General features: G+C 34.1%; 2 protein-coding genes and 1 pseudogene across 2 annotated transcripts; 1 reads left to right on the top strand and 2 right to left on the bottom strand.

Annotated features, from left to right (window-relative positions):
* Positions 1-4340: 4340 nt before the first annotated feature.
* On the bottom strand, positions 4341-4667 carry LOC114383574 (LOB domain-containing protein 25-like). The gene has a single exon (XM_028343306.1). It carries the CDS (start codon positions 4665-4667, stop codon positions 4341-4343), a length of 327 nt encoding a protein of 108 aa, XP_028199107.1.
* Positions 4668-36314: 31647 nt separating this feature from the next.
* Positions 36315-38827, bottom strand: LOC114416759 (peroxidase P7-like). Its single transcript, XM_028381754.1, has 3 exons — positions 38497-38827; positions 37733-37927; positions 36315-37001 (listed from the first exon to the last, which is right to left on the bottom strand). The coding sequence occupies exons 1-3, from the start codon at positions 38710-38712 to the stop codon at positions 36453-36455; spliced, it is 960 nt and encodes a 319-aa protein (XP_028237555.1). The 5' UTR covers positions 38713-38827; the 3' UTR covers positions 36315-36452.
* A 10285-nt stretch (positions 38828-49112) lies between these two features.
* On the top strand, positions 49113-49950 carry LOC114383395 (annotated as a pseudogene).
* The last annotated feature ends 10341 nt before the right edge of the window (positions 49951-60291 follow it).

Raw genomic sequence — 60291 nt, 5'->3', positions numbered from 1 at the left:
ATATACCAGTTGTTGCTGAAAGAACATAAAAAGAGGTTGAAGGTTTATCTGAGATAAGCTTCTTCGTAGAATGATTAGAGTAAGAATGACTCATGTAGGTCAAGTAATTATCTAGTAGCTAAACTTCCAATGTTTGTCTTTCTGATTTCAACCATAACATTCTGTATTGTCAAGCTTCAATGACATTTTTACCTAAAAGATTATTAATGGTAGTGCAAGCCTTAGTTAAGCATTCAGTTGAATAGCAATAATGTTAAAAATAGTAAAGCAAGTTGTTCTTTAAAAGTACTTATTAGATATAAAACCAATAGCTTAATAATTTGTAAGAGACTTAATGATTAGAGTAAGAATGACTCATGTAGGTCAGGTAATTATCTAGTAGCTAAACTTCCAATGTTTGTCTTTCTGATTTCAACCATAACATTCTGTATTGTCAAGCTTCAATGACATTTTTACCTAAAAGATTATTAATGGTAGTGCAAGCCTTAGTTAAGCATTCAGTTGAATAGCAATTATGTTAAAAATAGTAAAGCAAGCTGTTCTTTAAAAGTACTTATTAGATATAAAACCAATAGCTTAATAATCTGTAAGAGACTTACAAATTCATAATTCATAACACGTACTTTCTAATACTCAAACCAACCGAGCTAATAGGACAATTATGTTATAAAATAATTAATGTCGCTATATATAGCACTAAAATTTTTAATGTATATTTAATGCACACGTAAATTTACATAATAAATTATGACAATTGTTTCAGTTTGCTTATACTCTTTTTCTTCCCTTTCCAATGTTTCCATTCTCTTATGGATCTCCAAATGTAAATTTGTTATTATAGTGACACTTGATACTGCCTCAGAACCAATTAATATGCTATCATAATTAAGATGTATACCATTTAGGCATACAATTTAATAAAATGCTCCATTGAGAGATCCTTCTATCTTCTTGTTGTGGTTTGCTAAAACAACTGCCCTACATGTAAACAGAATCACCCTATATTATTCTCTTCAACCACCATAAAATAACAAACATAATAGCCTTGGAAAATGGGTGCCAAACTGCCAATGAAGTTTTTCTTTCTTAAGAGATATAAGACCAATGTAGCATAAACCAGTTTTATGTTAATAGTTATTGAATAAAAAACAAGAAAATGAACAAAAATAAGATTAAGGATTGAATGCGTTATTAGTTTACTAAAAAAATATTATACAGGGCTATATGCCTGAGATATAATCAAAGCAAACTTACAATCAAGTGATGAATGTTCATTATTTTTATAATTTATCTTCTAAAATTGTTAATTTCATGTTTCACCTACAAGACTGCATCATTTCTTTCATAATAATTGTTGCAAAGCATTGAATTTGTCGATGATGTGTTTTCTAGTGATGGAATTTGTTGACAAATATTTATTGAGATTTTTTGGCCTAATTTGAAGCCATCAATTTGTTGATTATTTGCTATATATCCTAAGGTGGTGGTGCATAGCAATTTTTGGCTAAGCCATGTCTATTAGTTTTGATACTATGTACTCTGTAAAACATACTTTGTTTAATTTTGAACCATTTCTAGGGAAATTTTCAATTACATGAAATCTTAATCTTTGAGCACCAACTCGGTACATGAGCACCAATCTATAAGCAATTTAAAAGTTTTTTTGTTATTTACATCCCACTTCAAGTTCCTTTTTGACTACATGTCTTTTTGGTTTGTTTTGCTTAAGTATCATGGCAGGATGACACCTTGACTGTGTTGGTCTTCTTGACACGGGTTGTTGTTGACATAATTATCAATATGATAGGAGAGTCATAATTATCAGTATGTTAGGAGAGCCCTCAAGGCAGTCAACACCGTACAATGGGTAGCAAGCTTTCTACGACGGTAGTCACATCATCACCGACGTAGAAGACAAGCTTTCTAGGACGGTACTTACGTGAGCACCATCTTCAAAAGGTTACGTTCTACGTCGGTGTTGACGTCAGCACCGTCTTAGAAAGCTTGCTTTCTAGGACGGTGTTCATGTAAGCACCATCCTAGAAAGCTTGCCTTCTAAGACGGTGTCATCCTAGAAAACAAACTTTCTAAGACAGTGTTCACGTCAGCACCGACGTAGAAGGTAAACTTTCGAAGACAGTGCTCACATCAACATCGTCTTAGAAGGTTGGGTTTTTCTAAGATGGTGCTTCATGGACTGTCATTCAAAGTGTTTAACTTTCAACGATGTTAGCTTCAAAGATGGGCATGCACCATCGTTGTATGTTGATTACGACCGTCATAGAATACCAACTTTGTAGTACTGCACCTAATTGTCACCCATATACTCTTTCTCTCCTATTCATCCATTTATTAATAAAAAAGATGCACATGATAAACATGATGCAATATAAAACTGTCATTTGGTATAATTATGTTTTTCTCACATGTCATTTTTTATTAGGAATCGAAATAATAAAACAAATATAACATTATGAAAACAATTAAAAAGTAAGATGATAGAGTTTACTAATGCATCAATTCACATTGGAAATAAATAAAAAGTGTGGGATAAGATAGTTGATATCATGTGACAAAGAGGAATAAAAAAAATAATGTTATAAAAAGAGTGTTTTGGAATACTATTACTCAAAAAATATTAGGCAAAGTTATTTTATAAAAAATGAAAATTTTCTTTATTTGCTCTGCATCCTTAACAAGTCATAATTATTGTCATATATTGGGTAACATTTTTATTTTTCTACACATCTTTTGTGCATAAAAAATTTGTCGATGTGTTTTTAATTGAAAAAAAAAATGTATTTAGCATATGCTAGAAGCATAACAATGCTGCTTGCTCTTGACAATTGTAGATTACTAGTGGCTATGGAAGGATATGCCCCTACTAAGGCATATCTGAGCAGTAATGGCAGCAAATGGCATAGCAACCCCAACATCAAAAGCTATGAGTTTACATTTGCTTATTTCTGTTCATTCAATCACCAACTAACAAAACAAATTCAGGGACAACAAGAATATTAAAAAGTGAGAAAATTTTAATGGTTAAATCCTTAAATTAAGCAATTTGTAATTGAGTCCTTAATCTTTTAAAATGTTTGCAATTGAATCCATAAGATTTTTAAAACCGCCACATATTGCCATTTTTTGATGGTTTCAAGCTACCACAAACCAATTTCAAGGACTTAATTATAAAAAATTTACAAGATCAGTCTTTTTTTTTGTTTGGGACTTAATTAAAAATTCCCACATAGTCTAGGGACCTACTCATTAATTTACAAGATCAAGGACTCAATTACAATCTTTTTTAGTTTTGGTGAAGTGCTAGCAAAGATATCATCTCACTTGCATTACCATAGGTTGCATTCAGAAGCCCTCCAACTAAAAATATTCAACCACTTTCAATTGTCACACAATATTATTATGAAAAGCTTAGTGTTGCATTCTATTTTTCAATTACCATCATCCTTTTCTTGGTTACCTAATTCACAATGTTCAATTTTCATTGTATTAGCTTCTTATTGTATGTAAATCATGAGAGATTAATATGTTTTAGTTTTTACCTGTGGGGCCGGTGTAATACACAATTTGCCTTCAATTTTGAGAGAAAAATCAAACAGATTAAAAGTATTAGAAACATGAACTTCAATATATATATATATATATATATATATATATATATATATATATGTATGTATGTATGTAGTGACTATATGATGTAAATATAGGAAGTGAGATGCAAACTTACTCAGTAAGGAAGTTGACACGTTTAGCTAGAGGGGCGAGTCCAAGTAGGCTCAAAGAAAAAATCCAAGGCTATATATGGTAGAAAAGTAATTAAATATATGTAATTAGCTACTTCACTAATGCTTTTTAGCAAGTGCTATCTAATGTGCCAAAGCTATTACTCTTACACCACTTATTAATCAATCTACTTTCACTTGTCTAACCCTGAAACTACAAAAAATTACTTTAGCTTGTTTAGCAACCTTGTGTAAATTACATCCTATTAGCCTCTTATCACTAGGCCCATTGCGGTGAATTTATAACATTCTCAAGTTAATAAACAATCCTGATGTCGATTTGGGTATTATCATCATATCTATGTAAGCTAACTAGTACATTGACATGGTATATATGTAAGAAGTAATTAACTTGAAAATAATGGAACGGTCTATTTCATACTTACTCTTCCAAGTCTATAAAAATTTGCAACAATAGCTAAAGGGAAAACAAGAAAAAGCACTGCAAGCTTAGTCCCAGAAATGACCTCTCACAAATTGGTTGTGAAATTGCAAGCATTTGGAAGCTAACTTTGGTGTCCATAAATAGACACTTATTTGTTACATTTGGACAAAGGTTCTTTCCCTGTGTTGGTGCAATATTTGCACTTTTAATAGCACTGAGATTGCCCCAACACAACCATAAACCGGATCCTCTATCCATGCCTCGGCTTCATAGGCCAGTGAGTTCACTGCATCCTCCCTCTGGTAGGGCTGCACCTCATTTTGAAGCTTGCTCACGTTGCATGCTCCAAATATCTTGTGCATATTGGCGAACTTCTGAGGCTCTTTTGGAGGGAAATATGGGGAGAAAATGCAATCCATCATGCATTTTCTTAAGAACTTGCAGGCATCACAAGGAGAGTTAGAGTAGCTAGATGAGGCCATGATCTTTACTGCAATTATACCAACTATGAATCAAGCACGTACAATAAAACAATTTACTCTCAAATGTTGGAATAAGTGCTTACGATAGATTATAGGAACAATTGACTAATGCTCACAGAAACATATTGATCTTCTTTAATATTTATATAAGCAATAAGGAAATAATTCATTAAAGAGAGTACAAATTGAATGGTACTCTAATTCATGAGTACAACGTTTAAGATAACATTAAAATCAAAATACATTACAATATAATTGACTATATTCTGAATCTTGTAAAAAAGATAATACTATAGATATTGTTTAAATTGTAAGTAATTAAAACTATGAAGAAAAATCACCAAAAGACTAGTATATCCATTTCTTGAGAATTGTTTAAATCTAACAGTGGCTTAATTAATTGTATAGATATGTACCAATTAACACACAATAAACAATATAAGCTTTTCAAGCAGAAAAAAGAGTCTAATGGTTAGTCTAGATATGTACCACTTTGTTTGGTTTTGAGCAGTTATATGTATGGCCTTACTACTCCAACTAAGATCCTACCACCCATCCACATTGACATCTGTCAAATTATCTAGAACAAACTGAAATCAATGAAATTAGATTAGGAGTGTTGATTCAAACAACTGCAACTGCCAGTAAGTTGAGATTGGAGTAAACACTAGTTTGCAATCAAATAATCACCACTAAGCAAGCAAGCAAGCAATAAATTTGCTAGCTCAGGTGAAGCAATTTTGATAACTGATGGTGTGCCCCTTGCAGTTTACAAATCCGGCCATCATCTATCAGTTTAAATAAAACTTTATAATGTAAAATAAATAAAATTGAAAAGATGTTGACCTCTTTCTTTTGATTGGGTCCCACTCTCCAAGCACTCTCTCTTCACCGCTCACGGTGGTGCCACCACCACCGTCGCTTCCCGGAACCTCCTTGCCTAGGGCGAAGCCTCGCGCCTCTACTTCTGGGACTCAAACAGTCGATGTCTCCATTGCTTCTCTCCGTCTCAGCGACCCCAATCCCTTTTTTTGTCCTTTTTGCTTCCCCCTCTAAGGTCCTTCCCCCCCTCTCTCTCCCTCCCCGCATTTAGGTTTTGGTGGAAATGGAATCCAATTTTAATTGGTGGTGAATTTAAAATAGGTGTTGCAAGTGAACGTGGTACTCGATTTTGATGTCCGCAAAATCTCCATCAACAGGAACAGAACAATGATACTCCTTTTCGATTTCGAGACACTCTCTGTTATGTACCTCTACGGATGCTCGTTGTCGAGGAGGCAGAGGTCATTATGGAACCAAACTATTACGACATGATGAAGGGAAACATTGAATGGGTCACAGGGACGGTGGGGATCGAGGGAGAGAGAGGCAATGTGAATGAATTTAAAAGGGAAAACCCTTTCGACAAAGATGAGTTTTCAAAATCATCTTTAAAATTTTGGTATTTAAAGTCAGTTGTTAAAGAAACCGACGTCGTAAAGCGTTTTCAGACAGTTTTAAGAAAATCACCTTTAAAAAGTTACAATTATTTACAAAATTGTCATTGCTTTACATATGACATCAATTTTTATATAACCATCGTAAAACTTGCATCTTAAAAGAGTCTGTTTGTAGTAGTACACACCCAATATCTAAATGAATCTGATAATCTCATTAGTAGCATCAAAGTCCCTCCTCTCGTTGTTGAAAATGTAGATGCAATTGCCTTTGGTGTTTTGATGATGAACATGATGATATGATGCAATTGATGCAAATGGGCTTTTCAAGATTAAATTCAAGACAATACTTCAAGATTACAAGTCACAACATCAAGATGATCACTAGTATATTAGGAAGGGAATTCCTAATTGAATTAGCAAAAGGTTTGGCCAAGTAATTTAAATTAAAAAGTGTTTTTCAAAGGATTTACTCTCTGGTAATCGATTACCAGAGGATGTAATCGATTACCAGTGGCCAAATATGTTTTACAACAGCTACTAAAATTTGAATTTAAATTTTAGACTGTGTAATCGATTATACAATTTTGGTAATCGATTCCCAGCAGTTAATAAACGTTTTAATTCAAATTTTAAAAGCTGTAACCGATTACACAATTCCTGTAATAGATTACCAGACAAGATTTTCAGAAAAATCTTTCTAAGAGTCACAACTTCTCAAAGGTTTTTTTCATGACCACCAATGGTCTATATATATGTGACTTATAACACGAATTTGCTCAGAGTTTTTCAGAACAAAAGTATTTATCCTCTCAAAGAGCAAAATCATTTTATCCTCTTAAGAATTCCTTGGCCAATTCAATTGCAATTCATTAAGGAATTATTTGAGTGCTCAACCTGTAAAATCTATCTCTTTCTAGAGAGATTCATTCTTCTTCTCCTTTTAATTCTCTAAGGGATTAAGAGACCGATGGTCTCTTGTTGTAAAGAAATTCTAGACACAAAGGAAGGATTGTCCTTGTGTGTTTAGAACTTGTAAAAGGAATTTACAAGATAGTGGAACTCTCAAGCGGGTTGCTTGGGGACTGAACGTAGGCACAAGGGTGTGGCTGAACCAGTATAAATCTGAGTTTGCACTTTCTCTTCCCTTAAACTCCTTTGTTTATTATTGCTTTATATTCATATTCAAAATTTTTTTATTTGAATTAATATTTAAGAAGTTCATTGTTAAGGGAATTTATAACTTGAATAGAAAGTGAAATAGATTTTTAATTGGGGAAGTAGTTTGGAATATCTTAATTCAACCCCTCCTTCTTAAGATATCTGAGGCCACTTGTCTAACAAGTGGTATCAGAGCTTCATTCTTGTATAAAGTTTAGAAGCTTCAAGAAAAAGATGGCCTCAGCAAACTCCTTATTTCCAAAAGGGAATTCTATCAATAGACCTCCAATCTTTAATGGAGAGGGTTACCATTACTGGAAAACCCGAATGCAAATTTTTATTGAGGCAATAGACCTAAATATTTGGGAAGCCATAGAAATAGGGCCTTATATACCCACCACAGTAGAAAGAATTACAATAGATGGCAGTTCATCAAGTGAAAGTATAACTATAGAAAAACCTAGAGATAGATGGTCTGAAGAGGATAGAAAACGAGTACAATACAATTTAAAAGCCAAAAACATAATAACATCTGCCCTGGGAATGAATGAATATTTCAGGGTTTCAAATTGTAAGAGTGCTAAGGAAATGTGGGACACTCTTCGATTAACACATGAAGGAACTACAGATGTTAAAAGATCTAGGATAAATGCACTAACTCATGAGTATGAATTATTTAGAATGAATGCAAATGAAAATATTCAAAGCATGCAAAAGAGATTTACACATATAGTAAATCATCTAGCAACCTTAGGTAAAGAATTTCAAAATGAGGATCTCATAAACAAGGTGTTAAGATGTTTAAGTAGAGAATGGCAACCCAAAGTAACGGCCATTACTGAATCAAGAGATTTGTCTAACATGTCCCTTGCCACTTTATTTGGAAAGTTGCAGGAACACGAGATGGAATTATTGAGATTACACCAACATGAAGAAAATGACAAGAAAAAGAAAGGAATTTCTCTTAAAGCATCATCCTCAATTCAAGAAGAAAGTGATCAGGAAAATGATCCAGATGATGATGATGATCTAAGTCTTTTTGTAAAAAGATTCAACAAGTTTCTTAAAGTAAGAGGAAATCAGAGGCGACCCAATTTTAAATCAAAGAGAAGGACAGAAACTTCATCCTCTACTTTAAAATGCTTTGTATGTAATCAACCTGGACATCTGAGGGTTGATTGTCCCATCTTCAAGAAAAAGATGGAGAAATCTGAAAAGAAAAATCTTAGTGAAAAGAAACTGAAGAAAGCTTACATCACATGGGATGAAAATGATATGGAATCTTCTGAAGATTCAGAAAATGAAGAAATAAATCTCTGCCTTATGGCTAAAAGTTACGAAAGTGATGAAGAGGTAACATCTTCAAATAACTTATCTATTTCTTTTGATGAATTGCAAGAAGCATTTGCTGATCTGCATAAAGAGTCAATTAAACTTGCAAAATTAGTTTCATCTTCAAAGAAAACAATTTCAAATTTAGAAAATGAAATCTCAAAATTAAATAAAGAATTAGATCATCTTAGAAATGAAGTCTCAATTTCTAAAACAAATGAAAAAGTTAATATCTCCACTATTTCTGACAAGAAAATATCAGATTCTTGTAGTTGTTGTGAAAAATATGAAAAAGAAATTAAAGAGTTGAAAAATTCACTTGCTAAATTTTCTTATAGTAAAAATAATTTAGATGTCATATTAAGTAAACAAAGATATGTTTCCAATAAGAATGGACTAGGGTATAAATCTGAAAAACAACAAAAGTTTCATAAAAACTTTTCTACTTCCACACAAAAATTTAATTATATCACTTGTTTTTACTGTGGAAGAAGAGGACATGGCATATCAACTTGTTACTTCAAGAAAAATTACAGCAACATTAAAATAATATGGGTCCCAAAAGGATCCTCAGTTTATACTAACATGCAAGGACCCAATAAAGTTTGGGTACCTAAGTCAAAAACTTGATTATGTAGGTGTCTTTGAGGAAGAAGTGGTACATAGATAGCAGATGCTCAAAACATATGACTGGAGATGCATCAAATTTTACACATATCTCTCCAAAGAAAAGCGGGCATGTAACATATGGTGACAACAACAAAGGTAGAATCCTTGGAGTTGGTAAAATAGTTACAAATTCTTCAAACTCCATTGAAAATGTTCTACTTGTTGAAGGCCTTAAGCACGGCCTACTTAGCGTTAGTCAATTATGCGACAAAGGCTATCTAGTATCATTTGATTCTCAAAAATGTCTTATAGAACATAAGCATGACATTAATATAAAGCATGTAGGACATAGAGTCAATAATGTTTACATGATAGACTTAAGCATAAAACTAGAAAACAATCATTGCTTTCTTAGCAAAGATGATGATCCATGGTTATGGCATAAAAGAATTGCTCACATAAACATGGATCACTTAAATAAATTAATTTCAAAAGATTTAGTAGTTGGTTTGCCTAAATTGAAATTTGAAAAAGATAAACTATGTGATGCATGTCAAAAGGGCAAACAAACAAGGGTCTCATTCAAACCTAAAAATGTTGTTTCAACCACTCAACCCTTACAGTTATTGCATATGGATTTATTTGGTCCATCTAGAACCATGAGTTTTGGAGGAAATTACTATGCCCTAGTTATAGTTGATGATTTCTCTAGATATACTTGGACATTATTTATTACACATAAAAGTGATGCATTCCAAGCATTTAGAAAACTTGCTAAAGTCATACAAAACAAGAAAAATCTTAAGATTGCATCCATTAGAAGTGATCATGGGGGTGAGTTTGAAAACAAAGATTTTGAATTATTCTGTGATGAACATGGTATTGAACACAATTTTTCTGCACCTAGAACCCCTAAACAAAATGTAGTTGTTGAGAGGAAAAATAGGTCATTGGAAGAAATTGCTAGAACTTTATTAAATGATACTTCTCTTCCAAAGTATTTTTGGGCTGAAGCGGTCAATACTGCATGTTACATCATGAATAGGGCCTTAATAAGACCCATTTTAAAGAAAACCCCATATGAGTTATATAATGGTAGAAAACCTAATATTTCTCATCTACATGTTTTTGGTTGCAAATGCTTTGTGCTCAATAATGGTAAAGATAATCTAGGAAAATTTGATGCAAAATCTGATGAAGGCATTTTTCTTGGATATTCATTACAAAGCAAAGCATATAGGGTATATAATAAAAGAACTATGAATATCGAGGAATCCATTCATGTTACCTTTGATGAATCTAATGCTATCTTGTCAAGAAAGAATATGCTAGATGATATTGCAGATTCTTTAGAACATATGAATATTGATGAACAAGATTCAAAAGGAAATGATAAAGGAAACAATGAAGATCCTCCAATAGAAGTCAAATCCAATGATGAACTTCCAAGAGAATGGAAAGCTTCAAGAGATCATCCCCTCGATAACATCATTGGTGATATCTCAAAAGGGGTAACAACTAGACATTCTCTTAAAGACTTATGCAATAATATGGCTTTTGTATATATGATTGAACCTAAAAATATAAAAGAAGCCATAATAGATGATAACTGGATCATTGCCATGCAAGAAGAATTGAACCAATTTGAAAGAAAAAATGTGTGGAAATTAGTATAAAAACCTGAAAATTATCCTGTCATAGGAACAAAATGGGTTTTTAGAAATAAATTAGATGAACATGGTATAATTATTAGAAATAAAGCCAGGTTAGTAGCAAAAGGGTATAATCAAGAAGAAGGTATAGACTATGAAGAAACATATGCTCCTGTTGCAAGATTAGAAGCCATTAGAATGCTATTGGCATATGCATCCATAATGGATTTTAAACTTTATCAAATGGATGTTAAGAGTGCTTTTCTAAATGGATTAATTCAAGAAGAGGTATATGTTGAACAACCCCCTGGTTTTGAAATTCCGGATAAACCAAATCATGTTTATAAATTACAAAAGGCTCTTTATGGTTTGAAACAAGCCCCTAGGGCGTGGTATGAACGCTTAAGCAATTTTCTTCTAGAAAAAGAATTCTCTAGAGGTAAAGTGGATACCACATTGTTCATAAAGAGAAAGCATAATGATATTTTGTTGGTTCAAATATATGTTGATGATATAATTTTTGGATCCACTAATGATTCATTGTGCAAGGAATTTTCCCTTGATATGCAAAGTGAATTTGAAATGTCAATGATGGGAGAACTAAAGTACTTTCTGGGATTACAAATCAAGCAAACTCAAGAAGGTATATTCATCAATCAATCCAAGTACTGCAAGGAATTGATCAAAAGATTTGGGATGGATAGTGCAAAACACATGTCTACACCGATGAGCACTAGTTGTTACTTAGATAAAGATGAATCTGGTCAGTCTATGGACATAAAACAATATCGAGGTATGATCGGATCTCTTCTTTATTTATCTGTTAGTAGACCTGATATTATGTTTAGTGTATGCATGTGTGGTAGGTTTCAATCCAACCCCAAACAATCACATTTAAGTGCAGTAAAGAGAATCATTAGATATCTATTAGGAACAATCAATTTAGGATTATGGTATCCTAAGAATTCAACATGTAACTTAATAGGATATTCTGATTCTAATTTTGCCGGATCTAAAAATGATAGAAAAAGCACAAGTGGAACTTGTCAATTCATTGGATCGGCTCTTGTCTCATGGCATAGTAAGAAACAAAACAGTCTTGCTTTATCTACTGCTGAAGCGGAGTATATCTCTGTCGATAGTTGTTGTGCACAAATTTTATGGATGAAGCAACAATTATCTGACTATGGCATCATTCTTGATCGCATACCTATTAAGTGTGATAATACTAGTGCCATAAATCTATCCAAAAACCCAGTTCAACACTCTAGAACTAAACATATAGAGATTAGACACCATTTTCTTAGAGATCATGTCCTAAAGGGAGATTGTGTATTAGAGTTTATTGATACTAAGAATCAACTTGCTGATATTTTCACAAAACCTCTCCCTAAGGAAGTATTCTTCTCTATTAGAAGAGAATTAGGCCTCTTAGATGTTAGAGATTTAGAAAAATAAGGATTGATTGATTAATTTACTCTTATGATTGATTGTTTATAGATTATTTTGTTTGATCTTGTTTGAATTCTTGTTATTATGATAGAATTTATGATTTCTTGTGTATGTAATGATTGAATGATTGAATTAAGTGCATTAGTAGTGATAATTAATCATATTGGATGTGTTTTAGCATAAAAATAGATATTCTCTTAAGAAACTAGCCTAGGATAGGCTCTGGTAATCGATTACCATCTAGTGTAATCGATTACACATGAACAGGCAGCCTGTAATCGATTACAACATCCTGTAATCGATTACCAGTAGGCTTATTGGTCCTGTAATCGATTACCAATCCTTGTAATCGATTACAATTCGTCCTCATCTATAAATATTCACGAAATCAGAGCTGCTGCGCAGCCACAGCCTCCTTTCACGTCTCCTCCATACCTAAAACTTCAAATCTTCGAATCTCACTCAATTCTTCACCAAATCACGTCCCGTAAAGCCCAATCTTCCTCTTTTTCACTCCTCTTTCACTTCCACCGATTAAAATCCACAAAAACTTCATCAAATGGCAGAGCCATCGAAGAAGAGAAAGGGATCATCCTCCACCGCTGCTGCTGCCCATTGCTGCCACGGACCATCTGAAGCATCCACAACACCTACTCATCCATCTTTATCATCTCCAAGATCATCAACATTGTTTTCTTCCGATGACCAGCGTCTACGGTACCTTTCTCAGTTTTCTTCTAGAATCATCTTAGACCCTAAGTACCTAGACGTAGAATTCTTTAATGATGAAACATTTGATTGCTATCAAGTGTTTCAAAATTCTGGCCTTGTTGATTTCATGTCATTAAAATTGCCATATTATCCTGAACTTGTAAAGGTCTTTTACTGTAATTTAAAAATTCAGGATGGCATTATTATTTCTGAGGTGCATCAGTCACTGTTCTTTCCTTTAACTAATTTACCCAGTCAAGGTGCACCTTTTGAGGGCACCATTGTTAATGACTGGAAATTTGATTATTCGAGTCATGATGCTCGTCGTATGGTCTGCAATGATCAAGCTGAAATGATCGGTAGATTGCTGGCCGAGTCATTAACATTTGATAATCGCATCATGCACTATATAATTGTTAGGATTTTGCTTCCTCGGTCTTCAAATTTAGCACAAGTCTCTGAGGAGGATTTGATTCTTATGTGGGCTTTTCTTACCGGTCGTCAGATCGACTGGGCCCATTTGGTTCGGTACCGAATGCATAAGGCATTACGGGCCAATGCACCTCTCCCTTATCCACATTTGATTACTCTGTTTCTGCGTCATTTTCAAATTCCGCTTGATGATGAACCATTTGTTCAAGTCAAGCGTTCCTTTGCAATTGGTGCTGGTGTCGTGACTTCCTTTGGGTACCGTAAAGATCGGAATGGTCAATGGCTAAAGAAGGATGCACTCCCTCCTCAAGATGAACGTACTCCTACACCTCTTCCTCAGCGCGATGATTCAGCACTCATGAATGAAGTCCTCTCCGAATTACGGGGTCTTCGTTCTTATGTTGGTGATCGCTTCGACTCGTTAGATACACGCTTTGCCGGTATGGACATTCGCCTCACACAGCTTGAAGAGGATGTAGGTTACATTCGTCAGAGTTTCGATCTTCCACCACTACCTCCGCCTTCTTAGACTTTAGTTTCTAATTATATGTCTTTTATAAGCCGTGTATTTTGGGTATTCAGTTTCTTAGAGTTTAAATTATTATGTTAAGTACTTTATTTATCCTGTGGTATTTGGATTTCAGCCTTTTCTGCTTTGACATTATGTGGTTTTTGACGTTTTGATTTATTTGGATTCTGGTTTGGTTATTTCTTATTTGTGAGTTTGGATGGTTATGCCTTATACTTTGATATTTATATTTTTCTACTCCATTGTTATATCTGTGTTGATTCCTGAGTACTTTGGCTTTTTGATGTTGCCAAAGGGGGAGAAAAGGTTGTAGAAAAGCTTAACAAACTTAGAAATCAAGTGATCATAAATTCCGAAAGATAGGGGGAGTAAACGCACATTTTATCTATATACAATTGTTTGTTGCTTGCTTGAATCTTGATTTCAGGAATTGTATTGTCATCATAAAAAAGGGGGAGATTGTAGATGCAATTGCCTTTGGTGTTTTGATGATGAACATGATGATATGATGCAATTGATGCAAATGGGCTTTTCAAGATTAAATTCAAGACAATACTTCAAGATTACAAGTCACAACATCAAGATGATCACTAGTATATTAGGAAGGGAATTCCTAATTGAATTAGCAAAAGGTTTGGCCAAGTAATTTAAATTAAAAAGTGTTTTTCAAAGGATTTACTCTCTGGTAATCGATTACTAGAGGACGTAATCGATTACCAGTGGCCAAATATGTTTTACAACAGCTACTAAAATTTGAATTTAAATTTTAGACTGTGTAATCGATTACACAATTTTGGTAATCGATTACCAGTAGTTAATAAACATTTTAATTCAAATTTTAAAAGCTGTAATCGATTACACAATTCCTGTAATCGATTACCAAACAAGATTTTCAGAAAAATCTTTCTAAGAGTCACAACTTCTCAAAGGTTTTTTTCATGACCACCAATGGTCTATATATATGTGACTTATAACACGAATTTGCTCAGAGTTTTTCAGAACAAAAGTGTTTATCCTCTCAAAGAGAAAAATCATTTTATCCTCTTAAGAATTCCTTGACCAATTCAATTGCAATTCATTAAGGAATTATTTGAGTGCTCAACCTGTAAAATCTATCTCTTTCTAGAGAGATTCATTCTTCTTCTCCTTTTAATTCTCTAAGGGATTAAGAGACCGAGGGTCTCTTGTTGTAAAGAAATTCTAGACACAAAGGAAGGATTGTCCTTGTGTGTTTAGAACTTGTAAAAGGAATTTACAAGATAGTGAAACTCTCAAGCGGGTTGCTTGGGGACTGGACGTAGGCACAAGGGTGTGGCCGAACCGGTATAAATCTGAGTTTGCACTTTCTCTTCCCTTAAACTCCTTTGTTTATTATTGCTTTATATTCATATTCAAATTGTTTTTATTTGAATTAATATTTAAGAAGTTCATTGTTAAGGGAATTTATAACTTGAATAGAAAGTGAAATAGATTTTTAATTGGGGAAGTAGTTTGGAATATCTTAATTCAACCCCCCCTTCTTAAGATATCTGAGGCCACTTGTCTAACAGAAAATCATATTATTTTTGTGACACCACATGGACCACACAATTGCACACACAACTTTCCATGCAAAATATGATTGGGAAGAACAAATCCCACTAAAAAGATTAGTAAGATTTTCCAATAAAAAGTTATTTTCAATATATAGTAACATAAAGAATAAACAACTTTCCATGGCATAGTTTTTGTTTTACCTCTCCAAGGCTACACGTGTCGTATATAGTTTTTCGCCGGATCTTAATAAACCCCCCCCCCCCCCCCCCCAAAGAACTCCTAACCAATGATAACATATGATACCACACCAAAGAAGAGAAATCGCACTTGAACATAAATGTTTTAGACTTTCATCCTTCAAGTGACAAAATGAACAAGAATAGTCCATGTTTTGTATAACTATATTTTGCCTCTTTAAGTTTGCTTTCGTAGGCTGTCTTACCTTGAGGAGACGCCAAGTAAAGGTAGCCAAATTGGCTAGGATATGAAGCTTTCAAAAACCTCACTACTAGAAAAGTAGCTTTTTACGATGCACATTCTAAGACGGTTATCTGGGATCTTCATAGAATGTGACACGGTGGCGAACTTGTAATTAGGATACTTGAATTTTTTTTTTACAATGCACATTCTAAGACAGTTGTTAGAATATACTTGAGTGACAATTTTGTAATTATTGGCAAAACAACAACGACGATTTTAAGAGAAAACTGCCTTCGTTCCCAGTAATTAATTACCACTGCACACACAGGGTCAGGACCTTTGCTATTCTTTGTTTCTCGGGAAAGTACTCCTGTGTTTCACCCACTCACACTCTGCTCCACTCTCATTCTCATGATAGGCTTTTCCATTCTCAATGCCGCTCTTTCTTCCTCTCGCGCCCTTCCCGTTCACTCTGGTACGTTCCTATCGACTACTAGGTTTCTCAAATCAACGTGTTTCCTTGATCCTTGTTCCAGTAAAGTCGTGCCCTTCCACCCTAACCACCACCACTGACAACATCATCTTTCGGCTCCGAGCTCCACCACCCACAACTAACCTCTTTCTCCTTTTTCTTCTTCCACCCTTGCTGCCCCTTAATCGTCTGCGCCGCACCTCAACAACAAAGCCCCCAACAGTTTCGCCTCCACTCCACCGTTGCAGATGTGCGGCTGAAGCTTCGAGATCTGCGCTTTTAGATTCCAGATCTGGCTTCAAGGTTCCAGTTTGAGGTCATTAACGATGTCATTCCAGTTCTGCTTTGAGGTTCCAGATTCGTTGCACTTGTCTGAGTCTATTCTTTACGCACTTAGGGGAGCTAAACACCACCGTCACACGCGGAACTCCACAAAGTTCATGACCAAGGGGGTGGAGGAAGAAAAAGGAGCATCCTGGGGTAGCTGTCATAGCTTGAGTCGTCGATTCAACACCGACAGGCGGTGGCTGCTAGGGTCCCGATGCACTTTGGCACGGGGGAGCGAAGGTTGCTCGAGGTGAAGAGCAACGATAAACTTGAAACTTGTTTTATTTTTTAAAAACAATAATAAATATAGTGGTAGGTGTTGTTTCACTTTCTGGTGTTGTTTTCACATTGTAATGGTATTGATGTTGATGTATATTGCATTAGCTATGTCTTGGTTGTTATTTTATAGTATTTGGAATCTGAGCAAAGACTTGAAAAATGGTACTCTTTGAATCCATGTAAGGTAATCATTGCTACTGGATTCATTTCAAGCACACCTCAAAATGGTACACCTCAAATCATTGCTACTGGAGTTCTAGCTCTAACATATTGATGATGCTTTTGTCTTGAGTTTGACTTCCATAACATGAAGTTTTGATTAAATATAAACAATTATATCTTTTGCAGTTAGTGAGGCTGTGATTTTGAAGACACCGTCTTTAATTCACAACAAGCAAATGGGTGGACTCCAAGCCGCGAGGGACAATGCGAAAACGTGGATCACCGTTCAGCCTGTGGAGGGTGCCTTCGTTGTCAATCTTGGAGACCTCTGTCATGTGAGTATACTATGCATTGTATTTAAGTCTCAAATAAAATCTATTTATATAATAAAATAATATTGAATTGAATTAAATAATATTATTTAATAATTTTCAAAGAAATAAATAATAAATATGAAATTAACTGTTGATATTATATTATAGAATCAAACTTTCTTTTTATATATACAGTAGATTATTCATGATCTTTGGTTTTAAAAATCTTATTTTATAATATTAAATTGAATTTTTAAAGCGTTGATGTATATAACAATAATTTTTAAAATTTATAATTAAGGAATTAATTTAGTCGTTAATTTTTTTTAAAAGAGTAGCTAGATATAAGATATATGTTTAAAGTGATAAATTAGAATGCACAAAAAATGTGCTAAAATTAGATGATTTTTCTTAATATAGTTACATTTCAATATTTTTAATTTGAATTAAAGATTAAAGTTATCAGTATTTATAAATTTAACCGGGAGTCATTTTATTATAACACATTGTTGTGAAATGAAACTACTCATCACATTCTTTTTTTTTTTTTGTATTTTTCAATCACACTTTTAACATATATTTTTCATACGTCTTTTATTTTTATTAAAATTATAATTTATGAATAAAATTGATTTTAGTATAGAATAAGACATAAATAATTTTATACTTTTTAATAAGTTTCAATTAATAATAAAACAGAATAGCAACCTGAAAGTTTAGTATAGCATAAGTAAAATTAAGGCAGAATGCCTTGCACCTGATTCGTGATGGTGATGGCATATGTTCCACGGTGTTCACTGAAGAAGGTTGTTATCCTATTATTTTCCCTTTTTTGTTTGTAGTTTATTAATAGTGTTATTTTTCCCTTAAAACAATATTTGCTTGTGGTTTACTAATAATTAATTTGTTTTAACAATCATCCAAAGTGGCAATTAATTTATTTTCCATTCTTAAGAGGTTGATTTCTTTGTAGGAATGAATGATATTTGCTAAATGATGTATGAGGTAGTTTATGTATGATAAAATCTTGTTATGTGGACTGTACATCTGATATACATTAGTGTCTAGGAAAGTTGTTATTTCTTGTGGATTATAGCTCGTGTAGAGAACTATAGTTTTGAAAATTTAGCTTGGACATGAACAGTATTATGTAATTGGATGTAAAATACTTATGTTTTATTTACCTTGATGATGAAGGTTGTTTTATTTTTATATGGGATGTAAAATAAAAATTTGATGTTCCCTGCTATTTACAGAAAGTTGGACGATCACTCTTCTGTCTTGGGTTGCTTATCTGTTATGGCAATCAATTGTTAGCAAGCTCCATACTCATTGATGTTGGACGCAGTGTCAGATTGTTTATGAAGTATCTCTTTGTGGAGGATTTTGTTGTCAAGGTTAGATCACTGCAGGTAAGATTAATTTGTTAACTTAGTTCTTATCCTGGTTTCATCTTGAAGTTTGTTAATATTTTATTTTAACTCTTGTAGGCACTAGGATTTGTTCTAATTGCTAGGCCTGAATATATGTTGGAAAATGATGTTGGAAAAATACTGGAGGAAACAATATCCTCTACGTCTGATACTAGCATTAAGGTAATATATTTTGTCTTTATATATATATATTCTGTGTATACTAAATCTTTCTGGTAATCAGATTCAAGGATTGCAAAACATGTTTGAGTATCTCTTCTAGAAGCTGAAAGTCAAATGGGAACAGATAAAAATGATGAAAATGTTGTTGGTTACTTAGTTGGAGCTGGACATAGTGTATCTGTTGTTGCTGGTGCTGGGGATACAAACGTATGTGGGGGTATAGTTCAATTGTATTGGGATAATATTTTGGGCAAATGTTTGGATTTTAGTGAACAAGTTCATCAATCAGCCCTGAAGGTTAGAATCTAGCTTCTATTTTTATCAAATTCAACACTCTTGAGCCAAATGTCAGAGACTAGAAAAAAAAAATCACTGCTAAATTAATTGTTTCTTGCAAAATAGATGGACAGTTAGGAGAAGTGCACCGAAGGGGTGTTGAGGCAATTATAATTTATTAGATATTTTCGGAAAGCGAGAACCAAAAATGAGTTTTCTTATGTGTATTCTTTTTTCTTTTTTAAGTGAAATTTATTATTGAAATTTCATAGGATCATGTTTAAGAGAAGACTAATTTTTATCATAATTTTTGTGATGCTAAAATGCATAAGAAATATTAATGATTTGTACATATGTACAAAAAAAAAATGATTTGTACATATATTACGGGCTTCTATCACTTCAACTTATAATATAATCTATTTTTCCATGTTTGCATACGTGTTAGTGACTTATGTAATTTTATTCTCGTAGTTAATTTGTTGTTTTATTTAAGATAAAAATTAATATAATTTATTAAATGTTTTCATATAATTCTTCAATTAATTAAAACAAGATTTTATTTCAGTAACTTATACTTATATTTAATACAATTCTTACGTAATTTGCTAATGTAAAACTCCATTTTTATTCGACAATAACTCAACATTTACATTAAAAGTTACCCGTAAGTTTGGTCCATTTATTTTTATTTTTATTGTTTTACATGGGAATTGTTTATATAAATGTACAGTACGTTTAACTCAAAATAATTTTCATAAATGTAGAGTACGTTTAATTTGAACAGTATATGTTTAAATAGTATTTTCTGAAAATAACAGTTTGATATTTTAGTTAAATGATACTGTAGCAATAAGTCCCAAGGTCGTGTAAGGACAGTAAGACTAAGGTGTATTGTTCAAATAAAATATTTAGATATAATATAATGGTGGCCATGGAAGTAGCGTTTAAACTATACTGAAAGTACTGCAAAAAAAAAAAAGAGTTAATTTTTTTTTTATTTTTCAGATCCAAGAAATTTAGTTACATATATGCTTACGGAAACATTTTTATGAAACCATATGATGACAAAGATACTAGAGGATGTTTTAAATATGTCCTGCCTTTTTCGATCTTTCTCCCGTATTTCGTTTAGATCCAACTCATCTAGTTCTTCATCTACAATGAACTCTCCCAAAAACACCAATTATTTCAATGAACAAGATAACCAGACCCACGAGGTCGGCCCAAAACACAATCTCTTTGATGAGGAAGTCCGATTTGAAGCCATAAATCAAAACATGGATCACTGGAATATTCTAGAAATCCTTCAGGATACTCTATATGTTCCTGAGACAATTAAAGATAAACATAATTTTGATTACATAATCAAAACGGTTGAAAATAATATTCCTCTAGGACAAGACATAGGAGAAAATTTTCATTTACTTTCAAAAAATTCAATTTACGAACACAGCCGCAAATACAAATACCTACACATAGGATGTGTACAAGTAGCCATCAAGCCCTTAATAGATATGGGTATAGATGCAACAGTTTTAATGTGCCTTAGAGACATTAGGCATAACAAATTTGAAGACTCCTTAATAGGAACTGTAGAAACAAGCCTAGGACAAGGTCTGGTATACTTTAATTGTTATCCAAATAAAACAGTGAGTCTGATGGACAGAAACATTCTTGACTCTCTGTTCTTGAACATCCACTTTCATGGCCTTGACATGAAAGAAGGATCAATCCCAACAGCTTTAATCTATAGGATCCAGTATAAGGTCATGAATACTTGTGCATCAAGAGTCCTATTAAAACCTCAAAAAGGAGAGACAACCTTGTTTGTCACTGATATGACAAAGGCCAATGTTTCTCTCCTAAGAACCATAAAATGGGATGAGGTAACTCTTCCAGAAAAATGGGTCATGGATAAGGCCACACCGTCTATCCCTTGACCCGCTCCAACCATAGAACAAATTAAACAAGACAACTCCAGTAAGGTAGAGATAACCTTTAATAGGAGAAATTCTTTCTCATCTAGGATAGAAGCCTCTAGGTCTGAATATGAGTCAGCAAGAAGGTCTTTTTCGGTGAGAACCCGTTCAATTCCAGTAGGGTTAACTAGATCTGAGTCACATAACCAGTTCCCTACTGTAAATCTTCAAGGTCTAGATACCACATCTAGTATACCTAGAACAACATACAACCAAGAACAGGAGGACGACCAAAAGTCGATCCAATCCCTAACTTATTCCTCTATGCATGAACCTTATGATGTTATTCGACAACTTTAGCATAGATAAGGAAACCCTTAGGAAAGAATTTTATTCTCCGGAGAATGAACCTCAAAGGAAATGGTTTTTTCAACATTTTAAGGGTCCAATCAAAAAACAAATCCAAGACAAGTTCTATGAATTTGTCAAAAGAGTCAAAATCAATGTTCTATTCTTTGATTGGTTTCATGCTTATACCATTAAAGAAAATATAGATTACCCGTGGCAACAAGATATCATAGGTGACCCAACAACCAACGCCATTTGGCAAATCAAAGACAGTGAGATGATCTAATCGGAATTACCTCCCACAACACAATTTCAACTACCAAAAATAAAAGACGACAATGATAGACCTGTTATGGCCAGTCCATTTAAAACAAAAGATGTCAACGAGGAAGTAACTTCTAAGGACTTCAAAAGCCTCATGGAACAGGCTAATTACACCAACAAATATTTACAAGTTTTAGGAGAGTCTTTCAAAGCCAAGACAATTCCTAAACAAAAGTCTTTATAAGAATCTCAGCCAAATATCCCGATGGAAAAACCTTTGTTCGAACCTTTTAAAATTAGCGACAAAGCTAAACAAAAGATTAGGGAACTTAGGAAAAACAAGTCTCTACTAGAAGGAGTAGGTGATAATAATAGTGAATTATTAAACAAGCTTGATAGTTTATTAAGAGTCATCCCAGAAACTCCCCAAACTTCAAAAAATACATAAAAAATGGTAACAAGAAGTATCTCCAAATTAATTAATGTTATTAATGATGATAGTGACCAAAACTCAAAAAACACAACTGATATAGATTCTGTATCAGAAAAGAACATTAATCCAATTAATTCCAAACACTAGAAAACACCCTCCAAACTATACTATCAACGTCCAACTGCCCCTGACCTTCTACTAGAAGAAAGAGGTGAGAGTAATTTTAAAAGCTTTAGTGCAAATAACATTTACGAATGGAACATAGATGCCCAAACAGAGTACAATATCATGAATACACTCCAACATATGACCATCGTAGCCACTGCCTACCAAACATCCCATGAGTGTTAAGAAGAAACCATTATTGATATCCTAGTGGCAGGTTTTTTTGGACAATTGAAAGGTTGGTGGGATAATTATCTCACTAATAAGGAAAAATAAAAAATTTACAGCACAGTTAAGACAGATCTCAATGGAAAAGTCATTACTAATGACAATAATAAGGAGATTCCTGACGCTGTTAATACCCTGATCTTTACAATAGCCCAACATTTTATTGGAGACCCGTCTCTTTGGAAAGATAGGTTTGCAGAATTATTATCGAATCTTAAGTGTAGAACTTTGGCAGATTTTAGGTGGTATAGAGATACTTTCCTGACTAGAGTTTGCACTAGAGAAGATAGTCAACAACCTTTTTGTAAAGAAAATTTTCTAGTTGGTCTTCCAAGATCATTAGGAGATAAGGCTAGAGACAAAATCCGTAGCCAGTCTGTTAATGGAGACATTCCTTATGAGAGTTTAGGTTACGATCAATTAATCTCTTATGTCCAAAAAATGGCCCTAAAAATCTGTCAAGACGACAAGATTCAAAGGCAATTAGCCAAGGAACAGGCCCAAACTAAGAGAGACTTGGGATCTTTCTGCGAAAAATTCGGACTACTAGCTTGTCCAAAACAAAAGAAAAAACAAAACTCTAGGAAAGAAATCCATGAGAATAAACCTGTCCACAAAAAGAGATTTCCAAGAAGGAGATTCTCGCACAAATCCTCGACTAGTAAGGAAATGGAAAATCCCAGACAAAAATCAAAATAAAAAATAACGTGTTACAATTGTGGAAAACAAGGTCATATTAGCAAATATTGTAGGTTAAAGAGAAAATTAAGAAATCTTAACCTAGAACCCGCCATTGAAGAGCAGATTAATAATTTTCTCATAGAGACTTCGGAGGAAGAAACAGAAACGGAAACTTCATCCTCCACACTCTTCGATGAAAATCTCAACAAGGTTCAACAAGATGACCAACCATCGTCTACAGATGATGAAAGACAAATCAACACCCTAACAAGAGAACAAGATCTCTTGTTTGAGGCAATCAATTCCATACCTGATCCCCAGGAAAAGAAAGTTTTTATGGAAAAATTAAAGAAAAATCTGAAAACCAAACCTAGACAAAAAGATTTTATTACAAACAATAAATTCGATGTTAGTAACATATTCAAAAGGCTAGAAAACACTTCAGCCAAACCAACAACAATCCAGGATCTCCAAACAGAAATTAATAATTTAAAAATAGAGGTTAAAGAACTACGCCAACAACAAGAAATTCATCAAATTATCCTTTCCCAACTAGATGAAAGCAGTGATTCTGAGAGTAGGGAAAAAGATGTTGAAAATGAAACTGAAAATCCAGAAGATGAAATGTTTATGGGATTAATCAACAAGATTAAAATCCAAAAATTTTACATAAAAATTAAAATTATTATCAATGATTTCATCTTAGATACAATGGCTCTATTTGATACAGGGGCTGATTCAAACTGTATTTTAAAAGGATTAATTTTTACAAAATTCTTTGAAAAAACTTCAGAGAAACTTAGTACAGCAAGTGGATCTAAATTAAAAATCAATTACAAGTTATCCAATGCAATCATTGAAAACCAAGGTCTTAGGATTAATACAAACTTTCTCCTGGTAAAAAACCTTAAGAATGAAGTAATCCTAGGAACTCCCTTCATTAGAGCCCTGTTTCCCATTCAAATATCTAAAGAAAGAATAACTACAAATCATTTAGGAAGAAAAATCATATTTAATTTTTCTACTAAACCAATTTCCAGAAATATAAATCTTATAGAAAATAAGATTAACCAAATTAACTTCTTGAAAGAGGAGGTATCTTTTAATAACATCCAAATACAACTAGAAAAACCTTAATTAAAAGAAAAAATTCAATCTTTGTTAAGTCATATTGAATCAATTGTCTGTTCCGATTTGCCACATGCATTTTGGGATAGAAAGAAACATATTGTCGACCTCCCTTATAAGAAAGACCTTAGGGAAAAACAAATTCCCACAAAGGCCAGCCCAATTCAAATGAATAGAGAACTCCTTCAATACTGTCAAAAAGAAATTAAGGATTTGCTTGACAAAGGCTTAATCCGAAAAAGCAAAAACCCATGGTCTTGTGTGGCTTTTTATGTCAATAAACAAGCTGAGCTTGAGCGGGGTACACCTCATCTAGTCATCAACTACAAACCTTTGAATCAAGCATTACAGTGGATTAGATATCCTATTCCAAAAGATTTACTTAACAGATTAAATTCTGCAAAAATATTTTAAAAATTTGACATGAATCTGGATTATGGTAGATCCAGATCCAAGAATCAGATAGGTACAAAATAGCATTCACTGTACCTTTCGGGCAATATGAGTGGAATGTAATGCCATTCGGATTGAAGAATGCCCCTTTAGAATTTCAAAAAATTATGAATGATATTTTCAATCCTTACTCAAAATTTGTCATTGTCTACATAGATGATGTTTTAGTCTTTTCCCAAAAAATTGACCAACATTTTAAATATCTTTAGACTTTCATCCATATCATCAAACAGAATGGCTTAGTAGTCTCTAAATCCAAAATCAATCTTTTTCAAACTAGAATTAGGTTCCTTGGTCATAACATATATCAAGGTACAATCATCCCAATAGACAGATCAATAGAATTTGCTAGCAAATTCCCTAACCAAATCTTAGACAAAACCCAGTTACAAAGATTTCTTGGCTATCTGAATTATATAGGTGAATTTGTTCCATATTTAAACAACATTGTCAAACCACTGCATGATAGGTTGAAGAAAAACCCGCCTTCTTGGTCTGACCTCCATACTCAAACTGTCAAAGATATCAAACTCAAAGTCCAATCCATAAAATGTCTGCACCTCCCTATCCCACAGGCGTTCAAAATTGTCGAAACTGATGCTTCAGACATAGGTTATGGTGGCATCCTCAAACAAAGAGTCCATGGCCAAGAACATGTCATTGCATACACATCAAAGTATTGGAACTCTGCACAATTAAAGTATTCAACTATTAAAAAGGAAGTTTTAGCAATTGTTTTGTGCATTTCCAAATTTCAATCAGATTTATTAAATCAAATATTTTTAATAAGGGTTGATTGTAAATCAGCCAAAGATATTTTACAAAAGGATGTCAAAAATTTTGCCTCAAAACAAATTTTTGCAAGATGGCAAGCAATTTTAAGTGTCTTTGATTTTGAAATAGAATATATCAAGGGCACCTCAAACTCTCTTCCTGACTATCTTACCCGTGAATTCTTACAGAAAAATGGTGATGCCTCCTAAGGCAGTAGGGACCTCCCTGAGAGGAGGCTGAAGCTCAGGAAAAGGTTTCAAACTGGCTCTTCCAGAGCCGACTACCAAAAAAACATCTTTAGTATCTTCTGGGTCACCAACCCAGATTGGGTCATCCACTCAGAAAACCAAAATTGAAGGGTCATCAACCCAAATCATCTCAGTCAAACCTGAGTCATCCACTCAGGAATCACCCAAACCGGCAACCACCAAACAAACATCGGCCGACTATGCTTGGTCAATTCAAACACTTCAGGCCCTTCAAGAAATGAGTTTGACTAAATTCCCAAAAATAATTAAAAAATCTTGGGCAGACATTGCCTCAGAATCTAACGATGATTCTGAAACAAATTTACAAAACATAATCCAAGATGTTTCAATATCCAAAACAGTCACCAATCCTAAAGGGAAACAAACCCTAGCCAAAACCCAAACACCAATCACCAAACAAACTAACAATTATATTTACAAAAACAAATTTTCAACTGTTTTGCAGATGGAACATGAATTCTGGGATATGAACCCATTCAAGGCAACAGTCAAGGCGTTCTCGACAGGATTTCACTTTAAACCATCTGCCATCAACAAGTCAAGAATCTTTTATGAACTGATATTGGTAGACTCGAATTCAATGTCTATCAAGCACTTCAAAGACCCAAAGGATCAAACGTTGAACACTCACTCAACAATACAAATCCTAAAGGTTCTTCAACCAAGACACTTTGGTTTAGACTTAAACAAAGGGAAAAAATTTTCAGTACCATTTGATCTTGTAGGTTATACCTATTGGGATTATGTTGATGTTTGGACAAAAGTTTTTTGGCACCAAAATACCCGCTTCAAGCACTCATGGTTAATATATTTCAAAACAAACACAATTTATAATTTCCCAAACTGGTTCTTACAATGGTGGAATTTCTTTGGCCCCATTCCGGAAATTTTTCCAGAGCAGGTTCAATAAGGACTTGCCCAATTTAAAAAACAATTCAATTCTCAGGAATCACTAATTTCGATAGACCTAAAGTATTTCTCCAGTTTTGCTTTGTCATGGATCTTTTCATGGCAATACCGTTATAGTAAGACTGAGAAAACTAATCAATATCCATCTCTACAAAGGCATGCATTTGTAAAATGGTGGGCACAATTTGATACATCCAAAGCTAATCCAGAACAAGTGAAGCTTTGGTTCCAATCGCATCCAGAATTTCTTAAGGCAGCTGACCCAGAAACTTCTGTATTCCTAAACCAGAAGTCTCATCTTGCTGCATTTTTAGCAGGTTCAAAATCCAAAGAAAGCCTGACTAAAAATCTTAAAGAGGTTCTACAAATGTTGCAACAAGAAGAAGAAGGCTCTTCCTCAAAAAAGGAGGAAACAAGTTCAACTGAAGAATAAGAAGAAGACCCTTTCTACCAAAATGAGGACGATTATTTTGGTATTTGTTTAGATAATAATTAAAATTTCAATTGTCGGTCACATAATCGGATTGTAATTTTATTTTGTAATAGTTCCGGTCAAAGAAATCGTACAGTAGCAACTAGTACTTTGACTGACTTTAAAAGGAGACCTCGGACATAATGTGAGGCACTTTTGGATAGTGAGAGAGAAGTTAGAGAGAGAAGCTCTGTGAAGAAATTTTTTTATAAGCTTTTCTTTTAAAGTTCAATAAACTGAAAGTTTTTCTGCACATCTCTTCTCCCTCCTGACCGATCTTGTGCGGCTCTGCCGCTGGTTCGGGTTCTTCTCTTCTCTCCCTTCACAAATTTCCTTCGGCTCTGCCATCATTTCTATTTCTTTTTATGCTTCCTGCATTTTAATTTCATTTACAGTTTACTTCTCCTCTCCCCTCACAAATTCTGCTCGGCACCGCCGTCATTTCTATTTCTTTTATGTTTTGTACATTTTAAATTTTCCCAGATTCTGGTCGGCTCCGCCATCGTTTCTGGTCCTTTTATGCTTTTTTCATTTTAATTTTATTCTAGTACTTGTTTAACGGTGCATGCATTTTAGTTTCATTCTTACTTTCTATTTGTCCGTTTGATCTCTTCCGCCTGATCTCTTGTATCATATATATATATATATATATATATATATATATATATATATATATATATATATATATATATATATATATATATATATATATATATATATCCACTGGTTTGATGTTCTTCTCCGCGTGTTCTACATTTCTGAGTTAAATCATTCCTATATTTGATATCAGAGTTGTGATTTTTCTTTCTACAAAAAGAATCATATAAAGAACTAATGGTTCAAAAAGAAATTGTACCTCTTTAGAATCAACACAAAAGGAATTTCAATACCAACAATTTATCGTAAATTAAGGATACAATATACTATCCATTACATAGATAAGTAATAAATTCATAATTGTGGACCACTATCACACACACATATATATCCTCAAGAATTATTCAATATGTATAATAATACTTAATCAGTCCCAGTGAGGGACTGAATATTTCCCAACTTAATCATCGAATTGGCAAAGTCCTGGTAGAAAGCTATGTAATCAGTTTATATAATGTTGTGTATAAAATCATTACAAAGATTGTTGTCAACAGCATGAAAGTGTGGTTAGAGCAAATGAATGTAGTTAACTACTAATAATGTAATGTTTAATTACAGAGACTTACGTTTCATGTGTTGGTTAATTTGAAAATCGAGATGATACTGGATAAATCTGAAGTCGTGTATAACACTTTCAGATTGAATCAAATTTCGGGGTTCAACCAAAATTGTTCAATCGGATAAAATCAGAAGATTATAATTCAAGAGTTTTGTTTTGGTCTTGTATGTTTTGTCACCCGTTATGCTTTCTGAACCAGAATGATTATTTATGATCAAAGAACAGGTGGTTTTTGGCGGTTGATGGAAGTTTTTTCTTTTTTAAAAACTACCGTTGATGGAAGTTTTAGTAACTTCCAAAATTTTCCTAAACTGAACATCTCGTTATTACATTAAAACAAGCGTGCACTCTTATTTTAACATAATAAAGAGATCAATTACACTAAAATGTCCAACATCATGCATACTGCGGTAGGCATAACTCTAATAGTTGTGTCATTATTCAAGCGATTTTTCACACAATACAAAAAGTCAAAGGTAGGAAAGAGATGATGGCAATTAAAATTCATCTAGAGAAAAAGTATCATCGCCTCCGTCAAAACTTTGTTATGGATACTCTAAAGAATATTGGTAGGGTTGGTCCTAGGGTTGTTTTGCGGTGCGATCACCCAAGGCTATGACTGATGGAGCTCAAAAAAATTCATACAACTATGGTGGGAGGAGGAAAAAAATGTTTAATTATCAATTTAGACCTCGGATAATTTTAAATAGTTCAATTTGATTCTCAAATTTTAAAAAGGTTCAATTTAGTTCTCAAGTTCTTAAAAATAAATCAATTTGATCACTAAAGTTTTAAAAGATTTAATTTGGCTTTCAAATTCTTAAAAATGAATAAATTTGATCTTTAAAATTTAGGAATCCAATTGAACCATCCATTTAAAATAATTTAAAAATCAAATTAATAATTAAGCCATATATTCAACTCTTTTTAGCAATATCTTCATATTGTTGGCATTTTTAAAACTCCTTTAATTCCTAAATTTTAACTTTTTCAATCATTAAAGTTAATAAAATTTCAATTTTTACAAAAAAATTAAATATATACTCCCATGTAATATTTTATATTTGTATGTATTTATGAATATAGAGAAAAAAATTGTATGTAATAACATATATTTTTTTAATAAAATGACGTATTAGTTTTTTTGTGAACAAATATTTATCATATTGTACACAAAGAACTCTTGTCTATTGTTTGACTATGGGACCATAAATGTCAGGATCGTCCTTGAGTATTGGGATTAATTATCAGTTCCTAAAACTAATAATAAAACTAATCTTCTATTGTCTATCTTCGAGGAAATGTAGCTCTAGCTGTTTAATCAGAGTGAGGACTTGGATTTTCCATTCTATGAAGGTGTTAGCTCTGGAATTCGAGGTCCAGAATCCTCCTCAAAGAAGAAAGTAAGAAGGTAAGGGAAAACTTGAATATTCTCATTGCCTCCTAATCATTATTACATGGTATTATATAAGTGGTTCATAACAGAATTGTGCTGAGCTGGATAAGTAGGAATCATTCTAGAATATGGAAGTAACAAAATTGGTTATATATATCTTTTAACAATTTTCCTATTAAGCATGAGGCTGAGTGTATGAGGTTGCTATGTAGATGTATTCTTTAAACGTAGTCCTTTAAGTAGCTGGGCTTAACAATTCTTCTTTTGGGCTTTTCTTCTCCTTGCACCCCCATTTTCTTCTCTTGAGCTGAGCTTTGATCTTCTTCTTCCTCAGCATCTTCTTCTTCATACCCTGTACCCGTATCATCCCTGGGTCCTTGCAGGATCACCTTGTCCTCAAGGTGATAGTCCTGACGGAGCTGGTCCCAGTCCTCCCACGAGGTCTCCTCCGGTGAGAGCCCCTGCCATTGGACCAAAACCTGCCAAGGGCTGTGAGGCTCGGCTGTTGCGCGACGAGATCCCAGAATGGCAAGGGGAAAAATAAGAGGCTGATTCTCATGGAAATTGGGTGGTAAAGGAATTGCAGGAGTGGAAGCGGGCTCGCCCTAAAAAGGTTTGAGGTTCGAGCAGTGGAACACCGGGTGAATGCGTACACCTGCCGGAAAGTTCACACGATATGCTACGGGTCCTATTTTAGCCGTGACCTGAAATGGGCCGTAATAGCGACGAGCCAATTTTACATTGGTCGAGGAATCCCCTTTGGCGGAGGACTGGCGGTAAGGACGAAGACGAACCAGAACCCAGTCCCCAGGAACAAATTGAACATCCCTCCGATGCTTGTCCGTGTAAAGCTTCATCTTGCTCTGGGCCTTCAACAACTTCTTATGAATTAATTGGAATGTCTGATCCCTTTCAATCAAGAGGTCATCTACAGCATCGACCTTCGAGGAACCTGCAAGATAGTCCGGAAAGTTGAATGGCCGGCGACCAAAAGTGATTTCATATGGGGTGGTGCCAGTATTTGCCATCCAGGAGGTGTTATGGGACCACTCCACCCATGGAAGTAACCGGCCCCAATTCTTGGGTCATCGGTGGACGAACGCGTGCAAATATTGCTCTACGACCCTGTTCATGACCTCGGTTTGCCCATCACTTTGTGGGTGGTAGGCCGAACTCATCCGGAGCTGAGTTCCACTGGCCTTGAATAGCTCCTGCCAAAGTTGACTGACGAAGAGGGGATCACGATCCGAAACCAGGCTTCTGGGCATGCCGTGGATTTTCACCACTATGTCCAAGAATAGTTTGGCCACCGTGAGGGCGGAGTGGCTCGGCGGCAGCATGCCTAGATGAATTCCCTTAGAAAAGCGGTCCACTACAACAAGGATCACGGTGTTGCCACGATACGCCGGTAAGCTGGTAATGAAGTCTAAGGATAAGTCATACCAGGGTTGACTGGGAACAGGAAGAGGACAGAGAAGCCCTGCAAGCTTCTTAGTTTCGTACTTGGTGACTTGGCAGTCAACACACTGAGCAACAAAACGAGAGACGTCATCTCGAAGGCCGGGCCAATAAAAATTGGTCATGAGGCGAGCCACGGTTTTGGCGACGCCGGCGTGGCCACCGGTAGGGGTGGCATGATACTCTGTCAGAAGGGTGGTGATGATGGGTATATCGGAAGGCAACCAGATACGACCTTTATACAACAGCAGTTTGTCAGCAATGGAGAACTCAGGATGGTGATCGAGATGATTCTGAACATCAAGCAGCTTTTGCTGAAAGGTCGAATTGGTGCGTAGCTGGTCATGAAGCTCATCTAGAAAAGTGAGGCAAGGGACGGAGAGAATGAGAAAGGCTTGAGAAGCTCCTTCCGGTAACCTGGATAAGGCATCTGCTGCCTGATTATGGCTCCCTAAGCGATACTGGATATGATAATCGTAGCCCATTAGACGCGCGAGATAGGTATGCTGTTCTAGAGTTTGCACGACCTGGGTCATGAGTTCTTTCAGGCTTTGGTGATCAGTTAGGATAGTGAAGCTGTGTCCGAGGAGGTACTGCCGCCACTTCCTGACGGCGATGGTAATGGCACACAATTCCCTGACATAGGTGGAAGCTCGGAGCATTTTCTGACTGAAGGGTTTACTAAAAAATGCAATGGGGTGGCCCTGTTGTGATAAGACGGCGCCCATTCCAATTGCCGATGCGTCAGTCTCAACTGTGAAGGGTAGTTTGAAGTCGGGGAGGGCGAGGACCGGTGCAGATGTCAGAGCTGCCTTCAAGGTGTCAAAGGCGGTTTGTGTGGCCGGAGTCCAGTGGAGGGGCTCAACGGTGGTGGCTTTGACCAAGGGGGCCGCGATAGTGGCGTATCCACGGATGAACCGGCGATAAAACCCGGCAAGTCCCAAGAAACTTCGTAGAGCACGAACGGAGCGTGGATTGGGCCACTGTGCAATGGCGGCTATCTTTGAAGCCACCGGTTGGACGCCGCGGTGCGAGACGAGGTGACCCAAATACTCCACCTGAGGTTGAGCGAAAAGGCACTTGGAGAGCTTCAGAACGAAGTGATTGTCATATAGCACCTGAAAGGTAGTTTGGAGGTGACGCAAGTGGTCGCTGAGGGAGACGCTGTAGATGAGAATATCGTCAAAGAAGACGATGATAAAGCAGCGAAGGTACGGCCGGAAGAGAGTGTTCATTGTCGCCTGAAACGAAGAGGGCGCGTTGCAAAGGCCAAAGGGCATAACCTTAAATTCAAAATGCCCGTGGTGTGTCCGGAAAGCAGTTTTGGGAATGTCCTCCGATTGCATGCGTATCTGGTGATACCCTTGCACCAAATCCAGTTTGGAGAAGCAACTCGCGCCGCCGAGCTCATCCAAGAGCTCGTCAATGGTGGGAATTGGGAAACGATCCTTGATCGTTAAGGCGTTCAATGCTCGGTAGTCCACGCAGAATCTCCAGGTATTGTCGGATTTCTTCACCAACAGCACCGGCGAAGAGAAAGGACTCTTGCTGGGCTGAATGATGCCGCGTTGGAGCATTGTCTCAACCTGGGTCTCGATCTCGCGCTTTTGATAATAAGGATATTTGTATGGTCGAACATTGATAGGGGTGGCATCGGGACGCAAGTGAATTTGGTGATCAGTATCGCGTGCCGGAGGGAGCTGTGTCGGGTCCTGAAAGAGAACGGAAAACTGTTGGAGGAGATGTTGGACTTGCGGTTCAATTGGGCTGGGCATCACTGGTTCGGAATCTTCAGGGAGCACCGTGATGTGGAAGCAAATGTTGTTGGGCTGATTGCGGCAGACACGTCGGAATTGAGGGGAGGAAAGCAAGTCCCGTTGAGCCACCGGATCACCTTGGAGCTGGACTATCCTGCCATCATGGAAAAACTGCATACTAAGCTTAGTATAATCAGTTAAAACAGGGTCTAGAGATTGTAACCATTGCACGCCAAGGATGACGTTGGCGCCGGCAATCGAAAGGACATAGAGGTCGACGACGAAGGAATGTTGCTGCAGGTCGATGGTGATGGAATCATAAGTCGTGTGGCACTGCAAGTGCTGGCCATTGCCAACGAGGACCTTCAATGGAGTGGTGGGCCGACAGGGTAGCCCCAATTGGGCCACGAGCTGGTCCTGAATGAAATTGTGGGTACTCCCACTGTCAATCAGAACCAGAACGGAGTGGCCAGAGATGTGACCGACGAGTCGCAGAGTCTTCGGGGCAAGGTGGCCCGCGAGGGAGTTGAGGCTGATGTGGGCTGGGGTTTCGGGTAAGTCAATTGGGCCTGGAGTCGGGTCGCCTGGGTCAACTGGGTCTATATTAGAACCCACGTGTTCGAGAGGGTCGTCCGCATCTGCTATCAGTAGGTGAACCCTAGGGGCGCACCTATGCCCCTTATGGAACTTCTCGTCGCAGGAGAAGCAGAGGCCGCGCTCACGCCGGGATGCGAGCTCCTCTGGGGTCAGTCGGCGGACCATGGGTGGCGGAGACGGACGCGGCGGCGAGGGCAAGAGAGGAGGAAGGGGTGAGAGGCGGGGAGAGGCAAAGGGTGTGAGTGACGGAGGCTGTGGTGAAGCTAATGGTGGCGGCGGCGGCGCACGCTGGCGTGGGAGTTGTCGGAAGTCAAAACGAAGGTCGCGGAGCTTCTCCTCGTGGAGACGGGTCAGCCCTGCCGCCTGGGCCACGGTGAGGGGTTGGTTCACCATCACTTCGAGGCGAATCTCCGGCGCGAGTCCAGATACGAAGCAGCTGAGCAGGAATGGAGCCGGAAGGCCAACCACCCTATTGGCCAATTCCTCAAATTCAGATAAGTATTCCGTCACCGTTGTCCGCTGTGTGAGTTTGAACAAAGACCCGGAGGGGTCCTCATACTGACTTGGGGCAAAACGAGTTTGCAGTGCCTGTAGAAATACGGGCCATGAAGTGAATTGTCCGTTGCTTGACATCCACTGGAACCAAGCAAGGGCTCTTCCCTCCATGTAAAATGCTGCAATGGTGATGCGGTCATGCTCCGGGGTACCGTGGTACTCAAAGAACTGGGTGATTTTAAAAATCCACCCAAGAGGATCCGTACCATCAAAACGCGGTACATCTAACTTGATTCTATGTGAAAGTGCAGGTATCGGGCTACGAGGTGGAAAGGGAGGGGAAGTAGAGGGGGTAACGTGTTGCAGAAGGTCCTCGATGCGTGAAGTGAGTCGGGCTAAGGCAGCCTCAACACGATCGTTGCTGGATTCGGCCATGGATGCGGAAGGAACAATGAAAGCACCAGTGTTAGCTCTGGAATTCGAGGTCTAGAATCCTCCTCAAAGAAGAAAGTAAGAAGGTAAGGGAAAACTTGAATATTCTCATTGCCTCCTAATCATTATTACATGGTATTATATAAGTGGTTCATAACAGAATTGTGCTGAGCTGGATAAGTAGGAATCATTCTAGAATATGGAAGTAACAGAATTGGTTATATATATCTTTTAACAATTTTCCTATTAAGCATGAGGCTGAGTGTATGAGGTTGCTATGTAGATGTATTTTTTAAACGTAGTCCTTTAAGTAGCTGGGCTTAACAATTCTTCTTTTGGGCTTTTCTTCTCCTTGCACCCCCCTTTTCTTCTCTTGAGCTGAGCTCTGATCTTCTTCTTCATACCCTGTACCCGTATCAGAAGGGTATCCGTCAAGGAGACCCTTAACTCCTTTCTTGTTAATTTGTTATAAACATTGAAAGTTTGGCTCCACTAAATGAAGAGAAGGTGGTTAACAGGCACAAGAAATCCGGACATAGCCTCCCATATCTCACTTATTTGTTGTTGTCAATTTGCTTTTATTTATATAAACATTTGCTACTCAAATGGAAGTGCTAAAAAAAGCGTTTGGAAGTGTTCTATCGATCAGAACTTCGGGTAAAAAAGTTAACATATAGATAAAACTAGACTTTTTTGTACCTTGAAATTCTCATTCGTCTACAGCTAGTGAGTTGAGTGGCAATTGGGACTAAACATGGATGCAAAAAATGGCCAAATTTGCATTAAAAGGTAAGTCCGTTGAACAACTAAAAAATTGAAAAATTTATTAGCATATTCTTTTTAATCACCCCATGAGGTTTACTTTTTATGATATTTTCTTCATGTTTATGGTTATTTTTTTCAAACATTAATTAATTCTCATACTTTTTATATAAGTCAATCTAATAAAAAATGTTTTACGTCTTGAATAAATAAATAAAATTAAAAAATATGTCTGAAAATTGAAAATAATAATTGTTTTGAATGAACAACCGGTCCTTAATTAGTTAAATAATTAACATGACAATTTTAGAAGTTTTAAAGATTAGGTAGCAATTCAGATCCAAAAGCTAAGTTAAGCGACCATTCTTTTATTTTAGCCTTCTATTAATTAAGATTGAATTTTATAGTAATTTATACTAATATTTAACACTTTTTTTTTTTACATAAATCACCAATGTAAAACTAATTTTGATTAGAGAATAACTCTAAAAACATAACGAACTACACTTATGTTATTTATTAATTTTTATTGTTTTACATTGGAATTAGATTATTATTTTTCACATGTACAGTTCACGCTCTAGATTTCTGAGTTAAATAAATAATAAAAATTTGAGTTTAAGATTAACGTAACTTTACAAAATCATCTTCTAAAATAAAGATTGTTCCTCTTCTAATAAACTTTCATTTGGATATATCATTAGTTGATATAATATCTCTAACGCAGAGGAGTGTTTTTTTTCTTCAAAAAAAGATCATAAAAAAAAAACTCACGTAAAAATCAACACAAAAGGAATTTGAAAACACACAATTTATAGTAAAGAATACATACCATTACATATATAAATAATAAATTCTAAATCGTGCACCACTCAAGAATTATTCTGTATGTATATATAATACATACTTATTGCATAATTTTTGCAATGAATTAGTTCACATTCCTGCAGTTAACCCGAATTTCACCTTGATTCCCAGTGAGGGGCTGAATATTTCCCATCTTAATCATCGAGTTTGCGAAGTCCTCGTAGAAATCTTCGGTATCGTCGCTGTACTCTTTGACCAGTTCATCAGTAGAACCACCATTGAAGAGTTCTTGATCAGAGTGAAGAAGCCCTTTCTTTTGAACCAAATTAGAGTAATAGGTTACGTCAAAGTTCGCGGCTGTTGAGTCCAAAGGAGAAAGATTGGAGTCACCACCATTTGTTGGGCAAATGTATTTAAGTTGTTTTGCAAAGTTGGCATCGATGTTGGAGTCATTGTAGATATGGTCTCTAAATGTAACACACCGTGCATATCCAATGCTGTGGCCTCCAGAAAGAACAACAAGGTCCTTCTCATCAAGACCATGGTTCTTGAAGTTGGTGATGAGATCTGAAAGGCTGAAAAATGGTGCTGGAATGCTTGCATCTGCTGCTTCACGGCTTGCTGTGGTGGAGTCTCTTCTACCAAGACTCACCTTCCATGATGGCCCACCTAACTGCATGGAGCATGCACATAATTTAATTATTGTTCACAACTAATTTCATTCATGTTATAGAAAAATAGTTGTGTTTTTCAGTAAGAATATTTAGTTCACGGTCACAATTAATTACATATAAACAATTGTGCTGTTCGGCATGGATTCTTAGGTCGAATTTATATCAATTTGAGAAAGAGAATATAAACGTTTGCATTAATAAAGAAAAAGATACTTATTTATTTTGCATTACTTTTTTTTTCTTTCGCTTTTCTATCATTTTTACCATTAATACTTATTTATTTTGGTTCTTTAACCAATGTTTAACGAGACCCTTCAACGATTTATTGTATTGATAATAAATCTCTTTGTAAACTAACCAATCAACATCATTTGTATGTTCTCAAATAATAACGTGGCCGTCACAATCACCCCGGTCACTTGCTCTGGGCGCTATACATACTATTAAATATTAATACAATAAACTTTTGTTACCATAATATTTATTGGCGGGTTGAGACTTGAGAACCCTCCGGTTTCTTTATACTATTCGAACTGAGTCAGCGAGTCCTTAGATAATTAATAAATTTATATTACTTTTTAGTAATATACATTTATTTCATGTCGTCAAAGTTCTGATAAAAAATGCATTTCATCATCTTTAAGCATAATTTCTTATATATACGATAAACATTTAACGGATAGGTTTTAGGGTCATAATCAAGTAGCTATATTATAGTATTATTACTCACCGCAACAACTGAATCACGAGCTGCAACAGCCAATATGTCTGCGCAAGAAACAACTGGTTTTCCACAAGCTTGGTCTACTGCCTTCTTTATGTCATCCACCACTTCAAATCCTCTAGCAGATTGGAAATTAGCCGCTGCATTCTTTTCGCTGTCAATGGAGGATGTGGAGTCTAGAAGAACTGAACCATCACAACCCTGAATCACCATCATAATCCAAATAATAACCATTAGACTTACGTATTCACATTATCTATAAATTAATCACTGCATTCAGAATTATATTGTGTTTAAGGGAACTTGTGTAAAATTTTAAGTGTAACTAAATTTCAGATTAATGATTAATCTCTTAATCTACTCAAATAATCGAAATTAGTGGTCATACTTCAAGGTCTCATTAGGAAGTCAAAAGGCATTATGATAATTATAAAACATCGATGATTAAGGTAATATATACATGCATTGTGTGTAATTTCTTTTCGCATATCATTCTAAAGAGTATTTTAGGTGCATGGTTCGCTGACACTAATTTTCTTCAGAAAAATATAAAGGCACGGGAAGAAATGTTGCCTCTTCCCAACTAGATTTTTTTGGTACAAAATAGTTAAGATTCAAATCTTTGATCACTTTGTTAAGGAATCAGACTTATCACTACTCAAATCAACTACTCATTGGTATTAATATATGTGTATATGTGTGTTATGTGCATGTGTATGCAGATATATATGGGTATGCATGCATGTGGACACTAACATAGAATGCCTTACGTTGACAAAGCAATCATGGAAGTGCAAGCGTAGCAAGGATGCACCCATACGGTGCTCTTTCTGCACCGCAGCCTCCACAACACTTTTGATGGTGCTCAAAGCATTGGGGCAGGAGTAGTCATAGTAGTTAGGTGACAATTGTGAGAAAGCTGAGGTTGCAAGGGCTGCAAACACTAAGCCTTGGAGAAGAAAAAACAAATACCCACGTGATTCCATTCTATTAATATGCAATAATGACTGATCAATATGCAATATAGTGTATAAAGTATAGTAGATAACAAGATCAGCTAGTGAGAAATGATAAAGTTATATTATGTATTTGAATTTATTTGGATCGCTATTGCCACATTGCTGTATTTATAGAGTTGCTGAGACGTGTGCTGGAAAAAATGTCTATTTTTTTATTGTTGGTCCATAGGAAAATATATCAGTTAACTGCACCGTATCATACCTAGTGATTTGTGGACTGGGCCAATGAAAAAGACCATTTCACCTCAAAGAAATTTTCATGGTAGGTCTCAATTAGGTATCGAGAAATCTTAAAAAAAGAAGACTTCATTGATTGATTTAATCCGCTGTGAATTGTTAATTGATATATGTAGCAGCACGCCACCTACAGCGAGTAATGACAAATGATGTAAAGGGGCAATATTCATGGGATACATTCTTTTTGACCAAATCAATTCCGAGTACGTATGATATGCTATTCACATAGAAAATTCAGCATAAGCAACTACGCATGCTAGTAAATCAAGTTAATTAGCTGTACTAAACTACTCATTGTAAGCATGTAAAAGTTTCAAAATGATACACATATAGACGATCAAGGTAAATTAAATTAAATATATCAACATAATACTTGTTAAATGTGGTGTAACTTTGGGGGGACCAACATGTGTTCATGTTTTCCTGAAATTATTTTTTGAAATTAAATATATAATTCTTCTCTAAAAATAATAATTTGTGTTTATTTAATATATATCTACAAGTATATCTTTCTATAATTTAATGTTCAAATTTGTCAACCTCGTGAAAATTAACATAATTCGGTTAATTTAGTAACAAATTAGCATATCCTTAATTTTGAGTTTGTTAATTTCATGATAATCTAATTAGCTTCCTAATTAATTTATTAACTTTGATAATGACAAATTTAGTTTCTAAATGTAATCATTCTCGTAACAAAATGATTATTTTGTCTTATTTACTCAAGATCAATAACATAAGTTGCCACTTTCAGAAGGAATTGGATTTTTCCTTTGATCATGAAGAGAAAGTTATCCAAAGAACGAGTAAACCTGATGAGTTATAATTAGTCTTCTTGCCTAACATGCTTCTTAACCTGTAAAAAAACAACTAACACGTGTTTTGAAAAGTTAATATGCTACATCATTGGCAAAAAAAAGAAGTTAATATGCCACATTTAGTTCACATTGTTAAAAATCCAAGTTTATAACACTACTAGAAAATAAGGTTTCAACATTGGTTATTTAGGACTTTCAACATCGGTTATTAATTGATGTTGAAAGTACCAATGTGGAAAGTAATATCGTTAACATTGGTTTTTCAAAACCGATGTTAACTAATAAATACAACATCGGTTATTTAAATAAGCGATGTTATATGATAAGAATTATGAAAAAAAAAGTTATAAATCTATATATCAACATTGATTTTTAAAAAAACCGATGTTGTAAGTGACATTTAACATCGGTTTTTTAAAAAGCTGATGTTGTAAGTGATATTTAACATCAGTTATTTAAATAGGCGATGTTATATGATACGAATTATGAAACAAAGGTTATAAATCTATAAATCAACATCGATTTTTTAAAAAACTGATGTTGTAAGTGACATTTAACATCGGTTTTTAAAATAAGCAATGTTAAATGTGACATTTGACATCGATTTTTAAAAAACTGATGTTGTAGGTGACATTTCACATCGGTTTTTAAAAAAACTGATGTGAAATGTTACTTACAACATCAATTTTTTTAAAAACCGATGTTAAATGTCACTTACAACATCAGTTTTTTAAAAAACCGATGTTAAAAAATGTTGAGGTAAGTGACATTTAACATCAATTTTTAAAAAAATTGATGTTGTAAGTAACATTTCACATCAGTTTTTTTAAAAATCGATGTTGTTTTAGAATTTTTTTTTAACATGATGTCTGTTTTTTCAATAAATCCCAAAAATAACCTGCAAATTTTAAAATCAGACCACACAACATAATTTTCATTCCGTTTTGAAACAGTTTTTACCAGAAAATTCAATGAGAAATTTACTAATTACTATGAATTCAAAACATATTTAATGTTGAGACATGAATTGTAAATTAAGTAAATATAAACTACAATTACAAAATTGTCTAAACATCTTAAGTTTCATTTTTCACTTTCAAATAGTACTTTGCCCACTGGTTGCGAAGCGCCTTCAATCTTTCTGGTTCCAATGGTCTAGGATCAGTGAAATACTGCATGATATAATAAAACATAAGTTAATAATATATTAACAATCATAATAATATGAAATTTGGTGAATTAAAAATTACCATTTTCCAATTATTCTGAAAATTTCCTAAGATTATAGTTGACATCCAGTGCATGACGTAATACCCACACTCAGTGCTTCCTTTTTGTCTATTACACTAAATACATTATGAAATTTAGATATGCAACGTTTAGTACAAATTAGTCTACACAGTACTAAAATATAAGTAAAAACATATTGTTTAAATAACTTACTTTAATAACAATCCACCTAGCAGGAGGCTTAGATTTACTTTGTTGAGTATCGTCAAGTCCTTTCAAAGCACTATTGAATACAAACATAGATTCTTATTGTATATTTAAAATTTTGATTTACTTGACTAATGCTAATGCAAATGTATTGAAAAACAACACTGACCTATTAATTATGTCTTTGAGGTAGTTGTCTGGCTTATTATGCAACGAACAAAACCAAATGACAACATTTTCCTTAGGCAAAATGACGACCATTTGTCAATGTGCACTGCAGTGGAGACCAATATAGGTTATTATATTATTATACATTATTTAAATTCATTTGTTGAGTTTAAGTTACCCATTCAGGTAGGCTCCTAGGTACACATCCCGTTTTGAATTTTGCATCCAGTTCTTAATGTAATTTTTTGATTCAAATTGTGATTGGCTAGATCTCTGGATAGACTGTGGCTCGAGAAATCCATACACATTGATATTCCCGGCTCACATACTTGTCTCAGTCATATGCCTATTGTTGTTAACACAAAGTAAATTATGCATGAAGGTAAAACAATAAATTAGATAATTAACAACAATCTAAATTGACTTACAGAATCCACAACCGTATAACAGATATGCAGAGACATTGACCACCGTGTGCAATTTCAGACAGATCTTCATGCTTTATGTACAAGGGAAATTTTCATTAAACAGGCCAAACAAGGTAGCATCCCACATAACCTGCAATGGCTTCAGAAAAAGCTGTGGGATGGTCAATGTCATTAGATATAACGGATCATCGACCTCATCATTCGGCCTATCTGCTGGTTTCGCGGGTCCCACAGCTCCCTGTTTATCCAACATAATTAATTGACATAATTTAATCACAGTAAACATTTTAATTGAAAAAATAAGCATTTAATGACACTAAAATACCTGTTCTGATAAACGATTGACAAGATGTGTCAGCCAAGCAAGGAATGTGTTAAGAGCCTGTCCCATGACCTTAACCTCTTTAGTGGGTACAGGAATGGGAGCATCTGCATCTCTAATCTCCTCAACACCAACCTTGACTTGATCATGCAGCAAAGAAATGTTGTGAATGGTTGTGGATCCCTCATAAACTCTTCCTACGGCAACCAGGCGAGAAGGATATTCTTCAATATACAACCCGCATTTGTATGAGTCACTGGTGTCTGGATCGTTCCCTGAGGGATCAACACAACTCTCCTTTGTGCTGACACGAGCAGCTGAAGGACCAACATCAGGTTCAGGAGGCAGTGCGAGTCCCTGTGATTGCATTTGGCTGAGGGATAACATTAGTCGTCGAGTGACTTTTTCTGTGATTGAATCCTCCAGTTGGTCCTTGATTTGTTGCGTCAACTGTTGCAGGTATTCAGGAGCAACGGAGGAGGTCCTTGAAGTTGATCCAAAGTATTGCTTGATAGTTATACCAGCTTCTACAACACGCACACGACCAGGGTGTTTTGGTCGCCCAATGGTAGCAGTCAGTATATCATGACGTCCATGGGTAACAAAGGAACCCTGTGAGCCCTGCTCCTCAAGCGCATCCTATGAAGAACACATTTATTCTATACTTAATCACACAATAAAAAAAATTATAATTATGAATTGAAAGTGACTTACAATCTTGTCAGCAATTTCCTTTGCTGCTTCAGATGTCATGTCACCAGTTTTCTTGGTGCAGGCTAGCTTCCACTTCATGTGTCGTTTGATGGGAGATGGAGGATCAATGACGGTGTCAGTGCTTCCGGATTGAGTAGCTTCCTCTAATTTTTTATTTCTCTTCTCATCCATCAACTTTTTTTCTAAATATTCATAACCCCCACGAGACATCACATGAGGGGCAGTGTTTTGTTTTTGGACGGCTTGTGCTTTTTTTCGCACATTCTATAAAAATGAAACATTAATGAAACTCATGATTACAATGTATTATAATAAGTTCATTTAAAGTTAAAATAAATGAAAACCACAAATTAGTTACCTCCTATGAAGGGTCTCTACGGCTCTGACAAAATTGGGCCCATTTCTCCTTGCTAATGCCATACATTTTGCATACAGTGTCATCGACACTATCCTTGTCAGCTGCAAGTGCCCATTTCGACGTCAAATCAGACTTAAACTGTCTCCACCGCTCCCCCACAGTCTGAAGTATTTTCTTTTTTGTCCTTAAATCAGATGCTTCAGGGATATCAATTTCAGCCTAACAAAGAGTAAATTAGGTTTTATTAATACTAAATTCAAATATTTGGCTAATAAACAATATGGAAAATGAAATAATACATGATACCTGAATATCCTCCCATATCAAATCCTTCTGAGTAATAAGGACATGCTTCCAATTTTCGTATGTGACATCCACCTTATCACGAGCAACGATCCCTAAATATGTTCTAAATTTCTTGCTGTGGGGACTGTCTGCTTTGCCAGTAACAGGATCCACATGAACAAGGGGTCTCTCTGCCTCAACTGGTCTAGTCGCCAATGATCTTAGGCGTGAGGCCTTTCTAGTCCGCTTCAATGGTGGTGACGACGAATGCGATGCTACACCAGTAGAAGGAGGAGGAGGCGGAGGAGAGTTTGGCTGTGTAGCCATTTGGTTGTAAACAAAAAAAAACATTAATTCAATATGTTATAAAAAATAAATGCGTATGAATGTAATTAAATGAATTGAAATTAAGTACAAAATAAAAAAAAATTACATTAGACGATGTTAATTAATTCTCCTTCATCGTGATCATTACGATTAGCATGAACATCGTCAGTTTCTTCTCCGACGACATTAGGTGACAGTTGTGTGGACAAAGGACTAACATAAGTATTAATGTATGAATAATCATCTTTAACATTGACACCTATTGTTTTCCCATGTAAAACCACTGACCACCTTTGATCACAAGGGTCTTCGACATAAAATACTTGTTTCGCTTGTTCTGCCATAATGAAAGGATCATTCTGGTAAGTGAGTTTGTTAAGATCCACCAACGTAAATCCCACATCATCGGTCCGCACACCGGTATTACTGTCAACCCTCTTACATTTGAAAACACAGACAGTGAATTTGACATAGTTAAGCTCCCAAATTTCTTCAATGAAACCAAAGTAAGGGATGAAAGCTACACAAGGATTGTCATCATGTACACTAACAAAGTGTTGAGATTCTGCCCTTAGGGTAACCCCACTGTTTTGCATTGTACTTTTTTGGTCTTGTGCTTTTGTATAGAAGGAATACTTGTTTATATCATATCCTTGTCAAGTTATAACATTTCTTTTAGGCCCATCTGCTAGCTTTCTCAACATTTCAGAAGCATTATCATCAGCCAAGATTGTGTGTTTAAACCAATCTAGGAAAGTCTTGTTATGTTTTTTCAACACTGAGTTCTTCGACATTTTTGGATTACTTTGTTTGACTAAATTTTCATGACGAACTATGTATGGCAAAACTTCATTACTATTATTCAATACATACAAGTGAGCTTGTTGCAAATCTTCTACACTTGGAGTGATGACATGCAGTCCTCTTGAACCCTTACCTCTTACTCTTTCATCATGCCGAGACTCAGGAAGCCCAACAGGTTTAGCTTTTTCAATGTACTCTGAACAAAATTCAATGGTTTCTTCTGCAATGTACCTTTCAACAATAGATGCTTCAGGACGGTGTAGATTTTTGGTATACCCTTTTATGATCTTCATGTATCGCTCAACCGAATACATCCACTGCAAATAAACAGGCCACAACATTTGATTTCTCTGACTAGATGAATAATTAAGTGAACCATGATGTCAAAGAATGCAAGCGGAAAATACATCTCCAACTCACACAATATAAGAGCAGCCTCATTTTCTAGTTCGTCTAACTTCACAGGATCAAGAACTTTGCTACAATGGAATTGAAGAAAAAGCACAGCCGAGTTATGGCAAGCCTGACTTTGTTAGGCAAAATGTCTCGTATGGCCACCGATAACAATTGTTGCATCAAGACGTGACAATCATGAGACTTTAAGCCTACCAACTTAAGATCCTTCAAATGCACAAGGCTCTTAATATTTGAAGAGTATCCTTGCGGAACTTTGACCCGTCGTAGGCACTAACAAAAACTAATATTTTCCTTTATGGACAAAGTATGACAAGCTGGAGGCAAGTATTTTTTTCTACCATCAGACCTTGGATGTAACGACGCTCAGCTAGATCTTGACGAGTATTCAAACCATCTTTCGTCTTGCCGTGAATGTTAAGGAGCGTCCCAATGAGACTATCACATACATTTTTCTCCACATGCATAACATCAATACAATGTCTAACATCTAGATCAACCCAGTACGGAAGATCAAACAAAATCAACCTTTTCTTCCATATGCAAGTCTTATTTTTGTCCTTCTTTTGGATCTTTCCAAATATTGTATTTAGGTGTTGAACCCGCTGGAAAATCTGCTCACCAGTCAACGGTACCGGTGCATTTTCATGCTCTTGACTTCCATTAAATGCTTTTTTCAATCGCCGGTAAGGATGATGAGGTTTAAGAAAATGTCGATGCCTAGTGTACACTGTTTTTCTTCCATGTTTCAGTTGTATGTAGCTTGTGTCTTCTTCACAGATGGGGCATGCACGATGGCCCTTAACACAGTAACCGCTCAAATTCCCATATGCTGGAAAATCATTAATGGTACAAAAAAGCATTACACACAAATTAAATGTCTCATTTCGAAACCCATCAAACACTAAAACTCCTTCGTCCCACAACTTTGTAAGGTCTTCAATCAAGGGATTGAGATAAACATCGATGTCATTTCCTGGCTGTCTTGGGCCCGTTATCATCATAGACAACATCATGTATTTTCATTTCATACACAACCAAGGAGGCAAATTGTAAATCACTAGCAAAACTGGCCACGAACTGTGTTGCGTGCTTAAACTGCCATATGGATTCATTCCATCAGTGGCTAGTTCAAGCCTAAGATTTCTTGCCTCTTTGCCAAAATTCGGATACAAACGATCTATCTTCTTTCATTGCAAGGAATCAGCCGGATGACGAAGCATTCCATCACAGTTTCTCTCATTTGCATGCCATGTAAGGTCTTTTGTGTCGTCTCCATTAACAAACAGACGCTTAAACCTTGGAATGATCGGAAGATACCACAACACCTTCGCTGGGGGGCCCTTGTTTGAGTTTTCATCACTACTACACTCCTCATCATCCTTGAGTTTGTACCGTGATACCCCACACCTAGGGCATTTCGATATTTCTTGAAATTGATGTCTGTATAATACGCAGTCATTCGGGCAAGCATGAATCTTCTGATACTTCATACCCATGGGACACAATATTTTCTTTGCTTGATAGTAACTTTTAGGCAATGTGTTTTCCTCTGGAAGCATGTCGTGCACTACTTGAAGCAGTGAACTAAAGCTTTTGTCACTCCACCCATATCTGGCTTTGATATTAACCAGACTTAAAACCGCTGACAACAGCGTCAACAAATTCTTGCACCCTGGATACAAAGGTTTCTTTGAATCAGTTTGTAATGTATCATACATAGGGGCATGCGCTTGCTGAAAAGACTCTTGTCCAAGGTCACAAATCATATCCTCCAAGCGATCTCCCATTTCTACATCAAACGGTTCGGATTTCTGCCCACTCTGCATGTCTGTCATTTCACCATGCCATATCCATGTCATACAATTCCTCTTAATTCCATCACACAACAGATGCTCTCGTATGTCATCCAGTATTTGTCGTCTTCCGTTCAAACAATTGATGCAAGGACAATAATATTTTCCATCTTCATCCGGTTGACCTCTTTCTGAAGCAAATTGTAAGAATTGCTCGACGCCTTCCTCGTATTCTGGGCTGATGCAACTTTCATTCATCTAACTTCGATCCATCTAAGTAATAACTCGGTCATACTCTCAAAGTTATTCGATGCATGAAAATCTCACTTTTTTATTATAGGTGTGGCCCTATCCCATTTGGGAAGACCGTCTTTTATGGTAGCTTCATACGTCAGGGTTAATTCTATTTTGTTAAATTTGACAAAATTTTGGCAGCATTTCGCATTGGTCTCCAAGTACACAACATGAAATCGGTGAAATTAATTTTTCGATAATCAAGTATGCACCTAAAGAACAACTAGAAATGCATTACCGAAATTTCATCAAATTAAACAAAATAATTTTAACCTTAACACATGAATCTACCATAAAAATATCAGTCTCCCCAAACTGTCCAAACGGACAATTCAAGATTAAATACAATGATTAATGCAAACTGTCCGCAAGAATCATTGCATCCAATCTCAAACGGGAATCTAAGGTTCACTCATCATGAACACAATTTATATAGCATATATCAATTGTCATTAATGGCAGTGAACACGTAATAAAAATATTCATTGGTAACAAACATTTGTACCTGTGATGATGAGCAGCACAGTCCAAAATGAAAGCAAGAATCAAAGAAATAACTGAATGAACACCTATATCAATCATCATTTCGAAAAACAGATATCAATATGAATGCTACACTCAAACTCTGAAGAAAAATAAAGGATAATATGGCGGAAAGGATACAGTGTTGTTTGCACCCAAACTCTTACTAACGTGGCTAACATAATTTATGGAAAAATCATTTATGCAAAAATCCACAAATAGAGCAACATAATTTCAGGATCACTGCAAGCATTCATTAGTTTCAGTCACACAATAGTTTAACTATTCCGTCACATTACATAGAAATAGTTTCAATCTTGAATTCCTAATATTATCTTTTTCCTTGTCCTTTCAAAACCAATCGAATTTACAGGGATCCATATTGCATTCTTTTTTAAAATCACTTTCAAGCCGTACCATTTATTCCTAAAAAAGCACTTAGAAGCTAAGGTGAGCCCGCTGCCAAGTCAGTTTGAAAGACACTCACCATGAGCCTGCCCCACTCATTCTCTCAAGCAAAATGCTAGGTGCTAAGAGAAATCTCAATAGCTAAGTTAATGGATAAAAGATGCTTTGATACTCCTAATATAATAGTGTGTGTATGTATAGGCATTTTGGTTTTACATTATGGGGGGAAATGAATTCCAACCAATATGAAAACTATTGATTGTGATCTCGTCATGATGTACCACCTATCCACCTCACAGTAGTCCTCAAACTTGAGCACATTATTTTATTACACACTTTATATTTTATAAAAATAATTGCAACTCCAATAAAAACAATTTAACTATATATTATTATTAACGTAATTTCTATTTCTACTACTCTTAAACATTAGCTATCACAATCCCTTATGTACATGGAAAGCACGTAGAAAGCAGCAGTGTTTTTCTGAATTTCGTCACATTCAATACTTTAAACTTAAGCTAGCTTTTGCAACCATTCTTTAGACATGTAATTTAAGAAAATTGCTTGATAAAATTTTACACTCTAATGTACATAATTGTGCATTACTAAATCATTGAAGATGAAGCTGTAATAGATAATTTGGTAACAGCGTATTGATTTTCATATCAATAATAGCATATTAAATCAAAAGAATAGCATCTATAATTACAACATGTTAAAAAAAAAAACTAACTGTAGTGGATGAACAATTTTTACGCAAGTACTATACTCTTCTCCAAGATAATTATTTGAATATAGATATAAGTTAAGAACCACATATGCAAGAGTCAACATAAGGACCACACTCTCCCACTTATTATGTGGTGAGGCTAAGTCATCGTGTTGTGTATAGACAAGTTTCCCATGAAAAGGTAAGAAGCACTAACGCCACTTCCCAAAGTTGGATGATGCTAGAGATGAGGAGAAGACCCAAAAAACAAAACCAAAACGCCACGTCTCTTGTGGTTTTCATTCAATAATACACCTCTTGGCTCTTGTCGGTGGCCGATGGGTGAGAACAGAGAAAGACCCTTTTATTATTATTGAAGTCCAAACAATATACAAGCATGGAACAAGATCGAAGGTTTGAGCTCATCGACCACGCAATTCAGAAGCTTGTACACGACAACACCAACAAAGTCCAAGAATCCCTCCATAACAATGATGCTCAATACCAACACGCTCTTTCCCACCTTCTCTCTGTCTCTCAGGTATATTTGCAATTCATGCATATTGATATGCTCATATGCAAAAACTAGTTTCAAATTTTATTCTTGCATATGGTGTTTGTTTATTATATGCATAGTTTGTCAATCTTCCTTAAAACTTTATTTTAATATTAATGGTATGTATTGAATGTTTTTAATGGTTGAGATAGGTAGCACTGACACAGAAGTGCTGAATTTATTGGCAGTTGAAAATGTTGAAAGGAGAAGAGATACTTGAGCAATTCGAAGCTTCTAGTTCTTCTGAGCCGGTGGCTTCTATAACTCAGGAAACAGAAAGTGAAAATGAGGATGCTGGGGAAAGTAAGGGAAGTGAAAATGATGAGATAATCAAAGAACTGAAGAAGGTGAAGAGGCAGAACTTCGTGACTCATTGTCTAAAAACTCTTTAGATAATTCAAGTTCTTGACAACAGTAGGGGTGCCATGAAACGCAGAAGTGTGTTGTGTGTGTACTGCTTGGACGCAAAAGCCAGAAGAATTAAGGTGGGGCATCAACAAATAACTGAATACAAACAATGTTTAGTGCTCTTTCATGAAAATGAACATTCCAAATATAATATAAACAGAGATAAAAAGAGGGAGAATAACTTTTTGGTGGGTTAATGATCAAATAACAATAAATATAAAAGTAAATCAAGAAAAGCACATTTTCAGCATTTCAGCATTTCAGCATTTCAACAAAAAAGAATAACACATTTTCTTTTGAAAAGCAAGAAAATTAAAAAGCAATATAATATCTTAATTAAATTATGTTTGACGAGTTATCATTCATATAATACATTATCATCAACAGCAAAAAATACACAATCCAAATGAATGAATGATTTTACGAAGTAAAAGCAAGTTAAGGGGGGGTGACTGCTCTCACCTCAAAACACGTATTTGGTATTTCCAATCAGAAAACACTGCTTATTATAGATCTTTGTATATAAAAGTTCCATGTCCCCAAGATCAATCTCAATCACCTTCGATTGAACTATACTCCAAAAACATTCATTTTAGGAGGAAGTGTCTGTACAGTAACCACCAAGAATAACTAGGAAGCACAGAGGATAACCTTATTGCCAACTAAAAAAAGTTCCACCTCTGCAAAATTCTACTTTCCTTGCTTGTTCTTTCTTTTTTCAAAACATTCCCTCAAAGTGTATACCTCTGTCAAGAGTTCATCAATGGTTAACTGTTATTATTATTATTATTATTTCGGTGCACAACTGCAATGGTTAATTCAAATACAATCATGGAAGGTAAACTTGCTGAAGAAAATATTTTACAAATTCTAATTCAATAAAATAAACTCAGATGAACAATTAGCTATTTGGATTCCAAGTGAAAAAATTTCCATGAATTCCAACAATGCATTCTTACACACATTCAACTAGAAATTTAGAAATCGAAAACACGTTACGCACACAGAAAGGATTAAAGGAATAGAGAGAGTGTGGAAAATGGATACAATACCTAGTTGGCATTCTTTCCAATTCCTGTTTGTTCGAACAACGCAATCCTGAAAATTACGGAAAAAAGAATTTCCTCAATAAATCGACGAGTTCGATGAATCTAAAATTTGAGGGTTTAGGGTTTTAGGAAGGGAAAATAAGTAAATAACAAAGGGAAATGAGGTCAACCTGCATCAAGCGATAGATTTACACTGTTGATTTACACATTTTCTTATTTTTTATAAATCCATAATTTAATTTTTATTTTTTAATTAAGATATTTTATTTTTTAAACATTTGTAATTTTAATCATTGATCATTTCATTTAATTAAGATAGTTCGTCTTTTACTTCTAAAAAAATAAAATTAAAATTAAATTTTTTTATTAAAATAAAAAATTAAATATCTCAATTAAAGAATAAAAGAGTTAAAATTATGAATTTTTAAAAATAAAAGATAAAATATTTTAATTAAATAATAAAAAAACTAAAATCATGAATTTTAAAAAATAGATGAACAAAAAATACATTTTAATCAAATAAATAATGTATGCATACATTCTATGACTTTTTTGACAGTAAGTTATAGTATCGTAAATTTCTGTAATAATTATATTAAAAATTATATCAAAATATTTTTCAATTAATTGATATTATAAAAAAAATTGTAACAATTTTTGTTTGCTACTAAGTATATAAATCAATTGATAAGATTGTTTTAATTTAACTAGTGATTTTAAATTTAAGTTTTAATACAATATTAAATATTAATAAGGATGACTTTTTTATAATAAGAACTCGGTGATAATCATTTCATAAATGATAATTAAACTAAATTTGAGTGTGTCGTGGTTACTAGACCTAATATGCTATTCCTGTTCTCAAACTTAGTTTGTGAATTCAAATTTAAAGTTTTATTAAGTAAATCTAAAAAAAATATATTTAATTGAGTATTAAAATAACTTTTGACAAAAAATATTCATCACTATTTAAATATAATTCTTTTTCTTTGTTTCTTCTTTCCTAAATAATTTTTTTATTAAATTTATTAACAAAAAATTTACATAATTAACAAATGAAGTTAAAAATAATAAAAAAATGACAAATATAATAAAAATAAATTACATGTGGATTATAATTAACTCTATATTTAAAGACTTAAAACATAATTTATGTGTCTCATGAAAATATTTTTATTTTTGTTCTGAAAAATTTGTTTAAAAATAATAAAAATATCATTTTTTTCAAATATAATAATTAAATAATAATTAAATAAAAATATATTAATAATAAATTTTAATTTTTTTATGATATAATTATTTTCACCAACATTCTATAAAAATTCTATAAAAGTTAAACTCTATTATTAAAAACAGTTTTTTTCTTTCAAATTAACTAATATCAAATAATTTATATAAATGTGTGTTATATTTAAATGATAATCATGAAATAATAAAATTAAAATTACGAAATTTATTTTAAAATTTTAGTTTAATTTTTAAATGATTACCTTTTGAATTTATTATTGTTTATTAATTATTATATTTTTTTAATTAAAATATAATTAATAACGCAATATATGATTTTTTTAAATATATAAATAATTAAAAAAAAGTTTATACTAACATCGGTTATTTGAAAATAGATGTCGCTAAGCACTTACAACATCGGTTTTCAAATAACAGATGTTCAAACAGAATTTAGTGTGATTTTGACATCGGGATGTTGTAAATGTTTAACGAGATCAGTTTTTAAATAACTGATGTTAATTTAACATCGGTTATTTGAAAATCAATGTCGTTAAGCACTTACAACATCGGTTTTCAAATAACCGATGTTAAAATCACACTAAATTCAGTTTTAACATCTGTTATTTGAAAATCGATGTTGTAAGTGTTTAACAACATCGGTTTTCAAATAACCGATGTTAATAGGGCGATGTTAAAACTCATTTTTTTAGTAGTATTATTATTGTTATTTTTATGGTATATTACTTTATTAGAAGCTATTGTTTATTTTATTAGTTTAAAATTCAACGAATCGATGTTCCTCAATCCAACAACTATCATAAAATGAAAAAGCTAAGGTTGTCACACTGTGCGCAGCGTTGTTACCCGCTCTTTTAGTAAAAACGAGAAACTTGAAAGGAGAGTTATGTAACAACTTTCTACAATCTTCAAGCAGACCATGAAACAAAGATCTACCTGTTGCTTCCTTATTTTCCCAGCACTGGAAGAGTTGAGCACAATCCGTCCCACCTAAACGCATATGCTTCAGCCTCTCCCGGATCAAGAACTTCATCCACTCTACGCAACGCTGCAGCTTAGACATTTCTAAAACATGCTTTGAAGAATATAACCTTTTTATTTTTCAAAGTGAACTGATTACATAAGTTAAGATTCTCCTTAGACCGTGATTTTATGTAATAAAAAAGAGTGAACACAAGATCATATTTGGCATTTTATTGGTCATTTATCTTGTAATAAGTTAATTTTTTTCTTAAGTTAATTATTTAAAAAAAATTCTGTGAGAATGTTTCACTAACCACTTCACTTTGATCATATTAATTAATAACACAGAAAATTCAGTTGTTTTTCATATTAATTAATGTGTTTTTAGTCCCTTAAAAACATTGGGTTATGCATGTGTTATCTAGGTAAAATTTGTTTAAGTCAAGAAACTTAAGTATATTTTTTATGAATTTTTCTTGAGAGGAGTAAAAGAATCCATTCAAAAGCGATCGAAATGTTGACTAAAATTTGAGAAGACAAATGCGCCATCAAAGGGAATTATTTTGATTGGAATTGATGGTTCTGATAACTTCTTTAAAGCACATGGTATTGGAAAGCACTCATAAATAAGATCTTTTTGAGAAGTTGAAGTATCAGTTGACACCGTTGTAAAGATGTTACATGAAGACGTCAAGTAGCATACGATTTATGTATTTAGAAATGTCATTGTATAGTATTGAAATTATAGAATTCGATCGTTAATATTAGAAGTTTACATTTACTTTCAAATACTATAGACCATTATATTATATGAATATGATTAAAAATGAATGTGTTTATTGAAATTATTATAATATGCATTAAGTATGAGACAATTCTTTGATAAGTTGAAAAATCATGAACTTGCTTGTTTGATTAAAAAAACTCAAATCAAGAAAGGATTCTATGTCTCATCTTTAAATATTTATTTGTTAATAGAATCATTTAGTGAAAATTACTTTGTTGATTTGAAAATATATTCCTTTTGAGGAGTAATTACAATTTTCACGATTAGCAATATGTTTTAGTTATTCAAATTAAAAGTCATAATTTTTTTATTCCCTCTATCGTCAAGATGTTGTTAACTGAGCATGTGACATGGCATATGGTGTTGCAATTTGTGATGGTTTCATTGACCATCATTTTTTTTCTAATTTAATCTTTAAATAACATTACTAACGAATAAAATTGTAGTAGAGGCTATTGGAACTTTCAGATTGCAATTGAAGACTAGATTTTATTTGGATTTATTTGAGACTTTTGTTGTGACATCTTTTAGATGGAAATTTATTTCTATTTCTAATTTGGACAAATATGGATTTTCTTTTTCTCTTAGAAATAATAAAGTTAGTTTCTACCAAAATTCAAATATTGTTGGTTCTGGTTCTTTAATTGATAATTTTTACATGCTTGATATTGTTAATTCCTATAATGAAATATTGCAAACAAGTTTTACGGTACAAAACAAAAATTGAATGAGAATTTAGCCATCTTATGACACAAGTGCATAGGTCATATCTCTAAGGAGAGAATTCAGAGACTTGTGTCGGATGAGATTCTTGATCCCTTGGATTTATCAGATTTTGAAGTTTGTGTCGAAAGAACTAAGGACGTCTTAGAACTAATTCATACAAATATTTGTGGTCCTTTTCCTATGGCTTCTTGGAATGGACAATAATATTTCATTACGTTCATAGATGACTACTTTATATTTGATACATGAGAAGTCTCAATCCCTAGACGTTTTAAGACCTTCAAGGCTGAAGTTGAACTTCAACTTGGAAAGAAAATTAAGACTGTCAAATATGATCGTGGTGATAAGTACTATGGTAGATATGATAGATCAATAGAACAACGTCCAGGGCCTTTTGCATTTTTCCTAAAAGAGTGGAATTGTTCCATAATACACTATGCCAAGCAAACCTAGCATGAATGGCGTAGCAGAATGAAGAAACCAAACTCTTAAGGATAAAAGAAATTAAGTATCGTAGAATAAAATAATAGACTGAATAAAGACAAATTTCAATTGATGATATTGGGGTTCATATGTAGATTACATCATAACCTAGAAAAGAGAGCGATTTAGCTAGCCATAGGCACAAACAAGAAAATAAACAACCCACAATACATGAAGAAGAAAGGAGAGTAAAAAATTTTACAATTTAGAACCTTGTGATGTTCTTCATGTTCTTTCCTATCAACTAAAGCTGCGTCAGAGTTGCTTACTCACTCTCTGTTTTCTATTTTTGAGCGGAGCAAAAGATATCTCAAAAACCTTATCCAATTCCCTTTTTATAGTAAAAAATGTAACTATCACAGGCACGAAAATGGTCATTCCCAGGATCAATTATGTTGATTTCCTTTTTTCGTGAAAACTCAAAATGATCATTTTGAAATTAGAATGGTCATTCTCCTCACCACAACACTCTTTTTGACCCATTTTAAGTTTCTTTTCACAAAATTTTCACATCTTCCAATCCATGTCGTGGCTGAATCAAACTTAACATAATTAGATGAATTTTGTCAATAAAATCACATGAATTAAATTAAAAGCAAGGAATATCACTACAAAAAAAATATTTCTAACAGAATATTTCCCATGGAATTTATTCCGTCGGAAATATTGTATTTTCCCACGGATATTTTTGAAAGATTGTATTCCGTTATAAAGTATAAATTTTTGACGGATTTTATTCATTCGGTAAAATCCATCGGATTTAAAAATTATCCCCAAATAAAATGCCTGCAACCCTTGCCTTTTGTCACTCCCCTTTGCGACTTGATAAGGGAACCCGTTGTGCCTCCATTGCACCTCCGATGTCAGCCCAAGTCGCCGACAGGTAAGCCATTGTAGCTCATCCCTCTCTCTCGTTGCTTCTCACCTCACCATTGTACAAATGCTCACCATTGGCTTCAATCAAACTCGTGAGGAATGAGAACTTTCTCAGATTGATATACACTGCCTTCAAGGAGTTACTCAGTGCCAAGGACTTCGAGTTCAAGCTCCTCTTTGTGGGGGTTGGAGTGGGTGTTGGCTCGTTAGTCTTTCTCATCTTAGTGTGCTCACTGCTGCTGATAAAATCACTGTGCTCAAGCTTCAAGTCTGCTTAATATAACACTTTTTAGTTTAGTATTTTCTTAATTGCTTCTTGCTATTAGTGCAAACCATTTTGCTATGTTTCGTGTTTTTTTGTTCGTGTTGTGGTTTTGAGTTTGAAAGTTGAACGGTTGTGCTTAGCTTTCTGAACTTTATAGTATGTTGTTGTTGTTGGATGGCACTATATCACATGAATGCATTTTGGTTTGCATCTTGTTGCGTTTGCAAGGGGTTGTGAAGCGAATTTAATAATAAATAAAAACAAATGCTTTCTCTCTAGCTCCCTTTGTATATTTATTGAAAAAGTATACAATATTTATAGAGTATCTTCAATAATACTTAAAAAATTAAGTATTATAATAAAAAAATATTTACAATAAGTGACTTAAATATATTTTTAGTTCAAAAATTTTACGGTACTTAGGCATACGCACGAACTTACCTTTGATATTTGTGAGGACATGTTTTTTGCAAGACCAAATATGACGGGATACAGAGTATCATCTAAATCTGCAGAACAATATCATAGTTATAACATACATGGATATCAAAATTTTAAGTTTTGATTCGGTATCTAAAATGTTTTCTGATTACAATACAAGCCTCGTAAAAAAAAATAGTCATATTCTGCATGGATAGGAGTGCATGAATAGTTGGTCATAAATATTGTGATTCTTCACATGCTTATAAAATTTCATTTTGTTTTAGTTGCTAAAGCCAATGATCTTCAAAACAAAGCTTTAATTCTGAATTCCTAGTACAGTATAAGTATTTTACCCCATCACTCAGTCATACAAAACTTAACCATTATAACAACTCAAGACTCACACTCTTCGAATAATTACTAATACTTGATTTGGTGAAAATTAAGGTTAAAATTAATTCTCATTGATAGTTGATTGAAATTAAACTCTCAACATTTTATAAGGTATGTTATATTCTAATACTTACTAGTTCTGACAATTCTACTAGTATTTGCTTGAGTTAGATCCACTAAAACCAGTCTTACCATGCCAAAATCTGTAATCTTAGCATTCATCTCTTCATCTCAGAGAATGTTGCTTGCTTTGAGATCACGATGGATAATACGCAGTCGAGAATCTTCATGAAGGTAGAGAAGGTCTCCAGTAATACCTTTAATGATTTTGTAGGTGTTTCCCAATCCAATTGTGCTTTCATGGATGGATCTGCACATGCAGCCATCAGTTTTAACGCAACATGAATAAATTAGGCTTTGCCTTGAACCAAAACTAAAATATAGAGTGACATTCTAATTATGCAGTTATTCAGATCTACCGAATACGAAGTAATCAAGGTTTTTATTATGAACATATTCGCAGAGGGATCAAATTTAATTTAGTAAGTTCTTCAAATATGTTACAACCAAAATAGAATATTGGGAGGTATAATTTCTGAAACCAGAACACAAAGTGTATAATACTCCCTATTTCTTACCTTCTTGGCAATGACTTAATTACTCATGTTTGGAATTATTAAAAATATTTCATATTTTGTCTGTTTAATAGATTGTATGTAGTTCAATTATTATTTACAGGAAAGAATTACTCTAAATTATGATAGATCATATATGCCTTTCTAGATATATTTTAGAAACCATTGAATATAGAAACATACATGGAGACTATAAGTTAGATAAATCTGCAACAGATAATCGAATTTTAGAGAAAAAATAATAGAAAATATAGTAGTAAGAGCATTCTAATTATTTTTAATTAATTTTCTTAATATCCAATATTTTTTTTTAAAAATAAATATATTTAATTTGTATTTTCTTCTTCTAATAAGTAAAAGTTGTGGAAAGATGATGCATAATATACTAGAAAAGGGTTGTATAGAGCTAATATTTAAAAATTGAAGTTTGTAAGTATAAAATGTTTTATTTTTGAAAATTTTAAATAAATAAATAAGATTCTTATAAATAACTAAAATTTAAATTTAGATATTAAAAATTTTAAAAATATGATGGACAAAAGAGATTTAATTAAATTTAGATATTCTCATCTATTTTTTTGAAATTTTTAGAATTCAAATAAAAAATATACAAAGTATTATTATACACCTATACTTAATTGATAAGTAAGTGATTAACGCTCACATTACTTCACACCTAAAAAATTATTATATTTCCCTTACAATGTATGACTTCTTTTTATTCATTTTACTCCTTTCATTAGGCATAAACTTTTTTAATATATTATTTGTGCAAATTATTCATAATTTACTGTAAAAATATCTAATTGATCATATTTAGTATAATGTTTCAATTCAATCAATTTTAACTAATTACAAAGTGTTGAAAATATATAGATAATAATTTTTGAATTTTTTTTTCTTTCTCTCTTACTCTCAGCTTCATAGTTAGTCTGTCTTGGCTAATCGCTTCAATACTAACACGTACGTTCTATTATTCAGGTTAGTTGAAGTTTTTTATATTATAGTTGTTTGAAATTTTGTATTCTAAATGTGTTAAGTATATATCTGATTGTGGTTATATTATTTATATTTCATACTTTGTTCATTTAGAAAGTCAAACATTAAATGTATGTCATTTTTTTCCACGTAAAGTATGATCATAATTCTTTCTACTAATATATAATAGAGATCACTCTAAGATTACGTATGATTAAACATGAATGCTCCTATTTTTTTTTTTGTAATATATAGAATATGAAAAATATTTTTTGGAATCGTCATTGGATGTATGATATATGTTATAGTGGTAGAAGGGGTTTGAAAGAGTCTGTTTAGCCAAAAAACTTATCTATATACTCCGTCGGAAATTATTCGTGGAAATTTGCAACCAAAGAATTCATCTAAAATGAGCCATGGGAAATTTTCGACGGAATTTCTGTGAGAAAGAATCCTTGGGAAATTTCTGACGCAAAATATTAGTATGGAATTTTCGACGGATATGGTCAGTTAGAAATTTTCCATGGATTCTTTCTGACGAATTTTTTGTTAGAAAATTTCCAACAGACATAACAAATCCGTCAATTTAAATTTCCTGAGACCATTTTTCCGACGAATTTTTGTCCATCAGAAATCCGTCCAAAATTTTCAATTAGCGAAGGATTTTTAGTGTTACCAATGGATTTTTGCCATCAGAAAAATGTTTATTTTTTTTTGTAGTATATGATGAGGTGTGAGAGAGGGAGAGAGCATTGAATATTGGGTTTGGTTTGGAACCTTGAAAGTATGTGACAAGGTAACAAATTCAAGAGTGTTATTGAGATTGAATGATTGATTTTGGAATGTGAGGTTTTGAATTTCTAGTAATAGGGGATGCAGGGTTTGTTAATGGTGGTAGATCTGGGTTTCACGTTTGTACTTTTTTTTTTGTTTTATTTGATTTTGATAGTTATAATTGTCTGAAATCGTATTTTAAATTTAAAATGCAAAACCAAAATATAGCCGTTAAAAATTGTCATAAATTGTGAATTGATCTTCCAGGTCATGTGTTTAGTCAACGTTGTCTTGTTAGAGGGACTTAAGAAGTATTTCTTGAATATGAGGTACTAAAAAAATGAAAATTTTAGTTTAGAGAACTTTAAATTTAAGAGATTAAAAAATATTTAAGATTAATTTTATTCATAATTTTACCGATGACAATGATATATATGCTATTGCTAGATAGTACCAAGGGATGATGTCTTAAGTTATCTATGTATACAACTTTAATTTTTTTAACTAGTTATGAGACTAATTTTTAGTTTAAAGCTATTCTCCTCAAGAATGTTATGAAAGAATCAAACATAAGTCTTTTTTGTTGGAGCTTGAGTGCTTCACTGCACTTCACACACACACGAAGATGAAGAGAGAGAGAGAGTTTGTTACAACTGAATAACAGAAAAATTGAATCAGTGTGCGCCCATTTATTCATTACTTATATACTCATTACATGTGTCACTCATGTATGAGTCTGCAATAGGGAAAGTCAAAAAATACAATTGGAGAAAAAAGCAAACTAGCTTATACACCTTTATTTAACACACCCCCTTAAGCTAGTCTCTAATATAAAGCAAATAACAACAAAACTTCAGCTAAACAAATTCATTACAGTCAACAACATTCAGAATGTTCCTCAGCTTCTTAAAAGTTTCTCTCTTCACTGCCTTGGTGAA

Source organism: Glycine soja, chromosome 1 (assembly GCF_004193775.1).
Source record: "Glycine soja cultivar W05 chromosome 1, ASM419377v2, whole genome shotgun sequence".
Lineage (NCBI taxonomy): Eukaryota > Viridiplantae > Streptophyta > Magnoliopsida > Fabales > Fabaceae > Glycine > Glycine soja.
The sequence above is the reverse complement of the archived record's forward strand: the minus strand, read 5'-3'. Positions and strand labels throughout refer to the sequence as shown.

What these genes read in the sequence shown, in the direction of transcription:
- LOC114383574 (XM_028343306.1), bottom strand. Translation starts at nt 4,667, where the DNA reads ATGGCCTCATCTAGCTACTCTAACTCTCCTTGTGATGCCTGCAAGTTC.
- LOC114416759 (XM_028381754.1), bottom strand. Translation starts at nt 38,712, where the DNA reads ATGGAATCACGTGGGTATTTGTTTTTTCTTCTCCAAGGCTTAGTGTTT. An exon ending in TCCATGATTGCTTTGTCAAC is followed by an intron (nt 37,928 to 38,496) that starts GTAAGGCATTCT and finishes ATGGTGATTCAG; the next exon opens with GGTTGTGATGGTTCAGTTCT. An exon ending in CTCGTGATTCAGTTGTTGCG is followed by an intron (nt 37,002 to 37,732) that starts GTGAGTAATAAT and finishes TGCTCCATGCAG; the next exon opens with TTAGGTGGGCCATCATGGAA.